This window comes from Eurosta solidaginis, chromosome 1, assembly GCF_040869045.1.
Source record: "Eurosta solidaginis isolate ZX-2024a chromosome 1, ASM4086904v1, whole genome shotgun sequence".
Lineage (NCBI taxonomy): Eukaryota > Metazoa > Arthropoda > Insecta > Diptera > Tephritidae > Eurosta > Eurosta solidaginis.
Genome location: NC_090319.1, coordinates 51,301,207 through 51,373,295, shown reverse-complemented (window position 1 = coordinate 51,373,295; position 72,089 = coordinate 51,301,207).

Below are 72,089 nucleotides of genomic sequence, written 5' to 3'. Positions count from 1 at the left end.
ATTTAAATGTCCTTGATGTTTTCAAATGTCATAAGGTAACTAAACGGATCAACGATCGATACAAACAAACTGTAGTTCGGTTGGAAAGATATTGTTTTACTATGGGCTTACTATTTATAACGAGTTATTATCGTCAAGTTATCGGTGTACTATCGGCTTGTTATCGTCGAATCAACGACTTTTGTTAGTGTTGTTTTTTTTTTTCTTGGTAGCGATAAACTGTAGTTTTGTAACTATTGTTAAAAGACATGTTACGGATGTGCCGTCCGTTTTATATTAAAGTTTTATTGTTATTTATTTCAAAACAAGGCGATGGGTCAATAATAACAAATCCAAAAAGAGCCGATAACACTTAAGTAAGAAAGCGCAAGCTTTTTGATATAAAATCGATAACTGTTTTAGTAGAGTTCAACATTTGATAACATTTTAATAGTATATCGATAAACTTTTGATAATATACCGAACATTTTTTGTTAAGGAATCGATACATTTTTCATTAAATCTCGATAAATTTTCTATAATAGGTTGGTAACTTTTCAATTACAAATCGATACCTTTTTCATAATATATTTATAATGGATAACCGATAATGCACCTCAAAAAATCTGTGACTCATTTAGTATCTTTATTTTCAATTGTAAATTTAAAACACTCTGATAAAAAATCGATAGCTCATCTTTACTCCATCGCTTACACACCTATAACAAAAACCCGATAACTCGTCGATTAGTGGCGTTCATCGTTTTGTTTTCCACAGTAGAAGTAATTCAAGGTTTCAATCTCGCACATAATCTGGAAATATTTGCGGAAGTAACTGTGTCCGGTTAAAAATTAATTCTGGTAAAAGTCAATCCCTCAGTGTGTTTCCCTAAACCATGGGTTTAGTTCAGGTATTGGTTCCCTGGTCCACTTTCGTACGGTGCTTATTCTCCTCTGTTCTTGTCAGCCCCAAATCTATTATTTTTCGTCTGCATTTCCGATCCATTGTGGTATATTCTTTTTTTTTTCAGAGAGAAGATAAATCAATGTGGTTTCCGCACTGACCAGGAAAGCTTCAAACGAGTCCAGGTGTTAAGCCGAAGCTATACGCAGAACCTCTGAAGGTGATTCAGTTCTTCCGATCGTGCATTGCGTTCGCAATTAACCTTTCTTTGAATGTGGGTCATTCAGTATTTCTAGCAGGTAATAAGTTACCCTGATATAGCGTTTCAATGCCAAGTTCGTCCCATCTGGCTGAATTGAAAGCACTTATGACATCTAGCGTGACCTGCTGGTCTAAATATCATACTAGTCTTGATCGGTGGTATGCAATATCCGCTTTTTTGACTACGTTTATCAATTTTGCGGTGTTCTTCTTCGACGTGCCTATCTTCTTTGAGTGGTATTGTGGGATTGAGAACGTCCAAACTGTGTTTTATGTTTTCCTCGTCCATCATGTTGTGTGACTGACGGAATTTTTTCTATATTGTTTCATAATTTTTTCCCTAGGAATCGCGATCCACTTCCTTGCGAAGCGCCTTAGCATTTAAGTTTACTTTGCTTGACGGCAGCGCCGAAAGATTTCTTTGCTGTTTACGGTATTGTGATCGCTGCCATTTGGCTGTTCTATGACTCTCCATTAAGCAGCAGCTGGCTACAGGCTATTTGAAACCAAGGTTATTTTGGAGATCGAGAATTCAAAGCAAGGCTGTCGGTATTTTGTGCTCGTTCCAGTGTTAAGTACGGCCAGGTCGGGTCTGGCTAATCTCTCAAGGACCAACCTTCCACGGATATCAATTTTTGGATTACCCCATTTAGCGGTTCTTGCGTTAAAGTCAAACATTACAATCAGGTTACCCGTTAGCTCTCTCAGGTCGTTTTTAATAAGTTCAAGCTTGCTCTTGAACGTTTGAATAGGTTCACTCGAGGACCAGTAACAGCTCACTATGGTTTTTATGGTACCAACGTAACCTTCTCCGGCAACACGGTTCACACATAAGCAATATAAAATCGTTAGCATCCACCATCCAAATCGTGGCGGTGCCAGTGTTTTAAATATGCAATCACTTCTGACCCTAGAAGTTCGCAGTTGGTAACGAATTTCGCTGGATGGTCAAGGACAAATTTCTGTAGTAACTTCTCAGCGAGTCTGCTACGATCTACGTTGTCTTGAATGAAGGAATGAGCTACCCTTCTTACTTCTTATGTTTAAGTTTACTTTCTGCATATCGTTTGAAATCGTTCCAAGATAATTAGGCAACTTTTTACTTTTACTTTTTGAACCCTTGTTATAAAAAAGGCTGGGTACAAGTTGCCTTGTAAATGTAAAAACAAAACTGGTAATGGCTAAAAAATACAAAAAATAAATATTGTTATAATACATACAAGCAGAAGCTATTCTGAATACTACCAACCAAATTTAATGTATCCGAATCATCCACTAATTCGGTCTGTCATATGTTCATTTGTGCTGATAAAGGATAATAAAAAGGGATATGAAACTTCATGACAAAAAAGAGCACTCGCAATTGCTACACTAACAACAAAGCCGTTGAAATGTTAAAAGTAAAAGAGTTGTCAGCCAGTATGGTTTGTAAAAATGACCACATCATTGCCAGAAAGGGATTGTTATGTACGCACGAGTATGCGTTAAGCCACAACAACCAAACGAGATATGGCAATCACACTCAGGAATAAGTGACCCTAATACCCAAAGATATTTGTTTTAGTATTTTTTTTTTTTTTTTTTTTTGGGGTACAAAAAAAATTTTTATATATCTACTACCGTTATATTTTATTTTTATTTTTTTTCACTGTATAGCGATATGAATGACAAGACAGTAAACGCGTGGCAGTGATAAGTCGCAAGCCGAAAATCTAAAGAAGGTATGAAAGCAGGCGTGAAAGGACTCAAAGAAGATGTAAGCATGTAAAGAAGATGCTGTCATTTTTATCAAGTGTCCTAAAGACGGTTAACAAACCAAAGCAGTTTATCGAAATTTACAAGAAGCGCTTAAATATTTTTATTACTACACCGATTTTAATTTCATTCTGTTGTTCTTACTGCTACTCAGAATAAAGAGTTAAGTTAAGTTACGTTGAACTGGTATGAAACTAAAGACTCCACATATAATCTTTATGCCATTGGTAAAAATACTGGAATTTTATCCCTTAAAGTACTAACTTTGTTAGATTAATGTCGTTAAGTTTTCACATGGGCTTAGCGATTTTGCATGACCGTGAAGTTAGCAAAGCAAAATCGCCATATTAAAGAATTAGTTGGCCCGTTTTTTGTCGCAAATTATGCGCTAATTAATTGCGAACAAAAAAATGTATTGCGCTTTTTTATGTGCTACCTTTGGGGTGATTCGTTAAGCTTACGTGAAGTTAACCCAGCTCATTCGTGAAAACTGGCTAATACTATATTATCGAAATGTGACTTAGCTGATATTTTGGTGCACATTAGCCGCTAATTGGTTGTGTAAAGAAAAATTGTGTTATACTCCCTTGAAAGCTGAATTTCACAGCTAGCGCATAACCGGTGGATCATAAAATTTAATTTGCCCGTACTTTGTTTCTTATTATCCGCTTATTATTTACAAAGAGAAAAAAAATTATTGCGCTATTGATTATTTTGGGGTGCCATGCTTAGTTCACGAGCAGTGAGTGAAGCGCCCACGGGAAATTTGACTTACACTACTCTTATCGAAATGCGACTTAGCTGGTACTTTGGTGCATAGGATCCGGGTATATTTAAAAAAAAATTACGCTTTGGAGATTTTCAGGCTCTCACGGCTACTGGTTCTGTTATAGAGTGACTTGTAATGTTTCCAAAGTGCATGGAACCCATGTTCAAAATTTCAAAATTAAGGCCATTATTTTGCAGACGTCTGTGTTCGATTGATTTTAATAGACATCGATAAACCAAACAATATTTTGAAGTTAGTAGGCCAATTTTAAATTGAGAGATATTATTTGTCAAACTCTCAGTCCAAACTGTTTTCTTGGCTTTAAAGTCATTAGTACATTAGGAATAACTAGCTTGTTACAGTTTCCCCACTAGTCTGTCAGTCTACTACGTTCGGGTAGTAGCACTCTCGGCCACTTTCTCAGCTGTCTTGGGAAAACTCACTCAAACCAGGAGTATCTGGGTGAAAACCGTAGAGAAAGCAGCCATAGTTGGGAGTAGCTTTAGAAAAATTTGCTCCGAATCTTCACGAAAAAAAAAAAAAAATATTAAAAAAACATGCAAATAATGCTTGGGTGTACGTGGAGTTTATCGCCCCCTCTCTTATTGAGTACTTTCAGCAAAAGTAAAGCCTATATCATACTAAAGAGTCCTTGTTTGGTGGGCGGCCATACAAAAAAGAACTTACCTCAAAAAATGAGAGGGCATCCTAAGCTATTAATGCTTGGCATCACAGGAGTCTTGGAAACAACTCCGACGACTGCACAGTATGCCATTCGGCACGTTTCACCTATAGACCTATTGGCAAAGAAGATAGCGTTGATAACTGCAACGAGAGTCAGTGCCTCGGGACACCTTGAGCGTTGACCATAAGGCCATAGTAGTATAGCGTCATTAACTAGAGGACAAAAAGACTACCTGATTCCGTATTTGTGCTTCAAGAGAGCTCTTAGGGCCACAATTGAGGTTTGTGGTTGGCGCAAGGGTGCCCAAATGACGAACGAGACGTTGCACATGTATACCGATAGTTCCAAAGTGGAGGAGGGAGAATAATCTTCGGTATTATGTGCTGATCCGGAAATAGACAAATCACATAAGCTGCCAGATCACAACACTGGAAGAAAATAGCTTGAACTGAAGCTGCGTCAACTTTTATTTTGACAGTCAAGCAGCAATTAATCTCTGATAGAGCAGCATCTTTATGTGTTTTGGAGTCTAAAAAAGCCCTGAAGAAAATCGCGATAGGGAGAAGAATACATCGATGAGGCACGTTTTGTGTTCGTGCTCTGCGCTTGCCAGACTAAGACTGTCATATCAGTTCAACCTAATCTAAATTAGATTTGCACACACTACCACAAACTAATTGAAACCGATAATCAAATGAATGCTGCTTGAAGCGTAAATAATTGCATAATAACACGGTTTAAGGGTATTTGCGTTCATTGGAAATTTGTAGAAGTTTCAAAAAAACACGTTGCCATATGGCAATCGGAGTGCGATTTGGGTTTATGTATGCAATAGAGTGCACATTTTTTTATTTTAATTGTTCTTTCAGTAAAAGTTTCTTTCTATCATTTACAATAATTTAATTTTATCTTTATTTTTAATATTACATTTTTATACTCAGTTGAGCAGAGCTCACAGAGTATATTTACTTTGATTGGATAACGATTGGTAGTACAGGTATAAAGGAATCGAGATAGATATAGACTTCAATATATCAAAATCATCAGTATCGAAAAAAAAAAATTGATTGAGCCATGTCCGTCCATCCGTCCGTCCATCCGTTAGCACGATAACTTGAGTAAATTTTGAGGTATCTTGATGAAATTTGGTATGTAGGTACCTGAGTTCTCATCTCAGATCGCTATTTAAAATGAACGATATCGGACTACAACCACGCCCACTTTTTCGATATCGAAAATTTCGAAAAATCGAAAAAATGCGATAATTCATTACCAAAGACATATAAAACGATGAAACTGGGTAGGTGAGTTGAACTTATAACACGGAATAGAAAATTAGTAAAGTTTTGGACAATGGGCGTGGCACCGCCCACTTTTAAAAGAAGGTAATTTAGAAGTTTTGCAAGCTGTAATTTGGCAGTCGTTGAAGATATCATGATGAAATTTGGCAGGAACGTTACTCCTATTACTATATGTATGCCTAATAAAAGTTAGCAAAATCGGAGAACAACCACGCCCACTTTAAAAAAAATTTGTTAAGTCAAATTAAAAAAAAAAAGTTAATATATTTACAGTATGTAAGTAAATTATGTCAACATTCAACTCCAGTAATGATATGGTGCAACAAAATACAAAAATAAAAGAAAATTTCAAAATGGGCATGGCTCCGCCCTTTTTCATTTAATTTATCTAGGATACTTTTAAAGCCATAAGTCGAACACAAGTTAACCAATCATTGTGAAATGCATAGATTCTATGGCGATAGCTGTTTTCTGCGAAAATGGGCGAAATCGGTTTAAGCTACGCCCAGTTTTTATACACTGTCGACCGTCTGTCCTTCCGCTCAGCCCTTAACACGATAACTTGAGCAAAAATTGATATATCTTTACTAAACTTAGTTCACGTACTTATCTAAACTCACTTTATCTTGGTATAAAAAATGGCCGAAATCTGACTATGACCACGCCCACTTTTTCGATATCGAAAATTACGAAAAATGAAAAAGAAGAATGCCATAATTCTATAACAAATATGAAAAAAGGGATGAAACATTGTAATTGGATTTGTTTATTGACGCAAAATATAACTTTAGAAAAAACTTTGCAAAATGGGTTTGACACCTACCATATTAAGTAGATTAAAATGAAAAAGTTCTGCAGAGCGAAATCAAAAGCCCTTGGAATCTTGGCAGGAATACCGGTCGTTGTATTACATATATAAATAAATTAGAGGTACCCGACAGATGATGTTCTGGGTCACCCTGGTCTACATTTTGGTCGATATCTAGTAAACGCCTTCACATATGCAAATAAGGGCCACTCCCTTTAAAGACTCTCATTAATACCTTTCGATGGATACCCATATCGCACAAACACATTCTAGAGTCACCCCTGTTCCACCTTTATGGCGATAACTCAAAAAGATGTCCACCTAAAGAACTAAGACCCACTATTTTTTAAAATACGCCTTAATACCTTCCATTTGATACCCATGTCATACAAACACATTCCAGGGTTACCCTAGGTTCATTTTCCTACTTGGTGATTTTCCCTTTTTTTGTCTCCAAAGCTCTCAGCTGAGTATGTAATATTCGGTTACACCCGAACTTAGCCCTCCTTACTTGTTATATTTTATTTATTTTTTTTATATTTTATTATATTTTATTGAATTTAATTATACCTTTCATGAACATGAAATGGTATATTAACTTTGGTCCGATGTTTGTAACGTTGAGAAATACAGAAAATGGACTCACCATTGAGTATACCGAATTGATCAGGGCGACGAACTGAGTTGATATAGCAATGTCCGTCTGTCCGTCCGTCTGTCTTTTTGAACGCAAACTAGTCCCTCAAATTTTGAGATATCTCAATGAAATTTGCACAAGGATACATTTTTTGTATTATATTAGACATTTGTCAGATCCGGTTGGATCGGACCACTATAACATATATCTCCCATACAATCGATGGTTCAGATAAGACGATTTTGGTCATTTCTGCCGCAATTTAGAAAATATAAACGTGAAACTCGGTGATATATATTGTAATATATCGTAGAAGATAACCTGAAAAAATCACTTTGATCGGAGCTATATATAGTATATATCCCATACAACCGGTCGTTCAGATAGAAAGATTTTTGGCAATTTCTCCCTTAATTTCGAATATAAAAACGTTAAACTTGGTGATATTTATTCTAATATATACTAGAAGATTTCATGAAAAAATCATTTCGATCGGAGCTATATATAATATATATCCCATACAACCGATCGTTCAGGTAAGGGGGTTTTTGCCATTTTTTATTTTATATTTACCTTAAAAATCGTTTAGGTATATATGTACATCTGTTCACTATATATTTCCTATCTTATACATCCTATTATTTGGAGATTACGAACGGGATAAGATTATTGTTCAGCCCCATTCATGAAAGGTATGAAGTCTTCGGCACAGCCGAAGACAGTACCGTCCTTACTTATTTTTTTTTTTTTTTTAATTTACTTTATTTTAGTTCTTAATTTGTTTATTTTCTTTTCTTTTATTTTATTTTATTTTGTGTTTTTTTAGTTTATTTTATTTTATTTACTATTTTTGTTTATTTTTATTTTATTTTATTTTTTTATTTTTTTATTTTATTTAAATTTATTTTATTTTATTTTGTTAGATATATTTTAAATTTTATTTTATTTGATTTTTGAATTAAATGTTGAATTTCATGTTCGAGGTATTTTAAAATAATTTTTAGGATAATTATTGTTTGTCATATATGTAATACTCCTGTATTGCTACAAAAAGCTGGGTACATTCCCAAACATCAGAGTGCCGATATATTGCTGTTTAAACGTTTTTGTTTTTGTATTCAATAATCGAATGTACCTAAATTTAAGTTTTTTCTTGTCATACCTATGCTGCTACAATTACAAAAATTTTATAGGCTGTCTTGTTTTGATTTCGAATTCAAAACACATGGCGAGCGTTTTCTATTAGCAATATAGGAGTATTACATATAGTTTTTTTATTCTTTTTTATTTTTTCTATAATTGGAACCAGAAACACGCATTTGCTTTGGCTCTTTAATTCCAACAAAACAGCAGTGTTTACATCTGTTCGAACACATGCATGATTGAAACTTCAAAAGTAAACTTTCTTTGGAATCAAGTTTCTATTGTTACACCATCCTCTTTTGTTTTTATACTCATCTGAGCAGAGCTCACAGAATATATTAACTTTGTTCGCACAACGGTACTCCGTAACGGCATAAACTAATCGGGATAGATATAAACTTCTATATATCAAAATGATTTTGGCGAAAAAAAAATTCATTTAGCCATGCCCGCCCATCTGTCTTTAACGCGATAACTTGCTTACGTTTTGTGGTATCTTAATGGAATTTGGTATATAGATTCCTGGGCACTCATCTCAGATCGATTTAAAATGAACGAAATCGGACTATAACCACGCCCACTTTTTCGATATCGAAAATTTCGAAAAACCGAAAAAGTGCGATAATTCATTAACAAAGGCGGATAAAGCGATGAAACTCGGTAGCGGGTAAAAATTAGTAAAATTTTGAACAATTGGCGCGGCACCGCCCATTTTTAAAAGAAGGTAATTTGAAAGTTATGCAAGTTGTAATTTGGCAGTCGTTGAGTATATCATGACGAAATTGGCCAGAACGTTACTCCTATTACTATATGTGTGATAAATAAAAATTAGCTAAATCGGATCACGAGCACGCCCACTTAAAAACAAAAATTTTTTTAAGTCAAACTTTAATATCTTTACAGTATATAAGTAAATTATATCAACATTCAACTCCAGTAATGATATAAAAAAAATGTAAGGCGCGATAACCTCCGAAGAGATATAAGGCCGAGGTTGTCTTCCAATTTGCGTCGTGCTTTTCTTCATTTTCCCTACAAATTGGCCGGACGGGACCTACATGATTTTATGCCGACTCCGAACGGCATCTGCAAGGCAGATGAGTTTTCACTGAGAGCTTTTCATGGCAGAAATACACCCGGAGCGCTTGCCAAACACTGCCGAGGGGCGACCCCGCTTAGAAAGATTTTCTTCTAATTTAAAAACCTTATTTCTAAAATTTTGATGTTGCTTTGCCCGGGGTGCAAACCAAGGGCATACCGTGTGGTAGGCGGAGCATGCTACCACCACACCACGGTGGCCGCCAATAATGATATGGTGCAACAAAATACAAAAATAAAAGAAAATTTCAAAATGGGCGTGGTCCGCCCTGACAATTTTCCGAATCATATACCGACTAATTCAAATTATATTTCGGAGTAGTTTAAACGTTATTTTCGGCCCATATCGGCAATATTTGAGGACAATTTAAAGAGAATTTGGGATTTTAGGTAAAGTTTCACAACTATTCTAACTACTTTGGAGTTGACTTAGACAAAAAAAAATAAAAATGGAGGAATAGAAAAAAAAAACTAGGCAAATGTAGTGGCAAAACAAAACAAAGAAAAGGAAAAAAAACAAAGAACAGAAAAAACTTTAGTTAGAAATATATGTGAAAGCAAAAGCATGAGAAATTGTGAAAAAGGTGCGTAGAATCCCTGAGTTGAAAGCACAGAAAAAGAAATTAATCAAAAGTTATAAAATAAGTACCTAGAATTAATTCGTAAAACTTTAGTATACATATTGAAGCAGGGAGGAATTTGTAAATTTGGGAAACGATAAAAGAAAAAAAAGAATTGTTCACAACAACGAAAAGCAGCGACTTGGAAGGCCTTCAAAGCAGCGCTCTACAACAACAAGCAAGTAAGTGACTCTTCTTCTTCACAATATGTTTTTTTTTTTTTTTGTATTCACAATCATAATTCATAATCATTAGGATTACCATAGAAATTTAGTTCCATATTTTTTTTCAACGAACGTTCTTTTTGTTCTTATTCGGCCTCTTGGTTCTGTTTTCATATTTCTTCATATTAATTTAGTTGTAATATAAGATCACAAAAGAAAAACAAGTTGACAAAACAAAGAAAAATATAAATATATATGTAATTATTAAAATTATGAATATTTTCGAAGTAGCCTTGGCAGGAAATTCTAAAACAACCAGATCACTTTTATAAATTTTAATTACGTTAGACATAATTTCGTTAGCACTTAAGCAAAACCCATATATATATGTACGTGCAAAAAATATATATGTATAATATATAATACATATATACATTGTATATGTATATAGGTTGTCATTTATGGAGAAGGCTGTGAATAAACCAGAATAATTTAGTCTAATATGGTTTAGTAAACTTTGAAAAGTGGTCTGAAATTATTTGGTTTTGGGCGTGTTGATGGGGTTTCAAAAAAACCTCATGAGACCATGGAAGGGTGGGCGAAGGGCAGCTTTAAATAATTGCGAAAGCTTCTAAGCACGGAAGTCTACGCAAAATGGAATTTAGGAGGTACTGGTATTTTTTTTTTTTTTGGCTTGTACGATAGTTTCCTCAGCTGCTGGTTACTGCGAATGCACACTATATGGCCAAAGGGGCAAAAATATGAATCAGTGTAAAAGCCGTAGACACTTTTACATACGTGGTTTCATAACAAAATTTCTTTGGAGGTTATTACGCCTTACGCCAACTTCCCCAAAGCTTGCAAATAAATACAAAATTTTGAGGTGCTTACGAATTGCCTTGCTAATACTTAAATATGTTTGTGCATTAAAGAAGATTTGTATTTTTGTTTGAAAATTAATGTTCCACCCCGCACTAATAAAATAAGCGCGTTGTAAATCGACATTGCGGCAAAATGTTAAAATGGTTCACTGATTGTTGCAAAGTGGCATCGGTTGGTGAAATTTACATACACAGAACCTTCCAACTTACACTCGAGTGAACTTATATGCGTATAATTGTACGCATACATGTGTATGTGCTACTTATGTGTGAATTTTGCTATTGTAGCTGCTTTGACTGCGGCAAGACTGAGGTGACGTTTGTTTGGCTGTTCCCACAACTTTTTGTGTTGTTAAGCCTTAAATTGATTTTCATGCGTATCATTAAATTGGTTAAAAGTTCAATGCGATCAACTTACTTTCTCCCACTTAGCTAAACATATGTATACGCAAATGTGTAAGCATACAGGAGCATATTGTATGAATATGTAAGCGGAAAAATGAGCTCCTTACGTAAAACAAGTATATACGCACATACTCATTTATGCCACACATGCTAAAGCAAACCATCTCATATACATGCAAACGTATTTTAAAATTTCAAACTTAGACAAAATTTGCTTTGGGAATTTCCTGCGCGACTTCGTCGGTGTCAATGTTCAAACGTTCTCCCTTTAGTGTTAGAAAGTGCTACTCATATATGTACATAAGAACATATTCAAATTGAAGTTTCGAATGTGGGGAGGCGTGGTGTTTTAATTTGTGAGCAGAGCTCACAGAGTATATTAACTTTGTTCGCATAACGGTAATCCGTAACGGCATAAAATAATCGATATAAAAAAGAAATTCATTTAGCCATGTCCGTCCGTCCGTCCGTAAACACAATAACTTGAATAATTTTGAGGTATCTTGATGAGATTTGGTACGTAAGTTCCTGGGCGCTCGCCTCAGATCATTATTTAAAATGAACGAAATCGGATTACAACCACGCCCACTTTTTCGATATAGAAAATTTCGAAAAACCGAAAAAGTGGGATAATTCATTACCAAAGACCAATAGACCGATAAAACTTGGTAGGTACGTTAACTTTATGATGCAAAATTGAAAATTAGTAAAATTTTGGACAATGGATGTGGCACCGCCCACTTTTAAAAGAAGGTTATTTTAAAGTTTTGCAAGCTATAATTCGGCAGTCGTTGAAGATATCGTGATGAAATTTAGCAGGCACGTTACTCCTATTCCTATATGTATGCCAAAAAAAAAAATTTGCAAAATGGGATGCCGAACACGCCCACTTTAAAAAAAAATATTTTTTCAGTCAAATTTTAACAAAAAATTTAATATTTTTACAGTATATATAATTATGTCAACATTCTACTCCAGTAATGATATGATGCAACAAAATACAAAAATTTAAGGAAATTTCAAAATGGGCGTGGCTACGCCCTTTTTCATTTAATTCGTCTAGAATACCTTTAATGCCATAAGTCGAACAAAGATTCACCAATCCTTGTGAAATTTGGTAGAGGCATAGATTCTACGACGGTAACTGTTTTCTGTGGAAATGGACAAAATCGGTTGAAGCTACGCACAGTTTTTATACACAGTTGACCTTCTGTCCTTCCGCTCGGCCGTTAACACGACCACTTGAGCAAAAATCGATATATCTTTACTAAACTTAGTTCACGTACTTACCTGAACTCACCTTATCTTGGTATAAAAAATGGCCGAAATCCTACTATGACCACGCCCACTTTTTCGATATCGAAAATTACGAAAAATTATAAAAAATGCCATAATTCTATACCAAATATGAAAAAAGAGATGAAACATGGTAATTGGATTGGTTTATTGACGCGAAATATAACTTTAGAAAAAACTTTGTAAAATGGGTGTGACACCCACCATATTAAGTAGAAGAAAATGAAAAAGTTCTGCAGGGCGAAATCAAAAGCCCTTGAAATCTTTTGCTACCACTGTTTGTGGTATAACATATATAAATACATTACCGGTACGCGACAGATGATGTTCTGGGTCACCCTGGTCCACATTTTGGTCGATATCTCGAAAACGCCCTCGCATATACAGCTAAGGGCCACTCCCTTTTAAAACCCTCATTAATACCTTTATTTTGATACCCATATCGTACAAACACATTCCAGGGTTATCCTGGGTTAATTTTGCTAAACGGTGATTTTCCCTTATTTTGTCTCCAAAGCTCCCAGCTGAATATGTAATGTTCGGTTACACCCGAACTTAGCCTCCCTTACTTGTTATATAGTAGCTCCTTACATAACTGAACTTAACCGTTTAAACGGTTACCGCAATTAGAGATATACACGGCCGATATACGCCACCGCCGCCGCCGATTTTTGTCGTTTTTTCGCACGGTGGCGCCGAATGTCAAATATACCGGCGCTTCGGCGGCGGCGTACGGCGCGTTACTATATTTTCAACTCGTTTAAGACTGTTTAGGCCATTCATTGTTCATGTCGAAAATTGGTCGGATATGGTCGAAAGTTGTATCAACGGATGCGCATCACTGCCAGCTTTAAGAAACTAATAGCGAAATTTAACTCTTTGTAACTATTCAAAAGGTATTTAAAACAAGTAAAGGTTTCTAAGTTCGGATGTAACCGAACATTATATACTCAGCGTGAGCTTCAATTGCACATTTTATTTCAGATAAATTACTTTACTACATAACATGTGGCAACGCCGGTTAAAAAAAAAAATGTCTCCACATTTCTTCTTACAATAAAACTTGATAAGTAAAATATCATTGATTCAAAACTATTGTTTGCTAAGTTATAGCTTATTATTCTAGTATACGACCCCTTTAAACCTTTTAAAATTTTTTATATCTAAGTTGCCGTAGTCCCTAACCGATCCCGTCCATTTTTACTAGAAATATTTTCTGCTATAAGGAAAATACGTGTACCCAATTTTATTAAGATCCGTTAATTTTTCTTCGAGTTATGGCTCCCCAAACATAGAAAATTATTTAGTCATAAAAGGGGCGGTGTCATGCCCATTTTTTTTTAAAGGCGCTTTTTTGCAAAGATATAGCTTATCTTATTCGTCCACGACCCTTCTAAAAACCTTTTATATAAAAGTGGGCGTGGTCCTTAACTGATTTCTTTAATTTTTCTACAAAGTATTCCTTATAGTAAAGGCAACCTCATTGCCGAATTTTGTTACGATAGGTTTAAAAATTTTTGATTTATGATTAATAACATTTGTAAAATTGATTTTATCACAAGGGGGCGGCGCCACGCCCATTTTAAATTTTTTTTTTCAAATTTTTATCAAGAGTCTCAATATCAGTCCACACGTCAAATTTCAGCAACTTAGGTGTATTATTTACTAAATAATCAGGTTTTTTTTGTTTTCCAAAATGTTATATATATAAAAAGTGGGCGTGGTTATCATCCGATTTCGCTCATTTTCATTGCCAATCTATTCTGGGTCCAGATAAGCTGGTGTACCACATATGGTGAAGATATCTCAATATTTACTAAAATTATCGTGTTAGCGGGCAGACGGACGGACGGACGGACATGGCTCTATCAAATATTGATTCGATACTGATGATTTTGATATATGGAAGTCTATATCTATCTCGATTCCTTTATACCTGTACAACCAACCGTTATCCAGTGGTGTTGTCATGGCCCATGCTTCTGCATCATATAGCAGAAAGTGTACGATTGGTGACTTATAGTGCATGATTTTCATTTGCCGAGAGAGGACTTTACTTTTCAGTTACCTACCTAGTCCGAGGTAGTATTAATTGGCAAAAAAGTTCTTCGCTGAATTTCAGAGCTGATGCTGTTATTTTTGTTAATGCTGGTTGCCGAACAACCGAGGTCTCTTACTATTTCAAAGTTGTCACTGCAACACTGGCGTGGTTGTCAAGTCGCGAATGCGCCGACGTTTTGCTTGACAACAGTCCTCATTCACCACCAAACCCATCTTATCTCCTTTTTTCAGTTTGGAGTAGGCATAACTTAAGTTGCGATCAGGTCGATAGTATCAATGTCGTCAGCAGTAGCTCTTATAAAATATTTTTCCGTAGCTGTTAAGTTCTGCAGCTTTAATTATTTTCTGCAGCATAAAATTAAAGGAATTGCACAATTGGAGGTCACTCTATCTGAAACCCCGTAGAGTTTCGAGCGGCTCGAAAAGTTTCTTACTAATTTTGACTGAGCTGATGCTGCTGCTCAACGTCATTTTGCAAATCCGTATAAGTTTTGCGGGGAAACAGAATTTAAACATAGCAGGAGATAGGAATCTTGTTTTCGTGCGACTGACAGGAACTTATATGCGATACTAGTATGACTGATTCCGAGATAACTAGCACAGTTTGAGGGATCCCCTTTGTTGTGTACTGGCAAAGAACTCTTGGATTTCAATCGCCAGGCATGCTTTTGTCTCAAAATATTTTGCAAAGAAGCTGATGCATGCGCCTTAACAATTCCTCACCGTCGTATTTGAATAGCTTCGCATGCAATACACCAGAGCCCGGGGCCTTGTAATCTTTTTATTGCTATTCCGACTTCGTCATAATATAGTGGGCGGAACATCGCTATATCCATTAAGGAGAGCAAAGAAGTGTTCTCTCCATAATTTTAGAACTCTCTGTTCATCGGTTACAAGGTCACCGTTTTCGTTCTTATAGAAGTTCCTCAGATTAAAAACGTTCCCTTTGTCGCCGAATTTTGTTGGTCAAATTTTCGAGCGTTATTCCTGGTGGCTAGCAGCGCAAGCTACCCGCACTCACGCCTTTGTTTTTTCTATCTGTAAAGGCGTCTTGCTGCCTTTTTTTCAGCTAGCGGTAGCGCTCACACACTGTTCTTTTTCCTTGGATTTAGCAGCGTAGAGGCAGGCACGCATTTTGTCTGCGTCCCGATAATGATCCGAGTTTATGTTAGGTCCTTGGATCGTGCGAACTTGCGAAACACTGAAGGCACGCCGTCCATCTACAACTACGTTTTCGACTTGATTACGTGTATTTCGATCGGCGGACAGCCTTGTAGCTTGATGCATATTTTAATGAATGTACTTCATGCTGGAAACGATCATGTTTCGAGCACCTGTGAATTCAATCAGCATCATTCCATTAGGAGTGTTTTCAGTTGTGTAGGTCGAACTTTCCTACCGCATGACTTTGACATCATGGCAGGGGCAGCATTCGAAACGTCCGTTTATTTTTCGTCTCCTCGTGTTTCTTCTCTGTTGGTGGGTGAGTGCAGATGAATAAGATATTGAAAATTCTCGCATTTATTCAGATAGTGGCGCGATGTTTCTAAACAGGCGGTAACGCCAGTATTTGACGACAACGTCTGGCTCACACAACAATTACGACGCCAAAACTGCGCTCATTTGCATGTCCGTTTCAGTAAAATAGTTGATTTAAAATTTCTTTCCTACTGTATTTTGTCCATCGCATTTCTCAAGTGGCGGTGATGTCGGCTTTTACTTTCACAAGGATTTCAACCAGCCGGGCATCTGCATCAATCCTATTAAGGAAACGAACATTCCAGGTGGATGCCCCCAAATGAAAGTCCTTGAAGCGTTTGCAGTGGTCGTCATCAATAAAGTGTTGTCTTCTTATCCAAGTCTTTAATTGTTGGAGTGCGGTTTTATATGACGGGTACCAAGCCCAGCGCACAACCCGCTCAGCGTGGATGAAAGTACTTTTCACGTTTATATAACAACCCGCTTGATCCAGGTAGACACCCGCTTTCAGTCGCAACTAGTGTTGGACAGACGCTGTATATGAAACACCTCAGCTAGCCCCTAAACTGATAAAATCAGAGTAGACTAGCCATGTTGTCCCCTTATTACATTAGCTTACGATGAAACGGATGTTCAGTGGCTACATGGCAACAGGCAACCAGCTCGGTATTCTCTACCAATATTTGGTAAGAGTTTGAAGTTAGTCGGAAGAAGACCTGGATATATTTTCACCACGAGGATATTCTCCTTATTTGGTACACTATGAACGTTGACGTCGTTTTTCCCATTTGCACAAATTTTAGCCTAAGTTTAAATATTTAAGTGGTTAGTATCGATATATGTATGTACTTAAGTGCACTAGAAATGTTCGTTTAAAATTCTTTACCAAGTGACCTTACCTACAAGACCAATGTACTCCGATTTGGGCAATGTTGTTTATGTCCAATATTTGACTGACTTATCACTGACATTAACTGGAGGTTAGTGCCAGCTCAGTCGTTTATTTATTGTTTGAAAATTACATTTTATGGTTTATATAATTGAACATTTGTCTTTTATGTTTTTGAGATTATATTAATACGAATGTGGTTAAGCCTATGCTGCTCGACTATTTATATGTGCTTGTAATGCTATATATGGCTGCGGTCAAAGATATTGATTTGCTTATGAAGAAACTTAGGTTAGATTAGGTTGAAAGGGTGTGCGTGGGAATTTCTCACACCTCCACTCGGAGATATTTTTGTTCATTCTGTGTCCGTTAGGGCGGGTGGCGGCATATTCGGCTTACCGGATTACTTCCTACTTTTCTTCAACGAATCACTTGCTTTCTCTGATGAACCTTAGTAGGAATGAAAGATGCACGTCACCAACCTCAGCTAGACTGTCGAAAAACCGCGCGCCCTAAAATCTATGTCATATTGTTTGCAGTTCTATATATCGGCAGAGAAAGTCAGGATAGGCCTCGTCTCCTTCATCCTGACAGCTTCGGCAGAGCGAGCTTGTCGCAGCACTGGAACAATAGCGCTAACACAAGATGACACCCGTAATAACTCTCAGTGCAGATTTATTTATGTTCGGAAAAAAACTAGTTTTCTTTCACTTTTTATAGCAGGTCAATTCGTTTTTCCAAATTGATTAATAAAAATAAAAATAGGCTTTATTTGACCAATATGTGTTTTAGTGCAATTCAAAAGACTCCACTAGTACAACCCGACGTTTCGCTAATCGTCTTAGCATCCTCAGGGGTTAACTAAATTTATTTCAATTATTTTTCCATACTAATCAACAACAACAACATTATAACATGCAAGATAATAAAAAAAGGACGTGTGGCACTCGAGGACTGCCACCGTAAAGCTATTGCATATTATCAACTTATGCTATTATAATATTTATGCAACATTTTGTTTTCTTTGATATTATTTCAAGTTTTGTCTTTGATATTAATTCAAGTCAAAATTTTTAAGCGTGGTGACCGATAAGAAAACAAATTTTTTATTTTTATTGAATAAATGAGAAGTTAATATTGGTAAAAAATTTTTTACTATTATCTTACAAGATATGTACATACATAGGTTATTCAGTATAATGGAAATTATAGGTTTATGGTAACTGAAATAGGAAACATACATTTGAGACTGGATATCCTCTAAATATCTTGAAAATACCGCGTGAATGATGGTCCCATATTCTGATGTGGATCCTTTTAGATTATTATTTATTTTCAAATTGAATTTTTCAAAAAGAAAACTTGTCAACCGCTCTGATTTTTTATCAGCGAAATTGATGTTGAAATCGCCGGCCAAGATAAGTGGAAATTTATTAGCATTTGTACCAAGTATTTTTGCCCCTTCTTCAGAATACTCCAGTAAAGTGCGATGAATAAAATGCCCTACCTTGTCCAATTTTGGATTCGGAGAAATGTAAATTGCTACCATGAAAATGTGTAGACCATTTCTAAGTTTGCATAAGCACGCACAAATATCTCCAACAAATGAGCACCTAAAATTAACATCGCTAATATGTGCAATATTTATTTCAATATTCGGAGTCATAATATTAGTAACGTTATTGTTATTTTGGTAAATAGCTACATCACCCTTTGGAGCAGTAACTCGTTTGAATTGAACAATACATTTGAAATTAGGTATTTCAATCGGATTATCACGCGTCATGCAAGTTTCGGTAAGAAGTAAAACATTTATTTGTCTCGTAACTGAATCTTGTAAATCTTATTTGTGACTATTTACACTATGGCAATTGAAAGTAATTATTGAAATGCCATTTCTATTACTAATGAAATCTAAGACACTTTGAGCTATCGTCGTAACACTATTTAAACACAGTCTTTTGAATTCTTGCAACAAAGATGCAGTTCATGCAGCTTGCTTTCGTCTATGATAAAACTTAAATGCGGCATTATCGTTTTTTGTTGTGATATACTATTTTTCAATATTTGTCACCCGAGAGAGCGGAACATAAATGAGTTCCTGAGAATGTGCTTTACTATACTCATATACTATTTCGTCAAAAGTTTCACCTTGCGACTTATGTATAGTTAGAGCAAGAGCTGAAGCTACTGGAAAATGTTTGCGTTTGGCTATACATTTTCTATCCGATGTTAATGAAATATTTGCTGTTCGTAATTCAATGGGTGCAATCTACAGCGCAATAGTGAAGATAAATATACACCAAAGACAACAACCAATATTCGCATAAATAGATCCAATTTTATGTAATCAGCCTGTTGCTAACACCGAAACTTTTTCGAACCTTTTCGAACCTTTTTTGACAAATAGCCGTTACGGTTTTTATTGATTTAGTCGCCAAGCCCGCGATAAAATCTATGCAAGAGCTTAAAAACAATAGTTAAGAATTAAATATGTAAACCTTACTGATTAATATCACAATTGTATATGGAGCACTTGCAATTTTTGTATACGTTAATATGTTATTCTTATATATTGCACTTAACTTTATCATCAATATACATATTTTAATTTAAATTAAATTAATTTAGTCAAAAAATGTTTATGTTGATACCCGTTTGTTTGGGTACACTTGTCAAATGTGGTTAATTGTTTAATTGGACTTTGATTCATGTATGTTTGTTTGTATGTATGTAGGGTGTTTCATATGCATAACAGATAAGCCGAAGAAATGCCATCTGTGTCTTCTTTTCTGTTTACTGTTCTGTTTCTGTTTTGTAATATCCTTAAACTCTCTATTGTGAATCTAACCTTTTCCCGTTTCCCTTTGTCTAAGATTTTCGTGTTATGGAGATCAGCTGTATGGCAGGTTGCTGTGGTATGTTGCGATAATGCAGTGCTATTTTTGTTTTTCCTTATGTCAGTGTCGTGTTCTTTTAGACGGACGCCTAGTGCGCGTTTTGTGTATTTCATTGCATGTTTGGTTGTCATCTCCTTTACATGCTATTTCGTACACAATGTTATTTTGTTGTGTAGTTGGAACTGGGCTTTTAGTTTTTGTGAAAATAGTAGAAAAAGTTTGGTTATATTTGTAGGAGAAGCATATGTTGTTGTTGGTTTCTGGTATGCTTTTTTCTATGTTGTCTGTGAACCTAGGTATGTATGTTACGCTGTAATATTGTTTTGGTTGGCCATTGATATTAGCTGTTGGGTTGTTGTTAGTTACGTATTTTATTTGCGTTGTTTTTTTATACTCAGTTGAGCAGAGCTCACAGAGTATATTAAGTTTGATTGGATAACGGTTGGTTGTACATATATAAAGGAATCGAGATAGATATAGACTTCCATATATCAAAATAATCAGGATCGAAAAAAAATTTGATTGAGCCATGTCCGTCCGTCCGTCCGTCCGTCCGTCCGTCCGTCCGTCCGTCCGTTAACACGATAACTTGAGTAAATTTTGAGGTATCTTGATGAAATTTGGTATGTAGATTCCTGGGCACTCATCTCAGATCGCTGTTTAAAATGAACGATATCGGACTATAACCACGCCCATTTTTTCGATATCGAAAATTTCGAAAAACCGAAAAAATGCGATAATTCACTGCCAAAGGCGGATAAAGCGATGAAACTTGGTAGATGGGTTGATGTTATGACGCAGAATAGAAAATTAGTAAGATTTTGGACAATGGGCGTGGCACCGCCCACTTTTACAAGAAGGTAATTTAAAAGTTTTGCAAGCTGTAATTTGGCAGTCGTTGAAGATATCATGATGAAATTTGGCAGGAACGTTACTACTATTACTGTATATGTGCTAAATAAAAATTAGCAAAATCGGATGAAGAACACGCCCACTTTTTAAAAAAAAATTTTTTTTAATTCAAATTTTAACAAAAAATTTAATATCTTTACTGTATATAAGTATATAAAGTCAGAATTCAACTCCAGTAATGATATAATGCAACAAAATACAAAAATAAAAGAAAATTTCAAAATGGGCGTGGCTCCGCCCATTTTCATTTAGTTTTTCTAGAATACTTTTAATGCCATAAGTCGAACAAAAATTTACCAATCCTTCTTAAATTTGGTAGAAGCATAGACTCTATGACGGTAACTGTTTTCTGTGAAAATGGGCGAAATCGGTGGAAGACACGCCCAGTTTTTATACACAGTCCACCGTCTGGCCTTCATCTCGGCCGTTAACACAATAACTTGAGCAAAAACCGATATATCTTTACTAAACTTAGTCCACGCACTTATCTGAACTCACTTTATCTTGGTAAAAAAAAATGGCCGAAATCCGACCATAACCACGCCCACTTTATCGATATCGAAAATTACGAAAAATGAAAAAAATGCCATAATTCTATACCAAATACGAAAAACGGGATGAAACATGGTAATAGGATTGGTTTATTGACGCAAAATATAACTTTGGAAAAAACTTTGTAAAATGGGTGTAACACCTACCATATTAAGTAGAAGAAAATGAAAAAGTTCTACAAGGCGAAATCAACAGCGTTTGGAATCTTGGCAAGAATACTGTTAGTGGTATTGCATATATAAATAAATTAGCAGTACCCGACAGATGATTTTCTGGATCACCTGGTCCACATTTTGGTCGACATCGCGAAAACGCCTTCACATATACATCTAAGGGCCACTCGCTTTTAAAACCCTTATTAATACCTTTAATTTGATACCCATATCGTACAAACAAATTCTAGAGTCACCCCTGGCCCACCCTAATGGCGATATCTCAAAAAGGCGTCCACCTATAGACCTAATGCCCACTCCCTCTTAAAATGCTCAGTAACTCCTTTCGTTTGATACCCATATCGTACAAACATTCTAGAGTCACCCCTGGCCCACCCTAATGGCGATATCTCGAAAAGGCGTCCACCTATAGACTTAATGCCCCTCCCTCCTAAAATGCTCAGTAACACCTTTCGTTTGATACCCATATCGTACAAATATTCTAGAGTCACCCCTGGCCCACCTTAATGGCGATATCTCGAAAAGGTGGCCACCTATAGACCTAATGCCCACTCCCTCTTAAAATGCTCAGTAACACCTTTCGTTTGATACCCATATCGTATAAACATTCTAGAGTCAGCCTTGGTCCACCTTTATGGCGATATCTCGAAAAGGCGTCAACCTATAGAACTAAGGATTACTCCCTTTTAAAATACTCATTACCACCTTTCATTTGATACCCATATCGTACAAACATATTCTAGAGTCACCCTGGCCCACCCTAATGGCGATATCTCGAAAAGGCGTCCACTTATAGACCTAATGCCCACTCCCTCTTAAAATGCTCAGTAACACCTTTCGTTTGATACCCATATCGTACAAACATTCTAGAGTCACCCCTGGCCCACCCTAATGGCGTTATCTCGAAAAGGCGTCCACCTATAGACCTAATGCCCACTCCCTCTTAAAGTGCTCAGTAACACCTTTCGTTTGATACCCATATCGTACAAACACATTCTAGAGTCACCCCTGGCCCACGCTAATGGCGATATCTCGAAAAGGCGTCCACCTATAGACCTACTGCCCACTCCCTCTTAAAATGCTCAGTAACACCTTTCGTTTGATACCCATATCGTACAAACATTCTAGAGTCACCCCTGGTCCACCTTTATGGCGATATCTCGAAAAGGCTTCCTTCCACCTATAGAACTAAGGATCACTCCCTTTAAAAATACTCATTAACACCTTTCATTTGATACCCATATCGTACAAACACATTCTAGAGTCACCCCTGGTCCACCTTTATGGCGATTTCTCGAAAAGGCGACCACCTATACATCTACCACCACTCCGTTTTAAAACCCTCATTAATACCTTTAATTTGATACCCATATCGTACAAACAAATTCTAGGGTCACACCTGGTCCACCTTTATGGCGATATCTCGAAACGGCGTCCACCTGTGGAACTAAGCATCACTCCCTTTTAAAATACTCATTAACACCTTTCTTTTGATACCCATATTGTACAAACAAATTCTAGGGTCACCCCTGGTCCACCTTTGTGGCGATATCTCGAAACGGCGTCCACCTATGGAACTAAGGATTACTCCCTTTTAAAATACTCATTAACACCTTTCTTTTGATACCCGTATTGTACAAACAAATTCTAGGGTCACCCCTGGTCCACCTTTGTGGCGATATCTCGAAACGGCGTCCACCTATGGAACTAAGGATTACTCCCTTTTAAAATACTCATTAACACCTTTCTTTTGATAACCATATTGTACAAACAAATTCTAGGGTCACACCTTGTCCGCCTTTATGGTGATATCTCGAAACGGCGTCCACCTGTGGAACTAAGCATCACTCCCTTTTAAAATACTCATTAACACCTTTCTTTTGATACCCTTATTGTACAAACAAATTCTAGGGTCACCCCAGGTCCACCTTTAGGGCGATATCTCGAAACGGCATCCAACTATAGACCTAATGCCCACTCCCTCTTAAAATGCTCAGTAACACCTTTCGGTTGATACCCATATCGTACAAACATTCTAGAGTCACCCTTGGTCCACCTTTATGGCGATATCTCGAAAAGGCTTCCTTCCACCTATAGAACTAAGGATCACTCCCTTTAAAAATACTCATTAACACCTTTCATTTGATACCCATATCGTACAAACACATTCTAGAGTCACCCCTGGTCCACCTTTATGGCGATATCTCGAAAAGGCGATCACCTATACAACTACCACCACTCCCTTTTAAAACCCTCATTAATACCTTTAATTTGATACCCATATCGTACAAACAAATTCTAGGGTCACACCTGGTCCACCTTTATGGCGATATCTCGAAACGGCGTCCACCTGTGGAACCAAGCATCACTCCCTTTTAAAATACTCATTAGCACCTTTCATTTGATACCCATATCGTACAAACGCATTCTAGAGTCACCCCTGGTCCACCATTATGGCGATATCTCGAAAAGGCGACCACCTATACAACTACCACCACTCCCTTTTAAAACCCTCATTAATACCTTTAATTTGATACCCATATCGTACAAAAAAATTCTAGGGTCACACCTGGTCCACCTTTATGGCGATATCTCGAAACGGCATCCACCTGTGGAACTAAGCATCACTCCCTTTTAAAATACTCATTAACACCTTTCTTTTGATACCCATATTGTACAAACAAATTCTAGGGTCACCCTGGTCCACCTTTGTGGCGATATCTCGAAACGGCGTCCACCTATGGAACTAAGGATTACTCCCTTTTAAAATACTCATTAACACCTTTCTTTTGATACCCATATTGTACAAACAAATTCTAGGGTCACCCCTGGTCCACCTTTGTGACGATATCTCGAAACGGCGTCCACCTATGGAACTAAGGATTACTCCCTTTTAAAATACTCATTAACACCTTTCTTTTGATACCCATATTGTACAAACAAATTCTAGGGTCACCCCTGGTCCACCTTTAGGGCGATATCTCGAAACGGCATCCACCTATAGAACTAAGCCCCACACCCTTTTAAAATACTCATTAACACCTTTCATTTGATACCCATATCGTACAAACAAATTCTAGAATCAACCCTGATCCACCTTTATGGCGATATCCCTAAATGGCGTCCACCTATAAAACTATGGCCCACTCCCTCATAAAATACTCTTTAATGTCTTTCATTTGATACACATGTCATACAAACACATTCCAGGGTTTCCCTCGGTTCATTTTCCTACATGGTTATTTTTCCTTATGTTGTCACCATAGCTCTCAACTGAGTATGTAATGTTCGGTTACACCCGAACTTAACCTTCCTTACTTGTTTTATACTCAGTTGAGCAGAGCTCACAGAGTATATTAAGTTTGATTGGATAACGGTTGGTTGTACATATATAAAGGAATCGAGATATATCAAAATAATCAGGATCGAAAAAAAATTCGATTAAGCAATGTCCGTCCGTTAACACGATAACTTGAGTAAATTTTGAGGTATCTTGAGGAAATTTGCTACGTAGGTTCCTGAGCACTCATCTCAGATCGCTATTTAAAATGAACGATATCGGACTATAACCACGCCCACTTTTTCGATATCGAAAATTTCGAAAAACCGAAAAAGTGCGATAATTCATTACCAAAGACCGATAAAGCGACGAAACTTGGTAGATGAGTTGAATTTATGACGCAGAATAGAAAATTAGTAAAATTTTGGACAATGGGCGTGGTATCGCCCACTTTTAAAAGAAGTCAATTTAAAAATTTTGCAAGCTGTAATTTGTCAGTCGTTTAAGATATCATGATGAAGTTTGGCAAAGACGTTACTCCTATTAATATATGTATGCCTAATAAAAATTAGCAAAATCGGAGAAGGACCACGCCCACTTTAAAAAAAAAAATTTTTAAAGTAAAATTTTAACTAAAAAATTTATATCTTTACAGTATATAAGTAAATTATGTCAACATTCAACTCCAGTAATGATATGGTGCAACAAAATACAAAAATAAAAGAAAATTTCAAAATGGGCCTGGCTCCGCCCTTTTTAATTTAATTTGTCTAGGATACTTTTAACGCCATAAGTCGAACAAAAATTAACCAATCCTTTTGAAATTTGGTAGGGGCATAGATTTTATGATGTTAACTGTTTTCTGTGAAAACGGGCGAAATCGGTTGATGTCACGCCCAGTTTTTATACACAGTCGTTCGTCTGTCCTTCCGCATGGCCGTTAACACGATAACTTGAGCAAAAATCGATATATCTTTACAAAACTCAGTTCACGTACTTATCTGAACTCACTTTATCTTGGTATGAAAAATGAACGAAATCCGACTATGACCACGCCCACTTTTTCGATATCGAAAATTACGAAAAATGAAAAAAATGCCATAATTCTATACCAAATACGAAAAAAGGGATGAAATATGGTGAGGTAATTGGATTGGTTTATGACGCCAAATATAACTTTAGAAAAAACTTTATAAAATGGTTGTGACACCTACCATATTAAATAGAAGAAAATGAAAAAGTTCTGCAGGGCGAAATAAAAAACCCTTAAAATCTTGGCAGGTATTTATTACATATATAAATAAATTAACGGTATCCAACAGATAATGTTCTGGGTCACCCTGGTCCACATTTTGGTCGATGTCTGGAAAACGCCTTCACATATACAACTACCACCACTCCCTTTTAAAACTCTTATTAATACCTTTAATTTGATACCCATATGGTACAAACAAATTCTAGGGTCACACCTGGTCCACCTTTATGGCGATATCTCGAAACGGCGTCCACCTGTGGAACTAAGCATCACTCCCTTTTAAAATACACATTAGCACCTTTCTTTTGATACGCATATTGTACAAACAAATTCTAGGGTCACCCCTGGTCCACCTTTATGGCGATATCTCGAAACGGCGTCCACCTGTGGAACTAAGCATCACTCCCTTTTAAAATACTCATAAACATCTTTCGTTTGATACCCATATTGTACAAACAAATTCTAGTGTCACCCCTGGTCCACCTTTATGGCGATATCTCGAAACGGCGTACACCTATTGAACTAAGGATTACTTCGTTTTAAAATACTCATTAACACTTTTCATTTGATACCCATATCGTACAAACGCATTATAGAGTCACCCCTGGTCCACCTTTATGGCGATATCTCGAAAAGGCGACCACCTATAAAACTACCACCACTCCCTTTTAAAACCCTCCTTAATACCTTTAATTTGATACCCATATTGTACAAACAAATTCTAGGGTCACGTCTGGTCCACCTTTATGGCGATATCTCGAAGCGGCGTCCACCTATGGAACTAAAGATTACTCCCTTTTAAAATACTCATTAACACCTTTCTTTTGATACCCATATTGTACAAACAAATTCTAGGGTCACCCCTGGTCCACCTTTATGGCGATATTTTGAAACGGCGTCCACCTATGGAACTAAGGATTACTCCCTTTTAAAATGCTCATTAACACCTTTCATTTGATACCCATATCGTACAAACGCATTCTAGAGTCAACCCTGATCCACCTTTATGGCTATATCCCTAAATGGCGTCCACCTATAGAACTGTGGCCCACTCCCTCATAAAATACCCTTTAATGCCTTTCATTTGATACACATGTCATACAAACACATTCCAGGGTTTCCCTCGGTTCATTTTCCTACATGGTTATTTTCCCTTATGTTGTCACCATAGCTCTCAACTGAGTATGTAATGTTCGGTTACACCCGAACTTAACCTTCCTTACTTGTTTTTTTTATACTCAGTTGAGCAGAGCTCACAGAGTATATTAAGTTTGATTGAATAACGGTTGGTTGTACATATATAAAGGAATCGAAATAGATATAGACTTCCATATATCAAAATCATCAGTATCGAAAAAAATTCGATTGAGCCATGTCCGTCTGTCCGTCTGTCCGTTAACACGATAACTTGAGTAAATTTTGAGGTATCTTGATGAAATTTGGTGTGTAGGTTCCCGGTAACTCATCTCAGATCGCTATTTAAAATGAACGATATCGGACCATAACCACGCCCACTTTTTCGATATCGAAAATTTCGAAAAATCTTAAAAGTGCGATAATTCATTACCAAATACGCATTAAGCGATGAAAGTTGGTAGGTGAGTTGAGCTTATGACGTATAATAGAAAACTAGTAAAATTTTGGACAATGGGCGTGGCACCGCCTACTTTTAAATGAAGGTAATTTAGAAGTTTTGCAAGCTATAATTTGGCAGTCGTTGAATATATCATGATGAAATTTGGCAGGAACGTTACCCTTATTACTTTATGTCTGCTTAATAAAAATTAGCAAAATCGAAGAACGACTAGGCCCACTTTTTAAAAAAATTTTTTTTTTAATTCAAATTTTAAAAGAAAAGTTAATATCTTTACAGCATATAAGTAAATTATGCCAACATTCAACTACAGTAATGATATGTTGCAACATAATACAAAAATAAAAGAAAATTTCAAAATGGGCGTTGCTCCTCCCTTTTTCACTTAATTTGTCTAGGATGCTTTTAATGCCATAAGTCGAACAAAAATTAACCAATCCTTGTGAAATTTGGTAGAGGCTTAGCTCCTAGGACGATAACTGTTTTCTGTGAGAATGGGTGAAATCGGTTGAAGTCACGCCCAGTTTTTATGCACAGTTGGTCGTCTGCCCTTCCGCTCGGCCGTTAACACGATAACTTGAGCAAAACCCGATATATCTTTACTCAACTCAGCTCACGTACTTATCTGAACTCACTTTGTATTGGTGTAAAAAATGGCCGAAATCCGACTATGACCACGCCCACTTTTCGATATCGAAAATTACGAAAAATGAAAAAAATGCCATAATTATATACCAAATACAAAAAAAGGAATGAAACATGGTAATTTTATTGGTCTATTGACGCAAAATATAACTTTAGAAAAAAACTTGGTAAAATGGGTGTGACACCTACCATATTAAGTAGAAGAAAATTAAAAAGTTTTGCAGGGCGAAATCAAAAGCCCTTGGAATCTTGGAAGGAATACTGTACGTGGTATTACATATATAAATAAATTAGCGGTACCCGACAGATGATGTTCTGGATCACCCTGGTCCACATTTTGGTAGATATCTCGAAAACGCCTACATATATACAACTAAGGGCCACTCCCTTTTAAAACCCTCATTAATACCTTTAATTTGATACCCATATCATACAAACACATTCTAGAGTTAATCCAGGTCCACTTTTATAACGATATTCCGAAATGCGTCCACCTATAGAACTTAGGCGCTCTCCCTTTTAAAATACTCATTAACACCTTTCATTTGATACCCATATCGTAAAAACAAATTCTCGAGTCAGGCCTGGTCCACCTTTATGGCCATATCCCTAAATGGCGTCCATCTATAGATCTATGGCCCACTTCCTCTTAAAATACTCTTTATACCTTCCATTTGTTACACATGTCATACAAACAAATTCCAGGGTTACCCTAGGTTCCTTTTACAACATGGTGATTTCCCTTACTTTGTCTCCACAGCTCTCAACTGAGTATGTAATGTTCGGTTACACCCGAACTTAGCCTTCCTTAATTGTTTTAATTAAAATTTGTATGAGACCGTAAGGGTAATTATTTTTTCTCAATACTTTGGTTATTTAGTATTCTTCCTATCCGAAAATGGCCGCAAGGACCTTAAAACTTAGTAATCATACCCGCTGGTCTACGGCAAGTTTGTTGCCCTAAAATAATTTTTCTCGATTTTCCTCAGGAGATAACCCAGCCATGGTCGTGCAAAGCTGTTTGTCTTGCTTATGTCCATTTTGAATCTTTTCTGACCATGGCATCTGCAAATTAATTCCATTCAATATAGCTGTGCCCTGTGGCCAAGCAAAGGAAGTCATTTAGGCGCCCCACTAGCATCTAGCGAAGCATAACACCTTTACTCGAAATCTGATCGCACTATGTTGGAGCAGTCTGGCTGCTCTCTATGTTATTTATCTCCATCTGAAAGGCTCTGGAGTCAGTACGATTGATTTACGCGCAAGTGATCTAAGTACAATCCGGCACCAGTTCCTTTTCCATTTTTAAACCGTCATTGCAGATATAAGTGCCACTAACACCGTCTTCCTTTCATTCCCTCTTTTAAGGCTATTTAATGGTTTGCACTTGGAAGTTAAATCGCCGTGTTATAGTGGATGTCGGATTATAGGTTAGTGGTAATGCCATTTAATCGTCCCCCTGTTATGTCATCTTATATCTTTCCGTGCCTGTATTTGGTTGACTTACACATGTTGGATCTTTATCGTCAAAACCTGAGCTCGAATCGTGTGTTCTGTGAACGAAAATTTGTAACATTGCTGATGTGGGGTCATGTAAAGCGTGATCAGATCAGTATAAATAAATAATATGTATCCGATAGCAAAAACACTTTCGAGTACTGCATACTTTTCTTCTAAATGATATACAATCTTTTATCCGCTGGCGTATTTCATCTCGAGTTAAATTTGTATGTACATTAAAAAATATTTGAAGGATGAGTCTCTTTGGCAAAGTTGTAGAACCTTGGCAATGGATTCAGCTAAGACTTGTTGCGTAATTTAGTCAAGATAATAAAAACTGAGACCTAAACGACGGTCAATAAAGCAGATTCGTGGTATTACGCATTTTTTGCCATTCGTCTGTAAGTTAATTCAAGGCATAAGAAGCACTGTTCATCTTATTCACCAAAATCCGGTACTTCTTCGCCATCCACACTAGAGTCATGCCACTTGTGAAGAACGTCCATTATAGTAGTTATATCTTCAGCTAGAGCTCCCACCAAATAACTTGTTTTTAGTGAAGTAAAACGAGCATACCGCCTCGTTTACAATTGTATGTACCGAAGCGACTATGGATTTTTCCAGACCAAGGGCTGCAATTTCAGTGTAACCAAGTTTTACTTGTTGCGTCCCTTTCACAAATTGTCATCCTCCCAGCAGAGCCTTGCAGCGCAATTGCGCCATATTCTTCCTACGGAAAGGTAACAAACCTAATCCGGGGCCAGTACAGATTCAGGTTCAGAGAAATGGTTTTGCTGCGTGTGCCGGAAAACAATATTTTTATACCGGTTTTTCCAGTGCGTCACATGTAAGGGATGGTTACACCACTCCTAAAACAACAACAACCATACCGCCTTTAAGTAGGCAATTTTGTCTCATGCCTTTCATCGACTCTGTTATCGGGGTATACAAATGCACGAGAACATTGTTTTATTATATCGACTCGGCCGCTAGAGAACACCATTATATTTAACTTCGACCGGAAATTGTTCACAACTGCTTTTAAAAATATAACACCATTTCCAGATATAAAAATAATGTTTAGAACTCTCTTTAAATATTACCAAAACTTTCACACGAGCCATAAAAACATAAATATATTAATGCATATATACTAGGGTGGTTTTGAAAAATAGATGTCGGGTTTTTTTTGGGGGCACCACCCTAAAATTTTTCATTTTGTTAGATTTTATGACTGCTAAAGGCCAAGCACAATTCGAAGCCTCAAAGTTTTTAAAATCTCGATTTTTTGGCAGTTTGGTGACTTCGGCGACCCTGGAACGGCTAAAGCTATTTGCCCCTGTCATACATCAAATTAAAGGCGATACTTTTAGTAATATTATGTATGCATTAAAAAAATACTGTTACGAATATTAGCAACAATAAGGAGTACTGTCATATCTAAGCCCATGCTAAGAGCGACTTGTATGCACATCCATAAATAAATCATTATATATCTACATAACCGAATCAATCATTATGTCTACACATGTGTACGTACACGCAGCGGAGAAGCAACGCACAAACACATGCAGATATCTTATCTGAGATGCTCCCAAAAGTATGCAATTGTAATTGTGTAAGTGTTGCTAACAAATACACGCGCATATGAGAAGCTATACACGTGCATCTGTAGTTATAATTATATGGCAGTAACTAAGTAAATTTTGAAAGTGCCTAGAAGATGCAACGAGGAAATCACAGAGTATAAAAGCACGCTATCTGTCGAGCAATAGTAGAGTTATTTATTGTGAAGTACTTTAATAAAGACCATTTTGCATTACTGAATAGTGGTGTTATTTATTCAACAGTTTAGTGATTTGAACGTTAGTAGAATATTGCAAATAAGAGGATTTGCAGTAAATTCGTTACAATACATAATAGTTAAGGTTATTGTCGCCATTCGGCTTCTTACGGTGTTTTGCACCGTCGGATCAAACAGTGCCAGGGCAATAATTTCAGGACTAAGATACCACAGGTGATTGATCATTTTGCTAATTCCTTTTTCTTTGTCAATGCTTTCGTATTTAAATAGATTTTCAATGAAATTCAGGTCTTTCTTCGGTGCTAAACACGCTCTGGGGGCGTTAAACCAGGCTTTAAAGCTTTGTGCCTAAAATCTCTATTGAGAAAGATTATCAAAATGGACCCTAAACAAAAAATTTAAATTTAAATAAGGTATCTAAACATGCTACAATTTTTTTAGCCTATGAGATAAAACCACCTTAATACATACATACCAGTAAACGCACACAAGTATATACAATTTACACATTTTCGCACACCTTTGCTGCTCTGCGTCACTTTTCGAAACCGGTTCAAGTAAAGTGCTCTTGAATTACTTTCATTCTTATTTCCGTAAATTTTTTAATTCAACTCTTTTTTTTTTTTTCTTCTTTTTTTTTTGTACCATTGTAACTTTTTCCATTGTATTTGCTCAGTGTCATACGACAGACACCTTTACATGACATTGCAACCTGGCGCTCCGTGTGCTCTGTGTCACATTTTTGTTGTTTTTATCTATTCACTTTTCGCTTTTCTTATCTTTACCCCAAAACTACGTTATTGTTCTGTTGTAATATGCACCTGAAGCGCGGTGAATTATTTTCGATGTGCCGTTTTGTGGTGCGCGGAACACTACTTTTACTACTATGTTGGTAGCACTAAAGGTTCTATATCTACGACAAGCGCAATGACATTGAGCGTTACCTGAAAATACATACACACATATGTATATGAAGAAGAAGAATTTCTTATATCTTTTTTCACCAAAAATGCAAGGTATTTTGATTAAAGACGTTTGTAAATGTGTGTGTAACTTGATTGCGACTGTTCTACTGGGATAAATGGTGACCCAGTATTTTTCAAGCAATATCAGAGAATATTTATAAAATTGCTTAGGAAAAAGGACGAAATTGTTTGTAAACGGATTTTATTTAAAACATATTTGATTTGAAGAAAATAGAGTTCTTAAAATTTAATCAATACATTTTTATTAATTTACTTGCAGACCCGACAGACGCTCTGCTTTGACTTTAGTCTAGCTGCATAAATTTAAAGAAGGTTTTTCCCATTACTCTCCCTACCCCTCTCTTCATACTTCTTTATACGTTTATTAATTTCTCTCCCTGCATTTTTTTCTCTCTCCTCTCTCTGGGGCTGGGACTGGGACTGGGACTGGGACTGGGACTGGGATTGGAACTAGAACTGGGACTGGGACTGGGACTGGGACTGGGACTGGGACTGGGACTGGGACAGGGACGGGACTGGGACTGGGATTGGGACTGGGACTGGGACTGGGACTGGGACTGGGACTGGGACTGGGACTGGGACTAGGACTGGGACTGGGACTGGGACTGGGACTGGGACTGGGACTGGGACTGGGACTGGGACTTTGACTGGGACTGGGACTTGGACTGGGAGTGGGACTGGGACTTGGACTGGGACTGGGACTTTGCCTTGGACTGGGACTGGCACTGGGACTGGGACTGGGACTGGGACTGGGACTGGGAATGGGACTGGGACTGGGACTGGGACTGGGACTGGGACTGGGACTGGGACTGGGACTGGGACTGGGACTGGGACTGGGACTGGGACTGGGACTGGGACTGGGACTGGGACTGGGACTGGGACTGGGACTGGGACTGGTATTGGAACAGGGACGGGGACTTGGAACAAGAGATGGAGAAAGGTAAGAAAAACTAGAGATAAAAGAAAAGAGGGAAGCAGAAAGTGTTAGACGAAGACAGAAAAATAGGTATAGATGTAGGGGAAAAGAGAAAACAGAAGGCAGAGGGAGGAGCGATTAAAAAATAAGGAATTACGAGTTAAAACTTTTTTAAAGTTATAAGTATAGATAGACCAAAGCTGGAGCAGGATATTGTATGGCTTCTCTGCTTATTATTATTATTGTTATTATTATTTTATTAAACTTACAATTAATTAAAATTTAACGTTATTATTGAGCAAAGCTATAATGCTATCAGCTCTACGTATTTATAATAATAATTGTCTACTTAAGATAAAATTGGTTGTGCAGCAGATATATATAGCGTACAAACCTATGTATGTATGACAGAATAAAAACAAGTAAGGACGGGACTGTCTTCGGCTGTGCCGAAGACTTCATACCTTTCATAAATGGGGCTGAACAACATTTTATCCCGTTCGTAATCCCCTAATATTCGGATGTATAAGATAAGAAATATATAGTGAACAAATGTACACACCTAAACGATTTTTAAGATAAATATAAAATAAACAAGTAAGGAAGGCTAAGTTCGGGTGTAACCGAACATTACATACTCAGTTCAGAGCTGTGGAGACAAAGTAAGGGAAAATCACCATGTTGTAAAAAGAACCTAGGGTAACCCTGGAATGTGTTTGTATGACATGTGTATCAAATGGAACTGGGCCATAGTTCTATAGGTGGATGCCTTTTCCAGATATCGCGATAAAGGTGGACCAGGCCTGTTTCTAGAATTTGTTTTTACGATATGGGTATCAAATGAAATGTGTTAATGATAATTTTAAAAGGGAGTGGGCCTAAGTTCTATAGGTGGACGCCTTTTCGAGATATCACCATAAAGGTGGACCAGGGGTGACTCTAGAATTTATTTTGTACGATATGGTTATCAAATGAAAGGTGTTAATGAGTATTTTAAAAGGGAGTGGGCCTTAGTTCTATAAGTGGACGCCTTTTCGGAATATCGTTATAAAAGTGGACCAGGGTTGACTCTAGAATGCTTTTGTACAATATGGGTATCAACCAAAAGGTGTTAATAAGTATTTTAAAAGGGAGTGGCCCTTAGTTGTATATGTGAAGTCGTTTTCGAGATATCGACCAAAATGTGGACCAGGGTGATCCAAAACTCCATCTTTCGGGTACCGCTAATTTATTTATATATGTAATACCACGAAGAGTATTCCTTCCAATATTCCAAGGGCTTTTGATTTCGCCCTGCAAAACTTTTTCATTTTCTTCTACTTAATATGGTAGGTGTCACACCCATTTTACCAAGTTTTTTTCTAAAGTTATATTTTGCGTCAATAGAAATACAATTACCATGTTTTATCCCTTTTTTCGTATTTGATATATAATTGTGGCATTTTTTTCATTTTTCGTAATTTTCGATATCGAAAAAGTGGGCGTGGTCATAGTCGGATTTCAGCCATTTTTTATACCAATACAAAGTGAGTTCAGATAAGTACGTGAACTGATGTATATTGGAACGATTTTCCGTCATCCCTTGTCAAATTTGACAAGGGATGACGGAAAATCGTTCCAATATACATCATTTATCCACCCTGTCGGAAAATCAACCAAACAAGATAAGTACGTGAACTGAGTTTAGTAAAGATATATCGATTTTTGTTCAAGTTATCATGTTAACGGCCGAGTGGAAGGACAGACGGTCAACTGTGTATAAAAACTGGGCTTGGCTGCAACCGATTTCGCCCTTTTTCACAGAAAACAGTTACCGTCCTAGAATCTAAGCCTCTACCAAATTTCACAAGGATTGGTAAATTTTTGTTCGACTTATGGCATTAAAAGTATCCTAGACAAATTAAATGAAAAAGGGCGGAGCCACTCCCATTTTGAAATTTCCTTTTATTTTTGTATTTTGTTGCAACATATCATTACTGTAGTTGAATGTTGAAATAATTTACTTATATACTGTAAAGATATTAACTTTTCTTTTAAAATCTGAATTTTAAAAAAATTGTTTTTAAAAAGTGGGCGTGGTCGTTTTCCGATTTTGCTAATTTTTATTAAGCAGACATATAGTAATAAGAGTAACGTTTCAGCCAAATTTCATCATGATATCTTCAACGACTGCCAAATTACAGCTTGCAAAACTTCTAAATTACCTTCTTTTAAAAGTGGGCAGTGCCACGCCCGTTGTCCAAAATTTTACTAGTTTTCTATTCTGGGTCACAAGTTCAACTCATATATCAAGTTTCATCGCTTTATCCGTCTTTGTTAATGAACTATCGCACTTTTTCTATTTTTCGAAATTTTCGATATCGAAAAAGTGGGCGTGGTTATTGTCCGATATCGTTCATTTTAAATAGCGATCTGAGATGAGTGCCCAGGAACCTACATACCAAATTGCATCAATATACCTCAAAATTTACTCAAGTTATCGTGTTAACGGACAGACGGACGGACGGACGGACGGACATGGCTCAATCGAATTTTTTTTCGATACTGATGATTTTGATATATGGAAGTCTATATCTATCTCGATTCCTTTATACCTGTACAACCAACCGTTATCCAATCAAAGTTAATATACTCTGTGAGCTCTGCTCAACTGAGTATAAAAATGGCAAAAAACCCCCTTATCTGAACGATCGGTTGTATGGGATATATATTATATATAGCTCCGATCGAAATGATTTTTACAGGAAATCTTCTATGATATATTAGAATAAATATCACCAAGTTTAACGTTTTTATGTTTTTTTTTAATTAAGGGAGAAATTGCCAAAAATCTTTCTATCTGAACGATCGGATGTATCGGATATATGCTATATATAGCTCCGATCAAAGTGATTTTTTCAGGATATCTTCTATGATATATTAAGATATATGTTAACGAGTTTCACGTTTATACTTTCTAAATTGCGGCAAGAATGACCAAAATCGTCTTATCTGAACGATCCGTGGTATGGGAGATATATGTTATAGTGGTCCGATCCTACCGGATCCGACAAATGTCTAATATAATACAAAAATACATCCTTGTACCAAATTCCATTGAGATATCTCACAATTTGAGGGACTACTTTGCGTTCAAACAGACAGACGGACGGACGGACGGACGGACAGACGGACATGGCTATATCAACTCAGTTTCGTCGCCCTGATCAATTCGGTATACTTAATGGTGAGTCTATCTTCTATATTTCTCAACGTTACAAACATCGGACCAAAGTTAATATACCATTTCATGTTCTTCAAAGGTATAATAATAGGGTTTTTTTATAACGCGAGCTCGAAAAAAACGCTTCAACTAGCTAAACAGTTTCATTATGGCAAAACCATACAGATGGTTACTTTTTTTAGCTCCTTTGACATTTCTACTTCTAGCGCAGTATGTTTTTGACACTCAACCAGAGAATTACAAAAACAAAATACATGAAATGCGTGTGTTTGTTTGTATGTGTGTCACCCTGGTTTCAGTTGAAACCGCTTAGCCAACTCAACTCGATTACTTTTTATTGTTGATTTCCATGCAATTCGGTAAGCTTGCTAGTGTTTTAATTGTAAGAGTTGCAACGAAATACAGCTAATGAAGAATTGTATTTATATATCTGCGTGTGTATGCTTTTACATTAGAATAATGACTTTTGCTGTCCTAAACGGTGATTTTTAAAGTATTGATGATTTCGAAGACTTTTTCAATGTTGTCTTCTGAAGGTGTTATCAATATTTGTATCATAGGTTCGTTTCCAAAATATTTTCTTTTAATAGCTGCTATTGATGGGCAGCTGGTATATACTATGTTATGAAATGTTGGCATCTGGTACATGTTGGTGGGCTTTCGTGACTGAGTAGGTGTTTGTGTGTAGCAAGTGTATGTCCAAGACGAAGCCTAATAAAAGTTTTTATTTTATTTTTGCTCACATTGGAAGGTAATGCAGGCGGGTTTAAGGTTGCCATGATATTTCTGTAGTGTCTATGCTGGTATTGCGACCAGTTGCTCATTGTTGTTTTCTTGTTCAACTGTTTGATTAAGTTACGAAAGTCAATTTTTAAGCGGTAGGATCCGTAATTATTGGGGCTTGGCAAGCGAATTTCGCGGGTGCATCGGTTTGATCATTTCCTTTAATGGAACAGTGTCCTGGTATCCACAAAAGTTTTAGCCGATTTTCATTTTCTATCAATACGCCTTTAATTTTGTTAATTGTTTACAGCTTTATTCATACATAATTTGGTCATAAATCTCGCTTCAGGGAAAATCAATAAAAAGCCAAACGCCAACCATTTAAGACTTTGGCAGCTTACTTTGAACATCCTTGAAGCAAGAAAATCTAACAAATGCTAGAGCTGGAAAAAAGTTTTAGCTCTTTATTTTCACCGTAGGTATGAAGCACACACTGAGATTTACATACTCTTAGCTAATATTTTGGAACACGCCAAAAAGAAGCCATTAACAACTTTAGTTTGAAGTTCATATTGAAGCTTAAAAATGTTGTTGTTGATAAAATATCTTTCGCAGCACTTGCTAGTACACAAAGAAATACTCAAGTAAAACAACAACAACAATAATCGGAACAAAGTTTGAAAGCAGGAATTAAGTGGTTACCGCGTAATTGGTGCTTCAAATTCAGAATACCGGTCAAGTTTTTGTACATATATAACAAAAAGCTAGCCTGGATTTGAGCAATTTTAAACAATACTCACCTGATTTAGCTACAAAATGAGATAAATGAATGCAACATGATTTTCATTTTTGTACCCGTTTGAAAGTATTTCAGCATGAAAATATGTACATAAATATACTAAGGAGAAGATGTTATGCTATTTTGTATTATGCACGTTAGGGTTGATCATATGACTGTGGCGAATGTTGGCATTTCTAGCATCACTATGCTGTTAGTAAATAAACACAATGACAGTAAGCGATTTACAAAAATACATAGAAGGCAAAGAAGAATATTTCACACATATAACCAGCAAAGAGATTATTTCACATACACATATGCGGTCAGCAGATAAAGGCGAAGAAGAAAGAGAAACAATCACACATCACGGTATCATCAGCTAAGAGCAAAAGTTGTTACTCACACAGGCACACGCAAATAGCCAGAATAAAAATATAAACTACCGATATATGTATATCCATATAGCTATTTAACCAAGTATAAGATACAAATGTTCCAGAAGGTTTGTTCTTAAAAAGACTAGACCATAGGATAAATAGGTGAACGACGCTAACTGAGGGTATAAAATCAGCACGGTGCAAGCGAGAATCAATCGGTTTGATTTAAACATGCTACTAGTGACGTACGCGATAATTGTAATTGTTAAGTACTACTCCCAATGTAGTCTAACTAAAAACAATTTTGCCATACTGAATACTGGAGTTATTTATTAAACAGTTCAGCGATTTGAACGTAAACAGGGGGTGTATAATAGGGCGGGTCGATTTAAAAATCGCTTATTGCTCTGCGAAAATCGTATTCTAGGGAACAAAATAAGAAACTTTGCCGAAGGATCCACACCTCTAAAATGAATTCTGATGTCCCCCCCTTTGGGTCGAAATTTTGGGTAGGGGCAATTTCAAATCTACCTGCTGTGTCTTGTGGTGGCTTAGAAAAAACAACACAAGCAGTTTTACGATCTGCAATTGTGTCACAGTGATACCTTCATTTTTTAAAACGGTTGAATAAAAAACCCACACAACTATGTTTACGACATGCAAATGCATCACAGTGATGCCTTGGTTTTAAAAGGGGGTTGTAAAAACGCTAATTTCTAATAATTTTTTTTAATTTCTTTTCTATTACTAAGTTAAATTCATTTTTTCATTTACATATGTTCTGACTAAATAAATTTCTAAAGAGAAAAATAAACTCCAAAAAGAAAAAACATAGGCATTTCAAAGTGGGGTTTTTCAAAATTTGCCACTACGACCCAAAGGGACATCAGAATTCGTTTTAGAGGTATGGTTCCTTCGGCAAAGTTTCTTATTTTGATCCCTTGAATACGATTTTCACAGAGCAATGGGCGATTTTTTTGCCTCCCCACAAATCGACCCGGCCTAGTGTATAATAATCAGAAATTGCCAAAATTCGTTACACTACGAATGGACTAAGTATCCCGCCACCTCACTTAGAAGGTGAAAAGCCATTTTATCCTGCAGTATCTCATCCTCAAAGCAACGGATTTTTGTCTTGGATATATTTATCATATATAGATGATATAATGAACTTGGTAGAGAATAAACCAAATTTGGCTTGTCCTTGCCCTGGGCATTCAATCCCTAGTAACTTATGGATTTCCTGGTATATGCTGTTGTGCGTCCATAGACACATTACCTTCATGTCTCTGATCCCCGGGAACCCATCCTAACAGAACTTTTTGTTTTTGGTTCACAGAACCCCTATACATTCATCCACTAGCTTAGAGGTAGATGCATAAGACATGGAACGCAAGGTTACATTGATATCTGACATAATGAAGATACTCATCGATGATAAGCCTCTCCGTAGTTATTATCTACGGAAAACTTCCATTGCACTCGTTTCTGCCTGAAAAATAGTGGAATATCATTCATTACTATCGATTTCTTGAAGTTCGAACTATAGATTTCTCTACCAAATAAATGGAGATCCACTAGCCTTTCTTTGCTTTCAAACTGCGGTGTCGAATACAATAATTTCCTGGCCGGAGCGTCTTTGTCCATACGCATAACGTGACTTAGCAAGCAAAGCCGTTGGGCTCTTATTTGCTATACCCATACTGCATAAAGCTTATAGAGCTCATTATTGTACCTCCTTCGATACTCGCTATCGGCTTCACAAAATGGACAAAAACCTAAGCACATTTTATTCATCACTAACCTGGTCGCCATTATCACGCCATTTTCCCTCACGTCTTTCATATCTGATAAGGCGTCTCTCTTTGTTGCTCCTTTCTAAATTTTTGCGGCAGCTCGTAACTATAACTGTAACCATAAAAGTAGACGAATGTAACTTAAACACAGACATTAAAGCATATATAACTTTAATGTATGTAACAGTAACCGTAACAGTAAACAAAAACGTGGCTACCACCGCAGCTCTTACCGTAAAGATAACATTTCTTCCCATCATTGTTAACAATATCTTCATTGCCATCGAATTGTAACCATAATCAGCATTATTTTAACCGCGGCAGTAACCATAAAGACAACCGTGATCATAACTGTTATCATAACCATATCTTTAATAGTAACTGTAACTGTTAGCAACCATAATCACAACCGAAATAATCACCGTATCCATAACTTAACCGTTGCCGTGGCCTTAACCATGGCTGTAACCGTATTTGCAACCGTATCATTAACCTTTATTGTTACGGTAAAAGGAACCTTAATTGTTACTGTAACAATAACTGTAACCGTGATGGCTACGTAAACTGTAACCGTAACTTCAACAGTAACTAAAAGAGACGATGCTACCGAAACTATAGCCAAAGCAGTAAGCGTAAATGTGACCGTAACTGTAACCGTTACTCTATGGCAACTTCAACGTAAACATAATAGTTCAATAGGGCCAAAGCCTCCGCAATTTTTTCTGCCTTCTTGTTGTCCTCAATATTCATGTGTTCTAGCTACCCATTCAAGGGTTATCTTTGCGAAGCTGTGATGATAGCGTGCTCGCCTATCAAAAATAAGATCGCGTGTTCAAGATCGTGAAAAAGCACCATTTAAATCTTTAGAAACTATTTTTTGTCAATTGGAAAAAAAAACTCATTTAAGCGAGGTTGCCTCTTGTATCCCTTTTACACCACATTATGAAGAGATTATGTGTCACGCCGCCTAGACGGGAGGGTAGCTGCCTTGCCTGGGCGATGTATTCGCAGAGAATGTAAACCGGAATTTCAACCCGTAGCTCACAAAAGCGACAGAATTTTTTATCGCATAGATTTATCTTGCTAAGATGATATCGTAGACTACAGTGTGGCGTATAGAATCCAGTGAGAGTTCGCAGGTTCTCTCTGCTAGCTAGCTAGTTTCACAGTTACTTATAATTTTCCTAGTGTGTACATTTCTGAGTCCGCAGAAGGTCTCTGGAACAAAGAATGGTGCCTTAGTACCTTGCTTGGCTAATTAGTCTGCACTCATTCATTGACTTCGTGTCACTAATATACGGGAACCCATCCTAGCAAAATCTTTTTTCTGGCCCCCATATCATTAAGAACTCTTATGCGTTCATCCACTGGCCTTAAAGTAATGGTGTAGGACTGCAAGGCACGCCAGACTGCCTAGTTGTCTGACATATAGAGCATACTCCTCCAGGATAAGCCTTTTCGCAGACATTATCTACCACTTGCTTTCTGTCTCGTACTTTTACTAAAAGAGATGTTAAATTTCTAACAAAATCGTAGATTTAATATGATGAAACAAAGTTTTGCCTAAGCTAAGCGCGTAGATTAAGAAAAGTAAATACCCTAATGTGTATGTAGGTAAAGTTTTAGGTATGGAAATGCTTAAGCAATTTTGTTGCGTTTTACTAATTTAATGAATGAATGTATCACAAAACTATTATAAAATATTTCGTAGTCAGTCCAGCATACCAAATTCTAATCTCCAACATTCTGCTCTACCTGCAATTTCCTAAAACGGAGATAACTTCAAGTTGCTCGCTATTTGCCATTTGCCACTAGCTTGCGGAACCAAAGCAGTTGTAATGCTAATTAACATACACACTAGGGTGGTTTTAAAATTTTTTTTTCGAATTTGGGTGTGTGAGGCCATCTCAAGTGAACATTGCATTTACCAAGTGTTCGAATAACCAAAAAAATTGTTTCACATTAAAGCCTTATAAAAGGGTAGGAAATCCTATTAATTTTTTTCTCGAAATTTGTTACCGTTAAATTTTTATAACCAATTGAATTTTGTCGCATCAAATCGGTCAAAAATTTTTTTCTCAAAAACTACTGAACCGATTTTATTAATTTTTTTTTTTTTGACATTTATAAAACAATGCACTATAATTTTGAATTTTTTTTTATACACAAATACAAATTTTTTTTTTTTGTTAAATAACATTAATTGTTATAAACAAATTATTATATAACTAACTTCTGCGCCTCTGAAAAAAAATTAAATAACAGTAAATTAAGTGGTATTCAATTATATTTTTATTTCTGAAAAAAAAAAAAAAAAATGGGGGCCCAGCAATAGTTTCCTTATAATAACGTTATATGTGCGAGTGCATCCGCCGCTTCCCATACTACACTTCGCATGTGATGAACATTTTTCTATAAGTTCTTAAAATGTGGTGTTTAGTGCAAATATGCAACTGTAAAAGTTTGAGCTCAATCGGACTTTGCTTTCCCGTGCCTAAAGACCCCTGAAGTTGGCCAAGTCATAATTTTTCGCGAAAAATCAATTTTTTTTTTATGGAATATATTATACATGTTGAATTAAATTTATTGTCAAACAAAAGGTAATTTAATGGACTTTAAAGTATATAATAGACATTTTTCTTTAAAAATGGGTGGTTTGATAGATATATAATATTTAATGAATCAAGTTCGTGTGAACTGACATGGTATGGTATTACGCTGTTCCCTAAAATTTTGATCAAGTCAAGTTCGAGTTTATTGATTTTCTATACAACTTTTTAATATGACATATTTGTAGCACCGTATACGTTCAGACCACTTTCATATTGAGCCATAAGGTTTGTTTATTGAGCTGATCTAGCTTACGCCAAGTTGAATTATTTCGCAACATTGTGTTTCGTGAACACTTTTCTTTCTCTAGGTTGCTCTATCTTTTGTTTCATGAGTATGCTCAAAACAAAACCAGAGTACTCCAGATCACAAATTTCTGCTCTAGCTTTTTTTGTGGAGCAAGTTAGAGCAGAGAAGTAATTTTCAGTTAAGAAAAAATAAATTTTTGAAAACTTCAAAAAAACTAGCTTGCATGAAAAACCACGTATGCTAAAGTGCATTTGCATTTATTTTGAAGATTTAAAAAAAACGAAATGGAAACTATCGTGATTCAAGTGTTTCTTATCATTTCTGTTCTAAGTTGCTCTATTTCTATTTTGTCAGCTGTCCTACTCTGCTCTGCTCTAACTAGCTAGGAATTTTTTTGGAAGGTGTCAATAGGAATACTGCTCGAGCTGATCAAAGAAGAGTAGAAAGAGAGAAAAGAAGAGAAGAAGTTTTTGAAAAGGAAGCTGTGAGTTTTTTAAAAACGTTCCCCTTGATGAGTTTATTTCTGACCAATCTCATGTAATTTTCGAGTATTTTAACGTCGGAACGGATTTTTTGGCAGAGGCCCCAAAGGAGCTGGTTTGATAATAAAGACTTTTTGAAACTTCAATGTTTTGTTAGAAGCATAAAAGTAGTAAACGGCACGGCAGAGAGGGGAGTTAAGTTAATTCAAGATTTTAATAACACTCTTACAAAAAACAAGAAGCAGACCCAATTCTTGCTTCAGGTGCTGGAGGATTGCCGACGGCTTTACACCGATGCTTCAAAGTGTACCCTTTCTCAAACCGTTTCCGATGACTGAAATTGAAAATCAACATTTTTAAATTTTTTAATCCTTTTAACTTTTATTTTTAATATGGATTCTTTCTTCGAATGTGAACTCTAGAATCGCTACCATCATCTCACCATTTTATTAAATATTATATTCATTAATTAAAGACTGAAAATACATAACTAAAACAATTTCTTAACTTCCACTTTTTTCTATTATAATAAATAAAGATACTTAAGTGCATCCGTTGATTACGGATAAGGTAAGATATCAGTAAACGTAAAATTGTTTTCGAAATTGTGTGGAACAGCGAAATACCACACCAGGTAAGAATCTTTATCCACTAACAGCCTGATTCTAATGTGGTAACAACTTACTTCATGTGGTAACTTTTGTACCCTTTTGGTATTCTGCCCACGAAATTAGCCGGATAATTGTTTACCCACTAAAATAGGTGGTAACATCGATATAACCACACAAAAGCTGTTGTTTAGAAAAAGGCAATACTGACAAATAAAGAATTGTGAGCGCAAATAAGTAAACATAATAGTAAAAAAGTGTTGCCTCTTGCTATACATATTTGTTTCCATGTACGTTCACAGTATATATTACAATATAGCTATGTAAAAACGTATGCAGGTATGCACATATGTATATACACATTGTCCCGTTTATTCGTTAACATCGTATCTACGAGTGACACATTTTCGGTAAAGCCATGGCGGAACCATACACGGTGGCAGCATGGTGACATACCTACAAACATAAATAAAAATTCCACGTATTTCGTTTTTGTAAATTCGATGGACAAAAGTCAAAATCGTACTGCGCCGGAAGTTGATGTATCAAATTAAATAAAAAAAGTTTATATTCAGCTGTCCCATGCTGCCACCTTGTATCGTTCCGCCATGGGTAAAGCGAAGAAAACCAACTTTTAAATTTCACCACAGACACTGATGAGTTTTTCGGAGATGACAACGTTACCACTTTGGCCAGAATCGCGAATAAAACATCTGGTAACAATTTTCGGTTACATATTGTTCTGGGTACTACTTTACCGGTAACGCTAAGAATCGGGCCGTAAATGTTAAATATCTTTTCAACTGTCCAGTTTTAGAGAAGAAATGTTATTATATAATTTAAAGTCTATTAAATTTTATTTCTTTTAATAATACACCTGTTGCAATGCGGATATCTTATCGCAGGTTAAAACAAAAAATTTTCGAGTTTTCGGTAAAAATTCGGATTTTGTCAAACTTCCAGCCTCCTTAGGCACGGAAAGGCGAATTTCGACTGAGCACATACAAATTTCGGAGAAAAAAACTACCCTGTATTGCAAAACCACCCTAATACACACACACATACACATACAAACGAAAATGCAGAAAAGCCGCAGGCATTTTACTAACTACTTTTTTTTTTAACTGAAAAATTTTCAGAATTTTATCAAATTTTTTCAGGTCATAAAAATGTGACATACCAAATTTTGATAGCAAGGATGGAATAATGCAAAATCAGTTGGAAAAGTATTGGAAATATCCGGCAGCGCAATGAAAACTTTTAACCGCTTGTGACACGCAAAATCGTGCTTAAATAAGACCAAAAAAAGAGCAGCGAACAGCACGAGCAAAATGGACATTAATTATGTTGTGTCAGAAATGCTCAGATGAGGGAGGTACAAATTAAGTGAGAGAAAAATAAGAAATGACAACTGTAAAAACTTTTAACGATTAATGGCGGTAAAAATTATTGTTGAAAAAGTATTAAATGAAAGATGAATTAGATGATATAATTATGTATGTATGTATGTGCTTTTACAAATATCCAAGCAAAAAATCGTGCTATGAATCCACAAAAGAGAGTCCTGCCTTCTCGAGATTAGATAAATAAGCAAAAAAGTGGTTCTTGCGGTAAATGAGTGCAAGACCAACTACTTGCTGTCATCTAAGAAAGGATGGGTGCTTCGCTAGATACATCATTGTTGACGGATATAAATTCGGGACTGTAAGCGATTTTGTCTATTTGGGAAGCAGCCTTAAAAGCAAATGGAATTTCAGCTTAGAAATCAAATAACAAGTGCTACTTTGGACTAAGGAGACAATTGAATAGTAAAGTTTTCTCTCGAAGAACTAAAATTTCGCTCTAAAAGTCGCTCATCACACCTTTTATGATGTATGGTTCGGAATCATAGACGGTGTCGAGAAAAGACGAGAACCAAGCGTACTGGAAAAAAATACAAACCTGCAAAAATACCGCCCTCTGAACCGCTACGTGCTGTCCACTTATGTCTCCAGAATACCACCTACATAGCGAGGCGAAAATACTCTCTATTAGCGAGAGAAATTAGATGCTAACCAAACTGTTTCTGTTGAATACCCAGAAACCTGGGCATCGCAACAGACATCTGATTGATGAGGCTATACCGCCGGGAGTCTCAAGTGATCATCCCCGTAAGCATTATGAGGAAATACGGCACCTGAGAATACAGCCGCATGAAGTTAAAAAGTACATGCACCTCCTCAGTGAAACCCGCAAACAAGCATTGTACCTATATGCCAGGAATTGCCCGGTGAAAGCAGTACTTAAAGAACAACATCCAAAAGTAGCAGTGGAGGAACGCACTTTCCGTAGGGGAACGCACCTTCCCTAGGGAAACGCGCGTCGCTCTAGCTCAACTTCAATCTGGGTACTGTAACAGGATAAACTCTTACCTATCCAGAATCAACCCTGATATACAAAATGTGTGTGCTGCTTGCAATGTATCCCCACATGACACAAACCATATCTTCAACTGTATTGTGGAACCAACGCTTATAACACCCCTCTCATTATGGCCCACCTCGGTTGAAACAGCAAGTTTCCTAGTACTCAGGTTAGAGGACTTTGATGACAATTTGTGATTGGTCGCACCTATTGGATGGGGCGAAACACTGCTATAACAACAACAACAACAGAGAAGATAAGGTGGCTCTTGGAGTGTTCAAAAGAAAATACTCCGGAAAATGTATGGTACCGTTCGTGATGAAGACGGCAAGTATTTAAGGAGGTATAGAGATGAGCTCTATGAGCTTTACGCAGATATGACGCTAGTGCAGGGAATAAAATCCCAAATGTTAGGTCATGTTATGCGAATGGAGAAGGTGCTCTGGCCAAGAAAGTATTTCAGTCAACAACGCAGTTTGAAAGCAGAGGAAAGAGGAGAACTCCTCTAACAAATTGGTGAGGCAGGGAGAGGAAGATTTTAAGCTCCATTAATGCCCCTCATTGGCTACAGTTGTCGCGAAATATTTAGGTAGCTGGCGTCACTTGATACGAAACGGACAAGATCGCTTTAGCGGTTAGCGCCAATTAGTGATGATGAATATCCAAAGCGAGTGGTCCTCCATTGACCTCTTTTGTCTACATTAAAATATAACCCCTCTAGTCCTTTGGAGTACGGTTGGGAGCAGCTAATTTGAAATTTATGTAGCTAATTTTAGGAAATAATTAAAAAGCAGGGGTAACATAAAAAGGTTAAAGGAATTGAATCGAAATTATAAAGAAAATGCGGAGCCTCTACCGAACCTAAAATACTAAGACCACATCTTCCATTATCGTAGCACATATTCGTTTTATTTTTAGTTTTCTACAATACCAATACGATACAAAAATAAAAATATTGTATTGAAGTTTTAAAAAAGGTTAAAATCTGTAAAAGTCACCCGTATGCAAACTTTTACAGATTTTAAACATTACCTGTCCGATAGCGCTCGTAGAGTCAGAAGAGGGGATATGTTCAGCTTAAAGAGAAAACCTATCACGGAAAGGATTAATAGAGAGTATAAGAGAGATTTGTTCAACAGTATCCTTTGAGTTTTAAAGAGTACCACTCCAAAGGTATCCACTCGAACAAAAACAGGTACATATGGCCTCTCCATAAGACATACTCAAACAATTCCTCCTACATAAGTACACCAGAACTGGCTATAGTCGCATACTTCTTTGCGCCTCATAACACATTTATCCCCACTAATCGCATTTTTTGCAGAATACGTACGTATAAATCGACTTCCTATAGGTATACTAAAAATGAGATTGGTTAAGCCCTAATACATCATGTACTGTCTTAGATAAAAACTTTTTTGTTGATGGCACAATAGGAGAGAATGAGTTTTATCACCTTAACGAATTTGAGATTTGATAATGCATAAGCACACGTTTACGTGATAAGTGGATACTTTTATTGATATGAAAAATTTGCGGAAGCTTCAGGTGAGTATGAGGTAAACAAAAATGAGGTAGGCATGGGTAACCACAGTAATTTCAACGGTATGGGCGAACTTATCTCATTAGTATTATAAATATGAAAGTCTGGATGTTAGAACGTTTGCTTCATGACTCAAACACTGCAGAACGGCTGAATGAATTCAAATGAAATTGCATGCCGATAGCCAATAGTCTGGAAGGTGCTACTTGCTACTTTTTGTTTGGAGAAGGACTGGGCATATGCTCCCTGAAATGAATTACTTTTGAATAAAGTTTTTATTCATTCGGGGCGGAATTATGCCAGAAAAAACCAGATTTGTATGAAATTTTACACAGAGATAGACAATAAAAATTTTCTTCTTCTAAATGTAGGCGGTGCCAAGCCCATTTTTTAAAATTCAAAAAAATTGCTATTTTTCGTCATAAACTCTACCTTCATATCAAATTTCATACTCCATCAGTCTTTCGTAGTGCATAATCGCATTTTTTTCATTTTTCGAAGCTTCGGTAGAGATTTTTATATGGGGATGTGGTGTCTAATCGATTTTAATAATTTTTCTTAAATTGTATGTATAGTACAACCTCCATGCTAATTTCAAAAAAGTAACCGGTTTCAAAAAATTAACCGGCTCCAAAAAAAAGCCGTCTCCAAAAAAGTAACCGATTCCAAAAATTTACCGGCTCCAAAAAAGTTACCGGTTCCAAAAAAGTTACCGGACCCAAAAGGGTTACCGGCTTTCAAAAAGTAAATACATACTATCCGTTCAAAAAGTAAATACATACTAGTTCCGAAAACAGTAGCCGGCTTCAACAAAACAATTGGTTCCAAAAAAGGTAGCATATTCCACAAAAGTAGTCGTTTCCAAAACACAAATTGGTTCCAAAACAATAACCGGTTCCAAAAAAGTAATCGGCTCCAAAAAAACAGCCGGTTCCGGTTATTAAGTAATCGGTTACAAAAAATAATCGATTCCAAAATAAACAGTTTCAAAGAAAAAATGCGTTCCAAAGAAGTAATTGTTTCCAAAAAATTAATGGATTCCAAAAAATTAAATGTTTTAAAAAAAGCAATTAGTTCTAAAAACATTATTGATACGGAAAAAGTAGCCGCTTCCAAAAAAGCACTCGGTTCCAAAAAATAATTGATTCTAAACAGGTAATTGCTTCCGAAAATGTAACCAGTTCCAGTTGTAATAACGTTATCGGATCCACAATGATAATTGGTTCTAAAAATTAATTGGTTCCTGAAAAACTCAACGGTTAAAAAAAGGAATTGATACCAAAAAATAATCGGTTCCGAAAAAGCGACCAATTGTAGTTAAGTTATCGGTTCAAAAAAAAAAACAAAAAAACCAGTTGTGATAATCTAATCGACTAAAATGATTATCCGGTTTAAGAAAATTGTAATGGTTTTCAGATACTATCTCACTCAGAAATAAAAATTACCCGTTAGCTCCAATTATGTAAGAAATTATTTTACTTTAAGACATATTTTAGTGACGATTTCATCCAAATGGGTGAGACAGAGGAAAAAGCCGTTATTTAATTTAATATTTTATGCAGTATTTTTTTTAAATTCGACTTTTTTTGGCATCAGGATAAGTGTTTTAAAAGATATTAAAATAGGAAAGCATATTCAAAGCTTTGTTTGGAAAATGGGCTAAACCGATACTTGAAATAAAGTGGAGCAAGTATCCATATGAACGACATTCCGAGAACAGAGTAATGCTTTGAAAATCTATCAAAAAATTACTTCAGCACGTACACTTCTGAGATCCAATGAATGAAGACGGCATGCAATAACAAAATAAACCACTTCTTGCAATGGTCGTCCGACATAAGCCTTATTTCATATTTTATATGCGCCTAAATGAGGGTTAAATCATAATTAGTTTGTATATGACTCTTTTTCGAGTCATTTGTGTGCTTTTTATTGGGGAATAGGATTGGCCAAATCAGGGCGGATTTGGACGTATGTTATTAGAAATAGGAAAGCATATTTTTATACTCAGTTGAGCAGAGCTCACAGAGTATATTAAGTTTGATTGGATAACGGTTGGTTGTACATATATAAAGGAATCGAGATAGATATAGACTTCCATATATCAAAATAATCAGGATCGAAAAAAAATTTGATTGAGCCATGTCCGTCCGTCCGTCCGTCCGTCCGTCCGTCCGTCCGTTAACACGATAACTTGAGTAAATTTTGATGTATCTTGATGAAATTTGGTACGTAGGTTCCTGAGCACTCATCTCAGATCGCTATTTAAAATGAACGATATCGGACTATAACCACGCCCACTTTTTCGATATCGAAAATTTCGAAAAACAGAAAAAGTGCGATAACTCATTACAAAAGACAGATAAAGCGACGAAACTTGGTAGATGGGTTGACGTTATGACGCAGAATAGAAAATTAGTAAGTTTTTGGACAATGGGCGTGGCACCGCCCACTTTTACAAGAAGGTAATTTAAAAGTTTTGCAAGCTGTAATTTGGCAGCCGTTGAAGATATCATGATGAAATTTGGCAGGAACGTTACTACTATTACTCTATATGTGCTAAATAAAAATTAGCAAAATTGGATGAAGAACACGCCCACTTTTTAAAAAAAAAATTTTTTAAATTCAAATTTTAACAAAAAATTTAATATCTTTACTGTATATAAGTAAATTAAGTCAAAATTCAACTCCAGTAATGATATGATGCAACAAAATACAAAAATAAAAGAAAATTTCAAAATGGGCGTGGCTCCGCCCATTTTCATTTAGTTTGTCTAGAATACTTTTATTGCCATAAGTCGAACAAAAATTTACCAATCCTTCTCAAATTTGGTAGGAGCATAGATTCTATGACGGTAACTGTTCTCTGTGAAAATGGGCGAAATCGGTGGAAGCCACGCCCAGTTTTTATACACAGTCCACCGTCTGTCCTTCCGCTCGGCCATTAACACAATAACTTGAGCAAAATCCAATATATCTTTACTAAACTTAGCCCACGTACTTACCTGAGCTCACTTTTTCTTGGTATAAAAAATGGGCGAAATCTGACCATAACCACGCCCACTTTATCGATATCGAAAATTACGAAAAATGAAAAAAATGCCATAATTCTATACCAAATACGAAAAAAGTGATGAAACGTGGTAACTGGATTGGTTTATTGACGCAAAATATAACTTTGGAAAAAACTTTGTAAAATGGGTGTGACACCTACCATATTAAGTAGAAGAAAATGAAAAAGTTCTACAAGGCGAAATCAACAGCCCTTGGAATCTTGGCAGGAATACTGTTAGTGGTATTGCGTATATAAATAAATTAGCAGTACCCGACAGATGATTTTCTGGATCACCTGGGCCACATTTTGGTCGATATCGCGAGAACGCCTTCACATATACATCTAAGGGCCACTCGCTTTTAAAACCCTCATTAATACCTTTAATTTGATATCCATATCGTACAAAAACATACCAGAGTCACCCCTGTCCCACCCTAATGGCGATATCTCGAAAAGGCGTCCACCTATAGACCTAATGCCCCCTCCCTCTTAAAATGCTCAGTAACACCTTTCGTTTGATACCCATATCGTACAAACATTCTAGAGTCACCCCTGGCCCACCCTAATGGCGATATCTCGAAAAGGCGTCCACCTATAGACCTAGTGTGCACTCCCTCTTAAAATGCTCAGTAACACCTTTCGTTTGATACCCATATCGTACAAACATTCTAGAGTCACCCCTGGCCCACCCTAATGGCGATATCTCGAAAAGGCGTCCACCTATAGACCTAATGCCCACTCCCTCTTAAAATGCTCAGTAACAGCTTTCGTTTGATACCCATATCGTACAAACATTCTAGAGTCACACCTGGCCCACCCTAATGGCGATATTTCGAAAAGGCGTCCACCTAGAGAACTAAGGATTACTCCCTTTTAAAATACTCATTACCACCTTTCATTTGATACCCATATCTTACAAACACATTCTAGAGTCACCCTGGCCCACCCTAATGGCGATATCTCGAAAAGGCGTCCACCTATAGACCTAATGCCCACTCCCTCTTAAAATGCTCAGTAACACCTTTCGTTTGATACCCATATCGTACAAACATTCTAGAGTCACACCTGGCCCACCCTAATGGCGATATCTCGAAAAGGCGTCCACCTATAGAACTAAGGATTACCCCTTTTAAAATACTCATTACCACCTTTCATTTGATACCCATATCGTACAAACACATTCTAGAGTCACCCTGGCCCACCCTAATGGCGATATCTCGAAAAGGCGTCCACCTATAGACCTAATGCCCACTCCCTCTTAAAATGCTCAGTAACACCTTTCGTTTGATACCCATGCCGTACAAACATTCTAGAGTCACCCTTGGTCCAGCTTTATGGCGATATCTCGAAAAGGCGTCCACCTATAGAACTAAGGATTACTCCCTTTTAAAATACTCTTTACCACCTTTCATTTGATACCCATATCGTACAAACACATTCTAGAGTCACCCTGGCCCACCCTAATGGCGATATCTCGAAAAGGCGTCCACCTATAGACCTAATGCCCACTCCCTCTTAAAATGCTCAGTAACACCTTTCGTTTGATACCCATATCGTACAAACATTCTAGAGTCACCCTTGGTCCACCTTTATGGCGATATCTCGAAAAGGCGTCCACCTATAGAACTAAGGATTACTCCCTTTTAAAATACTCCTTACCACCTTTCATTTGATACCCATATCGTACAAACACATTCTAGAGTCACCCGTGGCCCACCCTAATGGCGATATCTCGAAAAGGCGTCCATCTATAGACCTAATGCCCACTCCCTCTTAAAATGCTCAGTAACACCTTTCGTTTGATACCCGTATCGTACAAACATTCTAGAGTCACCCCTGGCCCACCCTAATGGCGATATCTCGAAAGGGCGTCCACCTATAGACCTAATGCCCACTCCCTCTTAAAATGCTCAGTAACACCTTTCGTTTGATGCACATATCGTACAAACACATTCTAGAGTCACCCCTGGCCCACCCTAATGACGATATCTCGAAAAGGCGTCCACCTATAGACCTCATGCCCACTCCCTCTTAAAATGCTCAGTAACACCTTTCGTTTGATACCCATACCGTACAAACATTCTAGAGTCACCCCTGGCCCACCCTAATGGCTATATCTCGAAAAGGCGTCCACCTATAGACCTAATGCCCACTCCCTCTTAAAATGCTCAGTAACATCTTTCATTTGATTCCCATATCGTACAAACACATTCTAGAGACACCCCTGGTCCACCTTTATGGCGATATCTCGAAACGGCGTCCACCTATGGAACTAAGGATCACTCCTTTTCAAAATACTCATTAACAGCTTTGATTTGATACCCATATCGTACAAACACATTATAGAATCACCCCTGGTCCACCTCAATGGGGACATCTCGAAAAGGCGTCTACCGATAGACCTAAGGCCCACTCCCTCTTAAAATGCTCAGTAACACCTTTCATTTGATACCCATATCGTACAAACAAATTCTAGAGTCAGCCCTGGTCTACCTTTATGGCGATATCCCTAAATGGCGTTCATCCATAGAACTATGGCCTACTCTCTCTTAAAATACTCTTTAATACCTTTCATTTGATACACATGTTATACAACCACATTCCAGGGTTACCCCAGATTGATTTTCCTTATTTTGTCTCCATAGCTCTCAACTGAGTATGTTATGTTCGGTTACACCCGAACTTAGCCTTCCTTACTTGTTAATATTGGATTGGAATGAGGACATTTGGAGCAAACACATAAAAGTAGGACATGCCGATGTCAGTACTATTTAAAGGCATAAAAAGCACACCACGGAGACAGGTTTGTGATAAAAAAGGAGGAAATACTATTATCGTTAAAATGGCCAATATTACGAAGATAATGGGAGAGAAGCATATATTCGGAATAAACAAGAATTAGAAAGGATCGGATATTGTACCCTTATTATAAGCTTATTTATGATCCCGGAATGAATGTATATCACTCCTTGCGATGGTCGTGCTTAATATTTATACATTATGCGAGCCTAAATAACTTTCCGATATGACTCCAAAAAGGCTCATAAGCCACTCATAATTTGCTTTTTATATAACTCTTTTCGAAGTAATTTATATGCTTCATAGAGGGGCCTAGATTGGCATTGAAAATGGTGAAGTATATCCTCGATATTTTTTGAAAACCAGGAATTTCGGAGAAAATCCTTAAATGTTGGGCATATCGACTGGAGATGCAATTAAGAACAGGCATACCGTGGAGGCAGTTTCGCTCGCAATATTTACATTGTTAGAATACCTATTATTACGGACATGATTAGATAGAAGCGTCCATGACAACTGAAAATGAGAACAGTAAGACATATTTTAAAGTATTATTTTATTCAGATTGAATGTGACAAAAAATCTTTTCAAAAAATATATGAATATTTGTTCTGAAATTGCTTTGGTTGCTGAACACGTTTGGCATGTAACTCTTAATTTTCAACATATCGGAGTCATAAAAGGCATGATCACATTTCTGAAGTTCATATTTTTTCATAATTTCGCCTCTTATCGGATTCCTAAATTATGAGCCCTCCAAGAATGTTTGATGGGGATAGAACATTTTTTCAAAATAAAATATGACAATTTTTTCAAATTTTTTTTCTGCCTGACACTCTTGGCATATAGCTCATAGTTTTCATGCAATCGTAGTCATCAAAGACTCTTATGTCATCATATTTGTTAGGCTCGTGCTTTTCACATATTTCGGGCACTTATCGGATTCCTAAATTATATGCGCTCCAAGAATGTGTGAGGTTATGATAAATTTTCCATAATCAAATATGAATATTTCCTCAAAGTTGCTTTGTTAGCTAGACATTACTGGCAAACGGCGAGTAATTTTCGTCAAAAGCGGAGTCCTAAAAGACTCTTATAAGTGAATAGTTCTCAGCCTAGCTTTTTTTACATATTTTAGATTCATTTCGTACTCAGAAGTTATGAAAGTTTAAGTGGTATAAATAATTTGTTTTACAATAACTTAGCATGCCCGATGTACATATAAAGGCTGCTGAATTGTGTTTTTTTTCTTAAATTTTATAAGTGGTTTAAAACAAAGGGGTTTGAAATCATAGCACATACGTTGAGTAGCAAATATTGTAAATTGCCTTAATGAATGTAATCTTTTAATTTAAATTTTCTCTTTTCTCCCTGTTTCCTTGGTTTCTTTTATTATTCAATGTTGCTGCTCCGCCTAAGTTAAGTTTCATCACGGGAGTCTTTATCTTGGCATCTGATAACGTCCGGAGTAAGTAACATATTTATTGTTAAATTGCCTTATTTTAATTTATGTTGATCACTCTTCGATAGTTACTCAATGGCTACACGCCAAGTTGTGGTTTCAGAAAAGCATTTTTGCGCTATTAAACACGAAATTACCTCAACGCAGCTCATACCAATAAATCAACTACAAAATAGAATAAACCTTTTACATATTTGCCTTAATCAAAAGCGATACAGAGTGTAGGCGCTCATCTCCATAGTATCGCTTTTACCTAAAGGAACTTCCTTCTAACAACTTGCTTTCATGTTTGTATAAGAATCTTCATAATTGTGAGCTATTTCAGAAGTTTCATCAATTCTGTGCGTACGTTTAATTGAAAGTTTTTACGTGCGCTCTTTGTTACTCTTACTTTTCATTTGTACTCTGTAAACGTAAATGTTTAGATTAAATTTACTTAAGACTGCTTTCAGTGAATTAGTATTGCTTTTTTCTCCTTCTTTATGAGTTTTTAAGTTCTTTTTCGCATATTTTTCGTGAGTTTGCAGTTTCGGCGCTGCGCAAGTCACACACATTACACTTATATAGTTATTGTACTTCATGAGTATGTATCTTATAGATATTGTATAAGAATGATGATTTCTTGTAGCTGAGCTCATATGATCTTTCAGTTATCGTAATTGTCATCTGTGCTATCGTCTTCATCATTTTCGACACTTCAAAATAGAGTATCAGTTTCTTTTTATTGAAATACTAACTTTCCCTTTACACATATAATTACATATGTACTTTTGCAATGCATTGTTGTACCTTTCAGCTCAGTCAAATTCTTACGCAACATACATACTAACATACATTCTTTCAAGCAGCTCTTGTTAAATATCTTCATGAATTCCATTTCACTTAGTTGTTTGTCTTTTATTACGCTCGCTGCATACTTTTGTTATTACTTTCCTACTTGTTTCTTTATTACTAGTTACTCGCATATCTTTAATTTACATTCACGTTAGCTCTTAAATAACTACTTGCACATTGTTCATTTGTTACGTATACGCCGTGTTACACTTAAAATTAACTGCTTGTACGAGTCAAGTCACCTGACTCATGCGTACTTGTATTAATATTACTACATATCTGCGCTTGAATAAAATTATAAAGAACAATTTCAAGTTTCGATTACATCCACATTATCTACGATAAATAGCTCAGACATGTCACTTCATTGAAAATTATACGCTACCTTACTCATCCCTGTCGAAATACGCGCTTCGAATGTAATTTTACACTGAAACGCTTTTTATACTTTTCATGAAAATGAAATGGTAGATTAACTTCGTCACGAATGTCAAAACTGTAAGTCCTTAAAGGAAAATAGATAGCACCATCATTAAGTATACCGAAATGATCAGGATGCAGAGCTGAGTTAATATAGCCATTTCCGTCTGTCCGCCTGTCCGTCTGTCTGTTTATATGCAAATTAGTCCCTCAACTTTTGAGATAGTTAGATGAAATTTGGAAAGCGGGTATATTTAGGTGTCCCACTAGATATTTGTCGAAACCGGCCGGATCGGACCACTATTGCATATATCCCCCAAATAACCGATTTTTCAGAAAAGAGGATTTTTGTCATATCTTCCTCGATTTATCAGATTGTAGCTTAAAACTTCACCATATGCTTTAATATATTGGACATATTCTTGTCTGAAAAAATGAATGAGATCGGTGGTATAAATCTATAGTATATATAACGTACAACCGATTGTTCAGATAAGAAGCTTTTCGTAATTTCTGCCCGATTTTCACAGCTAAAAGCTTCAAATTTCACCGAATGCTTACGTACAGAGCATTGATTGATGGCTAAAAAAATCATATAATCGGTTGTATATATAGCATATACTGCATATAAGCTGTAAATTCTGCCGTTTTTTTTTTACGGTTAGAAGCTTCAAATTTCATGAAATACTTACGCCAACGCCGCCTCGTAGATCTGGCTGATATAGGTGAGGTCAATACACGACGCTTAGTTAGCTTCACAAACTCAACGAAGTGGTTTGATTAGGAGAGTAGGAACAAAGCCTTGTGGTTTTACAATGAGCCTATAAAGGACCAAGTGTGCCGCTTCTATGTGGACGGCAACCACTTGAACCTAACCTAATCTACGCCTACGTCATGTATTGTTGAAATGCGTGCTTCGAGGGCACAGTTTTTACATGCAGACCACAAAAAACGTGAAACTTTGCACCCTCACACAAAGTACCTACCTATTTTTTTATTTTATATTTATCTTAAAAATCGATTATGTAAGTACATCTATTCACTATATATTTCTTATCTTATACAGCTGGTTATTTGAATATTACGAATGGGATAAGATTATTCTTCAGCCCCATTCACGAAAGGTATGAAGTCTTTCCCGCAGCTGAAAAGAGTCCCGTCCTTACTTGTTTCTGTTTGCAGATAGCGCTAACTATAACATAACTATCTAATCACAACGTAAGGTTTTTTTCTTTTGATAAAAAATAGTAATACAACTTGGTGGCAGTTTTAATAAAACATAAAATAAAATAAAATAAAATAAAATTATATAAAATAAATAATATAAAATGAGATATTTATGTTTGTTTGTTTTAATGCTATGTTCAATTTATACTTATTATTAAGAATTCATGAGCTTAGCACCGGCTTATTCTAATTGAGTATTCAAGCAGGATAGCCTAGTGGTTGAGGCAACTGCAGTTTCAATGTGTGATTCGCGGTTTGAATCTCGGTGAAACCTTTGATAACATTACGACAATTGCCTGATATGATTACGTGGCTGTTTTCGAAATGGTACGATCACAAAATGTCAGTAAATGTTTCTTTCTTTCTTTTCAGTTTCTCTTAGAAAAATATAACAATAGAATATTTAATTACACTGGTTTACAGCAGAAATGAACCATAGACGCCATTATGAAATTCCTATGTGAAATCACCCGTGATTCCGAAAACGAAGGTTATTTTTAATTCTATGTTAACGTTTTTGAGATATTTACGAATAACCGTTGATTCAACAAAAAAAAAATTGGGTACACTTAATCATATATATCTCAAGAACGAATTGGGCAATTCCAAAACGGTTTGACACCTTTAAAAGGCAGTAAAGTTTTCTATAAACGGTACATGCAATACTTTTTGCTAGCCCTGCAGATTCAAAGATAATGAACAATCATTACAGAATGTGTACTTTGCCAGGACAGATCTCGAAAACTTTTTATTTTTTTTTTTACAAATTTTTATTTCTCTCTAAACTCTGTATTAGTACAAAAAAAATAGGCTTTCCCATAACAAAATCGATGAGCTAATACAAAAGCTATAAGCAGTCAAATAAATATATCCATATAGTAAAACTTAAGTGCCGTACAGATAATAGCATATGTACATATGACGCTTATTTAGATTAGGATCGGTTTCTCTTATGAGAAACCAACAGTAGTCGCCCATCATAGCGACATCCCGGAATCCTTGATACCGACTTTCAATCATTTTCATTTGCTGTTGAAACCTTTCGACATGCTCGTCACTTTCGTCGCCAAGATTTTGTGGGAAAAAATTTAATTAGGAATGTAGAAAATGAATTTTTAAAGACCTGTTTGCTCCTGAGAGAAAATAAAAAAGTATATTAGATAAATACTTAAGTGACACATTAGTATATAATTTTCTTAGGCTGGATTTATCTTTCAATTCAAAACAAAGTTTTTGTTTACATTTTTCTCGTTCTTGTTTGTTCGGAAATGATGAATTCAAATTCAGGGCTATATATTCTCATGAAAATTTAAAAATTTTCATACAAATTTTTTTTTTTATCGGGCAGATAGGTTTTAAAGTTAACTGAGAAAACGGTCTTAAATATGCTTTTTTATTTACCCATTTCCGCATAGTTTTTGATCAAGTCGTTCACTATCATTTCGTTGTTAGGACTTTTGTGTTTACCTAAAAAAGAAGTACCCACTTTTTCAAAAGAATCCCACGCTGCTGCCTCCACTGGTGACAATAGTTCTCTTAAATAGTTATTGGTCATCATTTTCCTTATTTGGGGTCCCACAAAAATCCATTCCTTTATTTTTGCCTCTGAAACCTCTGGAAAGATTGTCTTCAAATGATGAAAAGCTTCACCATCTATGCCCAAAGCCTTGACAAGCTTGTGATAAGGCCTTCTTTATAATTGGGGAGTATTTTATGGTACCCACCCCAACTGGAAACTCAATTCGTTCGGGCCAATCCTTTACTATGTAATAGTCTTGACGAGCTCGGCTATCCCATTTGCATGGAAAGCAACAGTTTTTATGTATCCACTTTTTAGACCACATAGAATTTCAACGACTTTAAGATCGACATATTTTCCAATCATGTTCTTCGTATTTGATTAATTTGAGCAAATTTTGCATTATCTCATACGTTTCCTTCATATTTACTGCATGCGCTTCTGGTTGCCAATATGCTTTTAAGCATAATTTATTGCCATCTATGAACAATCGCCACTCTTTTGAATCATATGGTTCACCAAACTGTTTGAATAGACCAGCAATGAAAAAAAAAAATAAATAAATGTAAGGCGCGATAACCTCCGAAGAGATCTAAGGCCGAGCTTCTCTTCCAATTTGCGTCGTGCTCCTCTTGATTTTTCCCTACAAATTGGCCGGACGGGACCTACATGTTTTATGCCGACTCAGAACGGCATATACAAGGCAGAAGAGTTTTCACTGAGAGCTTTTCATGGCAGAAATACAATCGGAGCGCTTGCCAGACACTGCCGAGGGGCGACCCCGCTTAGAAAAATTTTCTTCTAATTGAAAAATCTTATTTCTAAAATTTTGATGTTGCTTTGCCCGGGAGTTGAACCCAGGGCATACGGTGTGATAGGCGGAGCACGTTACCATCACACCACGGTGGCCGCCATCCACCCAGCACCCAGACCAGCAATGACTTTGCAGTAATAAACACTGTCCTCCTTCGTATAGTACTTGGAAAATTGTTCGTGACGAGGTCTATAATATGTTACCTTAACATCGGATGAAACAAATTTAAATTGTTGCATACGAGAGGTATGTAGTTCGGCCTTTTCCTTTGACAAATCCATATCCCTTATCCAATCATTGAGTTGTGCTTGTGACAAAGAGTTTCTTTCGTTTTCCGTTTGAAATCCAGTACAACATGATATCGCGTAACCAAATTCTGCTGTTGACAATGAAACTCGAGCTGGAACTAAAGTTAAATTTGATTCTGGCAAATTCCGTTGAATTTAGTTCTGATAATGACACTCTAGATACGCTCGCATAGGTTACTTTTCTTGACTTTCCAACCCCAAGTACTTTTGTAGTACAAATATAGCAGTCCGTTTAATGGCAAGTTGGTTCCCTCCACTTCATTGGTGTAATAAATTTCAAATGTCGCCTAAATAGATAGTTTCAGAAATTAGTCGGCTACGCATTAAAAGGGAGAAAATTCCCAATTTTTACAACGCATATTTTTGTACCGATATCTAAAAAAATCAATTCGACTCGATATGTGGTGCGCACAGTATTCGGTGTTCCTGGTTTTTTATTGTTTTTAGGCTCAATTCCAAAATACTTATAGTATGTAACTTTCAAAGGATTTGAAAACACACGTCGCATCCTTTTAACGATAAATTGACCGCAGGTGAAACAGAACATATCTGGATCATTTGTACACTCAAACTCTCGCGCCCTTTTATTCATATCGTATTTTTAAGTAAATGACGGGTTATAAACTGCAATTATAAACTGAACAGTATCCGGCGATAATTGCAGATATTATGAAGGAACAAGGCGCATGTACTCTTATTTATACTTAGATCAAGTAAAAATTAAGCCTACGTAGACAAAAAGGTTCCCTAGCTCTACAAAGAAAACATTACCTGCCTAAAAAATATGCTCTTGCTTGAAACGTACCTGGATTTGAGAAAACGACACTAACATTTTTTTGTATCTAATAACCCTTCGCAAATCTACCTGTTAACTAACGGATATACGAATACTAACACATATGTACCAGAAGGGTTCTTAAGTATTAAATAAAAAAAAAAAAATGGATATATTAATTTGAATGAGGAGTTAGGAATAAACTACATACAGAGTGTATGTGCCTACATGGTGATCAAAAGGAATATAAACAAAAAGGCAACTCTTAGAGACCAATTGTACAGCGAACAACGGGGCATTCATATGGCTTAGCAGCTAAAGGCATCAGTATTTGCACTGATATGAATGCTGGAGATTCGAGTTCAACGCTCAGCTCCCGAAAAGCTAGCAGGTGAAAAAGTGAAATTCAGAAACATGTCCTAGTAACCATCGCCGTTTGTAAACTTACAATTTTTCTCTAATATCAATAACAAAATAATAATAGCTAAACTGAAACAAAGTATAGTTTTAAAAACCTGATACATATGTAGTTCTTTATAGAAAATCTTACGAACAACTGTGAAACCAAATAAATGTAAATAGTTAATAGCATTAAATAGCATTAAGTATCTTGTTGTTTAAAACCGATATTTATTGTAAAACCTCAAAGGAGAAAATTTTAAATAAAAGGAATAAAAAAATTTATTAAAAATTAAAATAAAATAAAGTTGAAAAAAAAATGTAAAAAAATTATACAAAACATGATAAAATCAAACATAAATAAAATAAATAAAAATAAAATAAAACAGAATTAAATGAAATAAAATAAAATGAGATAAAATAAAATAAAACAAAATAAAATGAAATACCAAAATTTAAATAAAAATAATAATAAATTGTATATAATATAATAAAATAAAATAATATAAAATAGAACAAAATAAAATAAAATAAAACCAAATAAAATAAATGTGAATGAAATAAAATAATAATTAAATTTGAAAAGGTATCACTATATTAATGATTTGGTATCAAAAATTAATTGGAGTGTTACCAACTTTATGTAGAATAAAAACGTTTAATAACTGATTTCTAATCAAAAATTTATCGATTTGATATCGAAAAACTTTATATTTCTTATCAGATTATTTCACATCTGTAACACAATTATACCAAGACAACAAAAGACCAATAAGAATCCGATAACAAACCGATATGTAGACCATAAATATACCTAATCGATAATTAAACGATAATCAAACAATATTTCATATTTCATATTTCATATAAACAACACAAGCACTTCCGCTAAAAATTTGTGTAACTGATTAAGATAACGAGGAAAATTCGTATATCTTAAACTCTTAATTAAAGTCAAGAGCAATCAAAGAAATAAAAAACCAGCAACATTAAGCGCTCAATCATCAAAGACTTTGCACTTAAAACTGCACAAAATTCATGGTAAATTTTTCATTTCAAACAAAGTTAAGTATTTGACTAAGCAAGTATAGCTCATTTCTATTGCTTAGCAACGCACAATTAGTCAAATATGTAATTTGCTCGCTCAGATTAACAACAATTTTTGTTTAAATGTATATGCGAATATTTATTGCTATGTTCTAGAGTGATGTATGTATATGTTATTGTAGAACTGAATGCTTTAAGGAAATGGCAAAAAAAAAAAATTTATAATTACATACAAATGCACGTCAGTTCATTGCCACATATTCATATACAACTCATTATAAATGTCACGGATACTCTAAGCGCTCATGTGTTTATATATACATACTAGGGCTGGTCGATTTATAAATCGCTCATTGCTCTGTAAAAATCGTATTCTAAGGATCAAAATAAGAAATTTTGCTGAAGGAACCATACCTCTAAAACGAATTCTGATGTCCCCCCTTTGGGTCGAACTTTTGGGTAGGGACAATTTCAATTCTACTTGCTGGGTCTTTTGGTGGCTTAAAAAAACAACACAGGCAATTTTACGATCTGCAATTGTGTCACAGTGATACCTTCATTTTTTAAAATTCGTTTTAGAGGTATGGTTCCTTCGGCAAAGTTTCTTCTTTTGATCCCTGGAATATGATTTTCACAGAGCAATGGGCGATTTTTTTGCCTCCCTACAAATCGACCCGGCCTAATACATACATACCTAAAAATACAAATATAAATAAACGCAAATAACAAGGCCACGCAATGAACCTTGTTATTCTATAGAAACATCATGCAAACATTGAATGTGAATTTCACTTTATTTGGTATGTAAATGACATTTGTTTGTATGAGTTTTGCATGTATTTGGTAGTATGCGTGTTAATGTCATGTATATTAAGGTGTTTAATTCTGTCATGTATGTGACGTGTTGATGATATCTTGTTATAGCACAGATTGGTGCGTGTGAAATGATCTAGAAATAAATATCCTTTGTAAATACTACTGAAACTGTGATGTTAACTATGAAATTACATACATTTGTAGATTCACAGCACACACAGCAATTGCACACGCCAAGGCTGTATTTGTAATAAATATATTTGCATGTGTGTTGATTTATATCTGCGTATTTGTTTTCTTTCATATTTCATTGGATCACATCTACATTCTACGAAATTAATAGAACCATTTCAGTCAGAGAAGCATGTATTTAATTTGGAGTGAAACTGAGTGATGGCTTGGGTATGAGTCGCCCCGTGTGTCCCTGATTAAACATTTTGTATGAAAATAGAGTATGCTTAAAAATTTAATATTATACGTCCAAAACTAAGGAAATATTCTAAAGCTTGACGTATACTTTATTGAATATGTCCTGGTAATTAAACCAGCTGGCAAAATATTGAGAAGTTATTTTGTTTTTATTTTGCGTGCAAATGCTTGGTCAGTGAAAGCAGATGTAGGAAGTGCGAGTTGGAGGAGAAAATGATCGAGCACGTTTTGTGGTCTTGCCCTGTGCTTACAAGGCTAAGACTCCAGAACTCTAGGATTCATAAAGCTATCAGATTTATGGGCAGCAAGCGGCATAGGTTCTAGAAAGCTGATTTAAGGCTTTAACTAAATTAATTCCCTACGTTCACATTAAAGTTTTTTAAGTATACAACTCTTATAAATTCTGCTTTAATAATTTGCTAAATTAAATTTCGAATTCGGATTTGCTTATATTCTTCCAAATTCCGTCTTTTTTTTATGATAAAATGCCAAATTCGTAAATTTTTGTTGTGCCAATATGGTGGGATATTTTATGTTATATAAATCTGTTGGCGGCCACCGTGGTGTGATGGTAGCGTGCTCTGCCTACCACACCGTATACCCTGGGTTCACACCCCTGGCATAGCAACATCAAAAATTTTAGAAATAAGTATTTTCAATTAGAAGAAAATTTTTCTAAGCGGGGTCGCCCCTCGGCAGTGTTTCACAAGCGCTCCGGGTGTATTTCTGCCATGAAAAGCTCTCAGTGAAAACTCATCTGCTTTGCAGATGCCGTTCGGAGTCGGCATAAAACATATAGGTCCCGTCCGGCCAATTTGTAGGGAAAATCAAGAGGAGCACGACGCAAATTGGAAGAGAAGCTAGGCCTTAGATCTCTTCGGAGGTTATCGCGGCTTACATTTATTTATTTATTTTTTAAATTTGTTAGAACGTGAAACCATGCCTTTTCAACTTAGGGTAGGTTATCTAACCAGTCTCTGATGACCTCACATAGACTGAATGTGTGCATATTGAAAAAACCTTTCAGAAATTAAAATCCATGTTAGAAAATCACACAGTACTCTAGGAAAATACTAAAATCACTCTGGAAATGAAGTCCTAGTCTCATGAGCGTAGGACTCGTACATTGCTAGCACGGAAGAGGCTTAATAGAAAAGCAAATACCAGCAAAAGGCAGAGTCCAGTTAGAACAACTATCTTTAGGCTACAATCACCTATTTTTAGCAATAAGCCTTACTTGATTTGTCCTATCGCCTTTCCCGCTTGGTGTCTCATTTACATTTCTTTCCTTCTTTTTATACCATCCACTCTGATTGGAAGGTGTATACTACAAGCTTCGAGGGATGCACCCTTCCTAGCTAGCTCATCCGCTTTTTTATTTACATATACTCCCATATGTTACAATTATGTTTTAATAAGCAACATAATTGCCTTAATTGTCAATATAAAAGTTTCCGCAGCTGCTTTTCAAGTTAATTTTGCCAGTATTGCTACCACAATTACGGACCCAATCATATCTATTAGCTTAAAACCACCGAAGTATACGTGTATAACCTTACCCTGCTTCATCTATATTTTGGCTCTTTTATACCCATTGAATCGGAGGTACGGGATCTAGAAGTCTGTGCGTCCAATGTTTTATTGTCCTATACCACTGTGGTTGTATTTTTTAACACTAGGAATTCAATCCCAATTTCTTTTAGTAGTGATCATCTAAATGTAAAATTTGTCATTACCGCTTTGTATAAAAGGTTTGAACCATTTAAAACGAACCGATGTGGTGATTCAGAGGTGACAAGGAACTGGTTCATGGACTGTTTCAAGTTTTTTCAAAGTTTTGCGCACCACTGAAACAAACTGCTTTGATTTTTGAAGCAGTTTGCAGCCCTTACATTTAACTCTTGCCCTTCAGTATACATTCTATAGTCACAGAGTTAAGAGTCGGGGTACTTTATTGACGAGATTTAGTAATTTAAGCATAGATACCTGTCTGAAGTGTGTATTGCCGAGATTTCTGAAAAATGTCGTGATTATGTTTTTCGATTTCAGAAACGTTCGTGCTACTCAATTGGCACGTATTATATCAGGCATAATTTTCTATTTATTGCTCAAGCATTATTAGAGGCCTCATAATTAGGCGGCCGCTGTGGCGTGATGGTAGCGTGCTCCGCCTATCACATCGAAGATACCGGGTTCACGCCGCGGGAAAGGCAACATCAAAATTTTAGAAACAAGATTTTCAATTAGAAAAAAATTTTCTAAGCGAGGTCGCCCCTCAGCGGTATTGGCAAGCACTCCGAGTGTATGTCTGCCATGAAAAGCTCTCAGTGAAATATCATCTGCCTTGCAGATGCCACTCAGAGTCGGCATAAAACAAGTAAGTACTGTCCCGCTAATTTGTAAGAGATGCTTGACCTAAAATCTCTTCGTAGGTTATCGCTCCTTACGTTTGTTTATTTTTTTAATTAGGTGGGCACGAAAAAATATACACCTGTACACCGGTGGTTCCAAAGTAGTGGAAGGGATTGGGTCTGCGGTGTACTGTGCTAATCCGGGAATAAACAGATCTTGCAAACTGCGGGATCACTGTAGTGTTTTTCACGTAGAAGAATTAGCTGTAACCAAAGTACTAAAAACACTAGAAGAAACAAATTAAACTTCAGCCGCGTCAAATTTTTTATTGAATCCAAGAAGCAATCAAGGCAACAATCTCGCAAAGTACAACAGCTAAAATGATAATAGAGGGTAAGCAATCCCTGGAAAGAATCAGTAAAGGGCAAAGCATACATCTATATTGCGTCCCAGGACATATGGGACAAAAAGGGAATAAAAAGGTGGATGAGCTAGCTAAAAAGGGCGCATCCCCTGAAGCATGCTCCGTAGACGTCCCAATAACATTGAGCGAGTTTAAGAGAAAGCGAGACTTTCACATGATAGCCCAAGCTAGAAAAGCGTGGGCACAAGCGCGGTGCTAAAAAGTGTCAAAAACTATGTACCAAGGGGTCTATAGGCTCATCTTGTGCATTCTTACTGTACAATGACTTCTGGAATCACATGCTTTTAAATGAGGCCTTATAAGTGATAGCAGCTGAATAAAGTGCAGGTTGCAGAAGGAAATACCTCTTCGGCTCATGCCTATCAATTGTGGGAGTAGCAAGTAGCATTGGTGCCTTTAGTATTTGCCAAGAGTAAATTTACCACATAGGCGCTAATATCTGATATGGATTTTCTATTGTGCTTTGAGAAAACTTCTGGTAACACTATGGACTTATTCAGCATATGTGGGGTCGTCAAGCATCCGCAAGTTCAATCTAACCTAACCATATATAGATTTTTGCACATGCCCTGAGATTTTGAAGTTTGGAAATCACATTCACAAAACAATCTTTGACTTTCAAAGGGTAGAGCTAGGAGTTTTTTAAATACGCTTTAATTATAGAAGTAAATTTCACTTTGAGGTTAGAGCTGAGGTAAGTAAACCGAAAAAAACATGAATAATTTTGAAAATGATCTCACAATAATTGTTAAGTTATCCTGAAACCAACTACCATGTTATCATGCACAAATTAATCTCGATATGATTTCGAAAGTGGTTCCAAAAACATCTCAAATACTATCAAAAGCTATTACAAAATGATACCGGAATGGTTCTTAAAACTATCCTCAAACCATTATTAAATACATAGCTTCAGTTGAATCCAGAAAATTGTTTTGAAGGCAACCCCGAAATCCCCCTATATAGCTAAAAAATGCATTGCTTAATGGTCTCAAATGAAGTATAAAAAAGAGGCCACAAAGAATTTTTCAAAGACAAGTACACAGCAGGAGGAGAGCGCATACAACCTTACATAAACTAGAGATATACACGTATGTAGGCAAAGCCAATTTGAAATATAGAAACGAGAAATAAATAAACAACTGTGAGACGCAGAAACAATAAACAAATAAGCAGCTATTAAAGACGACTGCACGCGAAGAGTCTAAACCCTAGGAAAAATGGTTGACTTAGGCAAACTGAGAATATAAAGCAACGCAGTCCAAGTGATGCTCAATCGGTTTTATTATAACAGGCTATAAGTGAAGTACGCGAGTAATTTAATTGTTAAGTACTACAACCATATTTGGTTTTGTTGGAAATAAAGTACATTTTGCTTTACTGAATATTTTAGTTGCGTATACTACAGTTCAGTGATTTGAACGATAACAGAAGGTACAGAATAATCAAGCATTTATCAAGGTTCGTTAAAATATTCACGGTCCCTCACTTACCAAAGAAAGCAACAAACCTGTGAATGTATGAGTGACCGACCGCCTGAAAGGAAAACAAGGCGAAGACAGCAAGCAAAGAAATTGCTACGCAGAGCTGTTGGAAAGAAATATTGCGAGTTGACGTGCCTAAATGAAAATTAATCTAGAAAATTACAAATAACATGGCAATATATGGCAGAACATGAAACGCGATTTACATTTCACGACAAACCATTTATTTTTTTTTTTTTTTTGCTTCTGATTATTTTGTACGTGTGCACAATGTTCTGAAATTCAAATTTTTTGGCATAAATCCAAAATTATTTTTTCTTATTTCAAAAAAATAGGTACGCAGTATTAATTGAGTTATTTCAGTGGTGTAAAATGTAAAAAAAATTATTTGGATATGGCAACTCTGTTCTAAATATGAGCTGTAAAACATGATGCTTCTGAAGCAACAACAAACTTGTAAAGAGTTCAGTAAAATATTGTAAGAAAACAGCTGTTCGATTATAGTTAAAAAGGAAAAAAAAGAAATAAATTTATAAAGGAAGAATATAAGAAAGGTATCTATTTTTTAACTTAATGAAAAAAATGTGGTTTATTGTGTCGTATCTGTATAGTGTGGAGTTTGGTTTAATAGCTTTTTAACCGAAAATTTCGTATTAAACTGTGTTCTGTGGAGTGAAAGTTGTGTGTATTGTCCCGTATTGTTCCAGATTTTTATATTCGGTGGAAGTTTGAGGTATGTTCTTTAATATCATGTATGTAACATTTGCCCGTTTTGGCCCCATTTAAGTATATTTGTAAATTTCAGCAACCTTTAAATTCCAACACGAAGAAATGCTTGGAGTTTGGATAGAGGGCGATCGCAAAACTAATGTTGTTTTGGATTGGGCTTTTAAAAAAATTAATACTAATGAGTTAAGTTTAAAGAAAAAAGATGAAATAAGGAAAAAAAAATACAAAATTTATTAGCATATGTTAGCGAAAAATTATCAAAATGTAATCGTATGGTTAAAAGATTTAAAGAGAAATACCCCCAGTGGGTTTCCGCAACAACTATTATTGAAATTTCTGAGAATGATTTTGAAAAACCCTGTTCAAGTAAAGCAGGATGACCAAAGGTTAGCTACACAGATGCAAAAGATCGGCTTAAGAGGAAGCTGGCAAGTGATCTTTCTTGTGAAAACAATGACGATGTTGATTTTTTGATTCATGCAGCTACTGTTGCGGCAAAAAAATCAAAACAAAGTGATTTAACATTTATTTTAAAGAAAACTGCGCATCAAGCAGAACAAAGCGAAATAAGAAAAGCTGATACCTCCAAAAAACCCGAAGCAGTTCCACTAACTCCGGAAGAAGCTCTCGCATTTTTACTTGAAAATGATTTAAGCAAAAGACAATATATCAACATGAGGTTGTTAAATAAAGAAATGAATTGCAATATATATCCAAGCTATGAGTAAGTAATTAAATGCAAGCTACTTTGCCGGCCTAAGGAGATATCTGTGTCGGAGTCTTCAGCAGAAGTATCACAGCAAAATCTCTTAGACCATACCGCACAACGCATTCTTTTATTCCAAAAAGATGTTTTGCACGTCATGGCAGAAATTTCGAATGTTGTTTTAATTGTTAGCTATGAGTACAACGGGACAAAGTATGTTTAAACAAAGGTTTGAGACAAGTACACCTCAACTTTTTGACCAATCAATGTTTGTAACTACCATTATACCTTTACAAATGTTGGACAGTTCTGGCAAAATTATTTGGAGGAATCGCACTATGCAATGAGTGCGGTTTTGCAGGCCATTAAAAATGCAATCAGCAAAAGAATCTACAGCTCTAATTCTATCAGAAAATAGTCATCTAGATATGCAAATATCTTATTTAAATCCTTTTGAATATTACCTTGATAACGGAGAAAAAATTATTGTCAATTATGATTTGCATATGACTTTGATTGATGGAGAAGTACTAAATGTTATAACAAACACCAATTCAAATCAAAAATGCCCAATATGTGGTGCTACACCAAAACAATGCGTAACAACTAAAAATTTTAATTTTGTTGTTTTTAAACCCAAATTTACATCCCTTAGATATGGTATTAGCCCACTACATGCATGGATTCGAGTATTTGAATTCATTGTACACATTGCTTATAGAATCGAATTGAAAAAGTGACAAATAAGGGAAGCTTCAGATAAAAAAGCATTCCAACTTCGTAAACAAGAAGTACAAAAGAGGTTTTGGGAAGAAATGGGCCTTCATGTAGATAAGCCTAAAGCAAATGGTAGTGGAACATCAAATGACGGAAATACTGCCAGGAAAACATTCAACAATTTGGAACTCTTTTCTTTAATTACAAATATTGATATAGAAACTTTAAATAACTTTAGAGTTATATTAATTGCTATTTCCTGCGAGTATCCTATAGATACCACAAAGTTTGAAGATTTTTGCAAATGAACTGTCTTCTTGTACATGGAAAAATAGTTATGGTTTCCAATGTCAGCAACAGTCTATAAAATATTAGTTCACGGCTCACAGATTATAAAAAATTGCGTAATTCCTGTTGGTTGTTTTGGTGAAAATGCGTCAGAAGCTCGAAATAAATTATACAAGAGAGATCGCAACGCACATGCAAGAAAAAATACAGGAAAAAATAATATGACTGATGTTTTCAATAGAGCAGTGTATTCTTCAGACCCCCTTCTTTCCAGCTTGTCTTTATCCGCTAGAGAAAAATATCGGAAAAGAGAGAAGCTACCAGAAGAAATAATACAATTGCTTGCACCTTCAAGTGAGCTTCAAATTTTCAACCACTTGCCAGGGGGATCTGAATACGATTCGGATAATTCTGATTCCGATATATCGGAAGCAGACGTTGTGGAGAACGCTTTAGTTTAAGATACGGAAGACTGTGATTTCGAATGATTTGCTTGGTACATATAACTTTTTATATTATATTCAAGTGAATTTAATAATTCTGTAACTTCTCTCTTATTTCAGATGTACAGTTAATGTTATTATAAAAATAATTGTTTCAGTAAAAACATATGTATAAATATTTGGATAATAAAATTATTTGACCACTTTTGCTTATCATATGCAAATTTTTCATTTTATGAAAGCAAATTTGTACTATAGGTCCAAGGGAGGTACTCCTAGGGACTGGCCGATTTCAACTATTTTTGGTGTCGTCGATGCGTATTACGAGAATAACATATTTACCAATTTTCGTGAAGATATCGCAATTTTTGGGGCTGAAATTCAAAATTTTTTATTATAGGTACAAGGGAGGTACCCCTGGGGAATGACCGATTTCATCCATTCTTGGAATTTTTCTTAACTAAATCATATATAACCTGTATGCGAAATTTCAATGGCCTAGTACCACTCCTTCTAATTTATGCCAAAAAAATTGAATTTCAGACCATTGTGGGGTGGTTGAAGGGAAGCGCAACAGTGCATAGACAACATTGCT